General features: G+C 41.7%; 3 protein-coding genes and 2 gene segments (V, D, J or C); 3 read left to right on the forward strand and 2 right to left on the reverse strand.

Annotated features, from left to right (window-relative positions):
• The first annotated feature begins 11,799 nt into the window (after nt 1-11,799).
• On the forward strand, nt 11,800-12,327 carry LOC134616423 (T cell receptor alpha variable 18-like). The segment is given in 2 exon segments: nt 11,800-11,845; nt 11,936-12,327. Coding segments are annotated over 2 exon segments (438 nt in total).
• A 1,698-nt stretch (nt 12,328-14,025) lies between these two features.
• Nucleotides 14,026-30,899, reverse strand: LOC134616386 (zinc finger protein 501-like). 3 transcript variants are annotated; one of them, XM_063461245.1, is made up of 4 exons: nt 30,622-30,899; nt 22,869-23,261; nt 19,666-20,087; nt 14,026-15,595 (listed from the first exon to the last, which is right to left on the reverse strand). In XM_063461245.1, exons 3-4 carry the CDS (start codon nt 19,835-19,837, stop codon nt 14,616-14,618), a joined length of 1,152 nt encoding a protein of 383 aa, XP_063317315.1. In that variant the 5' UTR covers nt 19,838-20,087; nt 22,869-23,261; nt 30,622-30,899; the 3' UTR covers nt 14,026-14,615. The 3 variants fall into 3 exon arrangements, with proteins under 3 accessions (XP_063317315.1, XP_063317317.1, XP_063317316.1); XM_063461247.1 differs by lacking the exon at nt 14,026-15,595 and having other exon boundaries at nt 19,898-20,087; XM_063461246.1 differs by lacking the exons at nt 14,026-15,595; nt 19,666-20,087 and having other exon boundaries at nt 21,018-23,261.
• An 837-nt stretch (nt 30,900-31,736) lies between these two features.
• On the forward strand, nt 31,737-32,648 carry LOC134616420 (T cell receptor alpha variable 38-1-like). The segment is given in 2 exon segments: nt 31,737-31,968; nt 32,059-32,648. Coding segments are annotated over 2 exon segments (438 nt in total).
• Nucleotides 32,649-40,331: 7,683 nt separating this feature from the next.
• On the reverse strand, nt 40,332-58,168 carry LOC134616222 (zinc finger protein ZFP2-like). Its single transcript, XM_063460949.1, has 4 exons — nt 57,434-58,168; nt 53,258-54,165; nt 47,091-47,276; nt 40,332-42,569 (listed from the first exon to the last, which is right to left on the reverse strand). The coding sequence occupies exons 2-4, from the start codon at nt 54,123-54,125 to the stop codon at nt 41,470-41,472; spliced, it is 2,154 nt and encodes a 717-aa protein (XP_063317019.1). The 5' UTR covers nt 54,126-54,165; nt 57,434-58,168; the 3' UTR covers nt 40,332-41,469.
• Nucleotides 58,169-66,821: 8,653 nt separating this feature from the next.
• Nucleotides 66,822-68,257, forward strand: LOC134616444 (Ig heavy chain Mem5-like). The gene is made up of 4 exons (XM_065469535.1): nt 66,822-66,887; nt 66,977-67,338; nt 67,654-67,657; nt 67,750-68,257. The coding sequence occupies exons 1-4, from the start codon at nt 66,836-66,838 to the stop codon at nt 68,058-68,060; spliced, it is 729 nt and encodes a 242-aa protein (XP_065325607.1). The 5' UTR covers nt 66,822-66,835; the 3' UTR covers nt 68,061-68,257.
• The last annotated feature ends 3,832 nt before the right edge of the window (nt 68,258-72,089 follow it).

Raw genomic sequence — 72,089 nt, forward strand, 5'->3', positions numbered from 1 at the left:
TGCTGCAGTGACAGACTCTGCTGTGTACTACTGTGCTGTGAGGCCCACAGTGACAGGAAACACCAAAACTCTGTACAAAAACCTTTGGAGCAAAGACAACAGAATACTCCACAACATCCACTAGAGGGAGCCACACACTGTTAAACCTCTGATTCTTGTGTCATTGGACTGATGACAAAGACAACAGAGAAATGTTGGAAACCATCTGTCTGTGAAGGTTCTCAGTCATCCAGGTCATCGTAGTCTAAGGAGCTTGAAAAGAAAAGCGTCTGGACTTCTTTAAGTTGCTTGAAGACGTTTCATCCGAGAAGCTTCTTCAGTTCTAAGGTCAAATGGTGGAGAGTCCCAGATTTAAACCCAGTGGGAGTATCCCCCCAAAAGTGACAAAGGACCCCCTGATGATCTTCTAATCACATGAGCCAAGGTGTGAAAATGGGTGTGGGTCACAATCAGCCAGAGTTTCAGGTGAGCTCATTGTGAAACCTGGCCCCGCCCTATCATGTGATTTCCTGAGGTCAGATGGCCCAGGATGTGAGTGGGCATTAAGGCGTCTGGGGAGGGAACTCAAAACTGGATTATAGATGGCAGACAGTTGGTGTCGTAAACCACCGCCTCTGTTCAAAGATGGTCGCTCACAGTGGACATAGATGGCCTCTTTCACTCCTCTTTCAAACCATCTGTCCTCTCTGTCCAAAATGTGAACATTGGCATCCTCGAAAGAGTGACCTTTATCCTTAAGATGCAGATGGACTGCTGAGTCTTGTCCTGTGGAGGTGGCTCTTCTATGTTGTGCCATGCGCTTGTGAAGTGGCTGTTTGGTCTCTCCAATGTAGAGGTCTGGGCATTCCTCGCTGCACTGTACAGCATACACCACGTTGTTAAGTTTGTGTTTAGGAATTTTGTCTTTGGGATGAACCAGTTTCTGTCTGAGTGTGTTGCTGGGTCTGAAGTACACTGGGATGTCATGCTTGGAGAAAACTCTCCTGAGTTTCTCTGATACACCGGCTACATAGGGGATGACAACGTTGTTGCGTTTGTCTTTCTTATCCTCCCTCGCTGGTGTCTGGTCTTCTTTTCTGTGTGTCTTTGCTGACTTGATAAAAGCCCAATTAGGATAACCGCATGTTTTGAGTGCTTCCTTTACGTGTGTGTGTTCCTTCTTTTTCCCTTCAGGCTTAGAGGGAACATGTTCTGCCCGGTGGTGTAGGGTCCTGATTACTCCAAGTTTGTGTTCCAGAGGGTGATGGGAGTCAAAGAGGAGCAGTGTTGGGTAAGTTACTTTAAATTAGTAACTTAGTTACATTACTAGTTACTTCTATCAAAAGTAACTCAGTTACTTCAAGTTACTTGTTACTTTCAAAGTAACTAGTTACTAGGGAAAGTAACTTTGGTTTTACTCAGAATTATCTTGTTAATGTGTCTGGATACCCAGCAAGATTGCCAGTCTTCTAGCTTACTTACATGTTAGCACTATCCTGCCACATGTGCACTGTGCCACCTACCAACAGAAAGGAAAAAATAATCAAATCAAATCAAATCACTTTTATTGTCACATCACATGTGCAGGTACACTGGTACAGTACATGAGAGTGAACTTCTTGTGTGCGAGCTTCACAAGCAACAGAGTTGTGCAAAAATACAATAACGTAAAACAAGCAAAATATAAGAATGGCTAAATCTGAGAGTAATAAATATATGTACAATATATAAGAGTATATGCATTACTGGATGTGTATACTAAATATGTTTTTCTACGTGTGTGTGTGTGTGTGTGTGTATACATATTTTACAAATTAAATAGAGTAAACAATAAAATAAAATATATAAAATATACAGAGGTTGGTAGTTGACATGTGCAAGACAGTGGCATTAATGTACAGTATGGAGTGCATAATGTTGAAGTTCCAGTAGTGAGGGTGAGGTGTCTATGACGTGTTCAGCAGTCTGATGGCCTGATGGAAAAAGCTGTCTCTCAGTCTGCTGGTTCGGGACCGGATGCTGCAGAACCTCCTTCCTGATGGAAGTAGTCTGAACAGTTTATGGCTGGGGTGACTGGAGTCCTTGCTGATCCTCCCCGCTTTCCTCAGGCACCGCTTCCTGTAGATGTCCTGGAGGGAGGGAAGCTCACCTCCAATTATCCGTTCAGAGCACCGCACTACTCTCTGGAGAGCTCTGCGGTTGTAAGCGGTGCTGTTGCCGTACCAGGTGGTGATGCATCCAGTGAGGATGCTCTCAATGGCACAGCGATAGAAGGGCCTGAGGATGCGGGGGCTCATGCTGAATCTTTTCAGTCTCCTGAGAAAGAAGAGGCGCTGCTGCGCCTTCTTCACGGTTTTGTTTATGTGTCCTGACCACGTAAGATCCTCAGCCAGATGTACACCAAGGAAGCGGAAGCTGCTCACTCTCTCCACAGCGGCGCCGTTCATGGTGATGGGGGTGTGTACTCCTCTGCACCTCCGGAAGTCCACTATCAACTCCTTTGTCTTTGCGACGTTGAGGGTGAGATGGTTGTCATAACACCAGTGGGTCAGGGCGCTGACCTCCTCCCTGTAGGCCGTCTCATCACCGTTGGTGATAAGACCCACCACTGTAGTGTCGTCTGCAAACTTCACAATGATGTTGGAGTTTCTAGTGGCCGTGCAGTCGTAGGTGTAGAGTGAGTACAGGAGAGGGCTCAGTACACACCCCTGTGGAGCACCAGTGTTCAGTGTGATGGGGGATGAGGTGGTGCTGCCCAGTCTGACCACTTGGCGTCTGTCAGACAGGAAGTTAAGGATCCAGCTGCAGAGGGAGCTGCTCAGTCCTAGATCCTGCAGTTTCCTGTCCAGCTTCGAGGGAACGATGGTATTGAATGCTGAGCTGTAATCTACAAACAGCATTCTCACATACGTGTCTCTCTTCTCCAAGTGTGACAGGGCAGTATGTAGTGTCAGGGCTATGCCATCATCAGTGGACCTGTTGTGGCGGTATGCGAACTGTAGAGGGTCCAGTGAGTCGGGTAGTGAAGAGCAAAGTCCCTGACCAGCTTCTCGAAGCATTTGCTCTCGATGGGGATTTGGGTACAGGGACGATGGTGGCCATTTTGAAGCAGGCTGAGACTACAGACAGAGAGAGGGAAAGGTTGAAGATGTGTGTAAACACTCCAGCCAGCTGAGCCGCGCATGACTTGAGGACGCGGCCGGGAATCCCGACCGGACCAGTAGCTTTGTGTGCGTTCACCTTCCTGAAGCACTTCCGCACATCCTCCTCAGACACAGTGTGCGCACTGACGTCATCCGCGGTGCGCACACTGTCCGGTCTCGTGGTGTTCGCTGTGTCGAATCTAGCGTAGAATACGTTTAGATCCTCACACAGCGAGGCCGTGGTCTGCGGTGTGCTGGTTTTCCCTCTAAAGTCTGTGATCGTGTTTAGTCCCTGCCACATACTCCGAGGGTTGTCAAACTGTTGCTCCACCCTGTCCCTGTACTCACGTTTGGCTGCTTTGATCGTCTTCCGGAGTTGGTAATGTGCATGTTTCTAGTCCAATGTGTTCGCGGAGGCAAAAGCGGTGCTCCGTACCACCAGTGCCGTGCGAACATCTCCGTTAATCCAGGGTTTTTGATTTGGGAAGGATTTAACTGTTCTGGATGGGACGACATCTTCCACGCATTTCCTGATAAATCCGCAGACTGAGTCTGTGTACTCATCGATGTCATTAGCAGCCACGTGAAACATTTCCCAGTCCGCATGATCAAAACAGTCCCGCAGCGTAGACTCCGATTGGTCCGACCAATGGTGCACCGCCCTCAGGGTTGGAGCTTCCTGTTTCAGCTTCTGCCTGTAGGTGGGCAGGAGCAGGATGGAGTGGTGATCGGCCGAATGGGGCGCGGGGGAGGGCTTTGTATGCATCCCGGAAAGAGGTGTAGCAGTGGTCAAGTAGCCGGTCTCCACGAGTGTTGAAATGGATGTGTTGGTGGAGTTTTGGTGAAACTTTCTTCAGGTTCCCTTTGTTAAAGTCCCCGGTCGTGATAAACGCCGCCTCTGGGTGTGTGGTTTCCTCACTGCTGATCGCGCTGTACAGTTCCCTGAGTGCTCGGTCAGTGTTGGCTTGTGGGGGAATGTAAACAGCCACCACAAGCCGGGAATGTAAATAATGTGCATATTTCCACGAGAGAAATCCCACGCCTGGACCGTCGTTGACCGCTGCCATGATTCTAGCCTACATCACAGCGTCACGTGCGCTTTTTACATCCAACACGAAAACTGCAGTCGTGGTGCTTTCGATTGTACTCAGAACTCGGAAATTCTGCCTTCCAAGTAGGAAGATGTAGGTAACACCAGACTGCAGATGAGCTGCATACAGGGCTGGACTGGGACAAAAATTCTGCCGGGGCATTTCCACTAGAGACCCGCCCACCATTATAGGAAAAACCATAAAGCCTTTTGTTAGGTCTGTGCTTTGCAGGCCCCGCTGGTTTAGACTTATTCCCGTGAACAAAGCAAGACAGAGCTCAATCCATTTTAACTTGCAAGGGGAGCTGATAGGACCAGGGTCTTGGAGCTGCAAGCTCCTCACCTGATCCCAGACAACTCCAAACTCCGGCCGCTCTTGCAGCTCTTTTATTAACTCAGTGGTCACACAAACATCTCATTAATCATGCAACAGATAAAACACTCACATGTGAACATGTCTCATGTATGTCTCTGCAACAGTGAGCATGTGATGTGATCAGGGATATGTTTATGTGTGTCTGTGTAGGAAACAGAAGTCAGCATTCATCCTAAAGATCTAATCATCTTGCACAATGACAATCATATTGATCCACAATTCTCTAACACCTTTGAATGAAATCAAACGCTGTTGTGACAGTGATGTACACTGTTCTGATGGTATATATGTATCAATCTATCAATCATTTGTTGTAAGATTCAGATAATTATTTTTTTTAAAGCTAGATATTTTAAATGAGAATAAGAAAGAAAAGTATTTCTTTGTGCCCCCTTTCCCTGTTAATGCCCTACTTGGCCCCCCTGGCAAAACTTTGCTAGACCCGCCCCTGCACAGTTACCAGCTGTCAGCTACTTAGAAAAGGATCCTGGTGTTATTTGTCTCTCAGAAACAGTTCATAACTTCAGCTCATTCATGTCACCTAAAAGGTAAACCTGTTTCTCCATCACCTGTTCAGCTCTGATGATTCAGTAAGGACATCTCCTGGTTTCATCTTCATGTTTCCCTCTCACCACATATCCAAACCGACATCATGACCAGCAGCTTTACAGCTGTGGCTCCAGCAAACATCAGCTGATACTAGAAATTAATATTAAATAAATTCTAACAACAGCTGATCAAGCTTAAACGTGCTTGTTAGAGTGAATTGTTAAATGTTTGTCATTTTTATGCTTACCATCCATTTCTACATTGTAAAGCAATTCCACAGTCCCCCTCCCCAGATTCTTGAGTTTTTGGGTGAGGGGCTGTAATGTTTGATTACAGACACATCCTATCTGGAAGGTCTGTTTGATGTAAGCTTCCTGCCCAGCAGGAGGTCTCTCTCACTCACACACACGCACACACACACACACACACACACACACACACACACACACACACACACACACACACACACACACACACACACATATATACACACAGTGCCTCGTCTTTGTAACCAAGGGGGGTTAAGAGGGGAGGTACGTGTTGTAAACTATTGTGTGAACTGTAACAGTTTGTCAATAAATAGCTGCGAGGGAAGCTGCTCTTTGAAGGACTTTGGGCTGGAGACAGGTTAGGAGCGTGAGCTCCAAGAGCTGGTTCTTGACCAAAGGCCTCCCTTGCGCAAGTAATCGATCGAACGCTGTTGCCTTGTTTTCTTTCATGATAAATAAGTCTCTAGAACTAGCGGGGTTTGTGGGAACAGACCCAACAGTGCTGCTGTTGTTTAGCGCGACATCCGCTGGTTTCCTCTTTCTGGCGCAAAGTGAGCGATAAACAAACAAGAGAGAAAAGCTGATCAGCTGATCATTGATCAGTTTCATGATTGAAGTAGAAACAGGAGAGGGAGGGGGAGAGAATGAGAGAAGAAGAGGCAGCTGTGCAGCAAAGACACAGAATAAATCCAGCTTTGTGTCTTTTTTTTTCATTGTAGCTGAAGTCCGGGACAAACTGTGTTCCTTCTCAGCTCAATACGAAACTCGTAATATTTGCTCTGAATACGAGACGATGCTGTTTTTTATGGGACGGTTGGCAACTCTACTAACTAACCTTATGAATAAAATAAAGTTCACTATCAGTAACATCATAGCACCCACCCAGCTGTATAGAAACTCCGTCATGTTAGCTAGCAGGCAGTACGAATTATTGTAACTGACTGTAAAAAGTCAGCACAACGAAAATAAACTCCACCTAAACTTGGTTTATATCTGACCCAGATAGACTGCAGGTCATAACTTCTTACCTGAAGTTCAGTTCACCTGACACTCGAACCGGCGGCCACCTTGGGTCTCTCCTCCTCCTGCCTCCCGTTTCCCTCATCCACCTGCTGGCCTCCACCACTTGCTAATGTTACTGAATCTGTGGAAGCCACCACTAAACAGTTGAGTTATTTTTTACACATCGGCCAGCATCTGGCCAATCCACCACCTTTCATTGTTTATACTGTTACGGAAAGCAAAAAAACAAAAAAACATCAGCATATCAAAACGAAAGATTACCATCGGCCCACCGAGTCCAGCTATAGCTGCATATGTGTTTATTAGTAATTTCTTTTTGTAGAGGGCTAGCAAAACAACCGTTTTCAAGGACATTGCCATATTGGAATCTCGGCTTCTCTGACGAGGCTAACCATGAACAAGGAAAAGTGGTCTTAAAAGTTAGAAATTACAGTTTGTCACTTTTGCTTTTAAGAGACACCAGGCAGCAGAGAAAATCTGCTCAGGAAGTTAATCCCACATAGGAAATGCCAAAACGTGTGCACCACTGAGAGTCATCCAGCATTGTTATCAAAACTGAGAACTTTCACCTGCTGCTCGAACATGTTTCAGTCAGAGTGTGTGTGCAGGATGCAGTCGGAGCTCTGCAGGCTCCTGCTTCAGTCTGACCTTCTTGATGATGATGATGATGATGACTGCAGCATCACTGTCATTTCTAAAGCTTCATCAGCCTGAATGGGAACAGAGCTCAGCAAGAGGAGGAGCTACACCAGTGAATATGAAAGGCTTCATTTAGGAGCTGAAGAGCTGCTGTGTTCTCTCTATTGTTCATTCAGTCCAAGAGAAAATCATGTTCCTGCTTTTCATTTGGATGATGATAGTCTCCTTTCAGACTGGTGAGTCATCAAAAGATGGAGTGAGATGTAAAAGGAGATGATAGACATGAAAATATTTGGATGTTGTTTGAATTGATTCACTTTTTATAAACTAAGTTTAAAGATACAGAAACATGATGGTGAAATATGTCTTTGTTGTTTTCAGGATCCTCTGAGGATTTACTGACACCATCTAAAGATGTAGTGATGAGTTTGGAAGGAGACACTGTGACTCTCTCCTGCAACTATTCAGGCTCTGAAACTTACTTCTTCTGGTACAAACAGAAACCTAATTCACATCCAGACTTTCTCATCGCCTACTATTCAGACAAAACAGAAAGGATGAAGTTTATACATGACGATCAAAAGAAGGAGTTTCATCTGGAGATCTCCTCTGCTGCAGTGACAGACTCTGCTGTGTACTACTGTGCTGTGAGGCCCACAGTGACAGGAAACACCAAAACTCTGTACAAAAACCTTTGGAGCAAAGACAACAGAATACTCCACAACATCCACTAGAGGGAGCCACACACTGTTAAACCTCTGATTCTTGTGTCATTGGACTGATGACAAAGACAACAGAGAAATGAAGCAGCAACGACCAGAGACAGAGACAGAGCTGCTGTGGAAGCACAAAACTATTTGATTGGCTGAGCTATTAAACTGGCCCCGCCCACTGAAGGTGAGCTCATCCAATGACATTATTTGTTGGTCATTGTGCTGCAGTGGAAGAACATTGTTCATGTGCTGTCTGTCTGGCTTTAATAACTCCAAAGACATGTTGCTGCACCTCTTTTTGCTTCTATCTCACATTATAGGTGAGTTTAAGAACAGGGATTAAAGTTTAGTTGAAGCTGCTGCATTAAGCAGATATACAGACTGCATTTCACTACTTTTCTTCTTTCTTTTTCCAGGACTAACAGCTGGAGACTCAATCACTCCTCAACAAACTGAAGTCACTAAAACAGAAGGAGAATCTGTCACACTCACATGTAACTATCAGACAGATGCAAGTGCTGCTGCACTTTTCTGGTACAGACATCATTCTGACCTTCAGGCTCCTCAGTTTTTACTCGCGAAACAAGGAAAAGGAGGCAGTGCTGAATATATTCCTGATAGAAGATATGGATCAGAAACATCTTCTACATCAACTAATCTGACCATAACAGCCCTAACCCTGGCAGACACAGCTCTCTACTACTGTGCTCTACAAACACAGTGATACAAAGTGTAGAAGAGGCTGTACAAAAACCTGAACACAGATATCTGACTACTCTTCAAAGAGGAGGGAAGTGGTATTCAAAGCACAGCTTCATATCAGATGGATTATGCTAATTCCTGTTTTATCAGAGTCACTGTGGTTACAGCTGCTAATGAAACACTGTGGGAGGATTCACATGAGCAGCAAATCCACATCAACCACAAACCAACTGTAGGAACGTTCAGACACAAAGAAACAATAATGAAATAACTACAAACAGTAAAAACTGTTCATGTGAAATATGTACAGTATACAATATGCTTTCTAAATATCATTCATACTCCGATGGATGTATCAGAGAGCAAATCGGGGTTAGCATCTTGCCCAAGCATATTTGGCATGCAAACTGGGGGAGCCAGGGATCAAACCACCAACCTCGCGATCAGCAGCTGACCTGCTCTACCGCCTGAGCTACAGCCACCCCTAAAGGTTGTAAGGATATAACTTTCTTATTTATTGGATGAGAGTGTTTAAAAATCAGAAACAAAATAAAATAACCCAGTTTCACACATAACAAACTCACAACATTGTTGATAAATTATAATCTAAAGGTGCTTCATACCTGCATGATCTACTTTGACATTCTCACAGTTTTTTCTATCATGGCTTGAACATCTGCTTTAAACCTTCCTGACATTTGACATGAATCATCTGTGTGAGTCTGTTTGATTTTTCAGTGATGTCATGTGTACAGTTTCTGATTGGATGTTTACTGCAGTGTCATTGTTCATTCACTCGCTCCCCAACAGATGTTTCATAAATAATTAGAAATAATAATTATAATAACATAATAAGCAAAGAAGGTGAGTAAGTAAAACCTGATTAAAATTCAATACATGTAAAAATGTGACTATGGTGGTTTGGGTTCTTTCTTCTTGTACTTTTTTGAGTTTTTCTATCTTAAAATGCTTAGTAGAGTCTTTTATGATTTATTTAGTTAATTCTATATACTGTTCCCACTCTTTTCCCTCCATCAGTCTCTGTGTTTATCTTTTATTTGTTCTCGTTCTGATGTTTTCCCTTTTTTGGCAGCTTTTGTTTTTTCTGTCTTGTGTTTGCTTAATTTGTAATATCTGACTTCCTCTTTGCATTTTTTGGTTTTGTAACTTGTCCTGACAAATCCAGATTAATTCCTATTTGGAGTCCTTTCCCCACCACGTTGCATTTGTGTCCATAAGATATCGCCACATAGCTAATTATGACACACAGCACATGTCAGATGTCCTGAAAGTGTTTGATAATAACTGAATGTACAGTGTTGTTACGGTGAGACAAACTGTTAGAATAACAGCTGATTCTGTGTCATAAAGAATTATTTCATGAAGTGTGAGAGATTTCCTGTAGCTGTGCTTGTGTCAGTGGAGCTGAAGCAGCCTGTTAGACAAGGAGCTCTTACTGTAAGAGGCTGATAGATAACAGCTTGTTCAGTGACCTTCTCTCCACCACAGCTTCCAATATATCCAGTTTGCATTAAGCCTTCCTCATCACTTTATTCACTTTGTTGGTGTCACCAGAAACGTGGCTTACAGGAATACAGCTGATCACCTGTGTGGATTTTTATGTGCTGATGAGTCAGTAAAACATTTCCCACAGGTGTTACAATCGTACGATTTTTCCCCTGTATACATTCTGCTGTCGTCAAAGAAGAGGTGATCATTAGGGGTGGGTTTTGATAATCGATTTATCGATTAAAATCGATTCTGGCTTGGATAACGTGATATCGATTCATTAAAATCCTGAATCGATTTTTTAATATAAATTTATTTTGCCCAAAACGCCAGAATCTCAGGTTAAACCTCACAAAATTTCAACAACCACCAAACAGCTAAAACAGTAAATGAGAGCAGGAACACAGATTCTGAAGCTCGCTGATTCTGATGTTTCGGCGGGTCCGCTCTTTGTGTTTACGTCCTTTTTGCGCTGATTCTAAAGCTGTTAGTTTGATCTCTCTCCAAACAATATTGACTGAACCTGCAGCAAAAGACGATCCAAACTACGCTTCACATAAACATCGTCATGAATTCACTCTGACTTTTGCTGTTTTGCTTCCACCACAAAATCACACTTCATGCACAGCTCTCTCTCTCTCTCTCTGTACTTCAAGAACAGTTTCCTGTCTAAATCTGTTTTCTGCATTATTCACTTGTTTGCTACGCACAAGACTACCGTTGTTTACAGCGCTGTCGGCCGCTGTTTTTTTTTCCCTTTTACTTACTTCCGAAAAGAAAAACGAATTTCTGCTGTTCAATGGGCTACTGAACAAATTTAAACTTTTAAAAATTATGCAAAATGCAAAACACTCAGCCGTGTTGCTAATAAAACCGCTGTAACTTCAGAGGTAACGTTCTTATGGTGATTAATGGTTTTCTTTCGTTTTTGATCGACTGCAGAATATTTTTTATAAAATCCCAGGCCAGGAAAATCACCTTCATGTTTTTCTGTGTTTTATCTTCAGCTACTTTGACACAAAGGCATCTGCTGTGATGCTTACACCTTTGATAAAGTCTTGCGAGTGTCAGCTTCCTTTTTATAGATACAAAAATATGTAAATGTACTGATCTGAATTATAATATTTCTGACTGTCTGAGGCAAAATTTCCCAGATTCAAATCGAATCGAATCGATTCAGGACCTTGTGAATCGGAATCGATTCTAGAAATCAGTGATGATACCCAGCCCTAGTGATCATTGTTACCTGTGTGGATTCTAAGCTGTGTATTTATATTCAGGACTTATTCTTTCAGATTTATTCCCAAATATCTCGTGTGTCAGAAACACATCGACTCCCTATCTACATTGTCACACTGAATATGTAGGCAGGGAGGGTGATGTCTTCTATTTGGCTTGGACACGTACAGCTCTACATTTGGAGTTGATCCTGCGTCTAATATTCACTTCCTATCTGACCTTGACTTTCAGCTAAAGCAGAGTTTTAACTGTGTTTCTATTAAAATTTTTTGTCTTACAGACTCTCAAAGTGCTGAACACTACAAGCCACACTCGCCCTTCACACACTGATGATGACCACTGACTTTTCACTTTGTAGACTTCCTGCTGCCAAGGAAAGCAGAGCAGCAGAAAGACGTGCTGAGTGTAAAGCTGTCAGCAGGGGAATAACACAGGGCTGTGAATGAGTCCTGTCACTGTGATCAGGCTCCTCCTTCTAATCCACCAACTTAGTGTTGATGAAGACTAAACAGAGAGATCACAGCTTCTTTATACTTGCTGTAGCTCACAGTTACTCTACACTGCAGATATGACGCCTCTGTTCATCTCAGTGCTGCTGGCTGCTATGTGCCTCGGTATGAACACAACTCTGTTTCTTTGATATCAATCCAACATTGACATGATTCTTTAACAGCACACTGATACTGTTTGTTGGTGTTTTACAGAATGCAGAGCACAAAAAGACAACGTGCTGCAAGCAAAAGGAGAAGAGACTGCTGCTGAAGGAGGCACAGTAACACTTCACTGTCTCTATAACAGCAGTGGTTTAACAGGTACTTCTCTCTTCTGGTACAAACAGGATGGAAACAACAGCCCCAAATTCATCCTGAGCCGTGTTAGTGGGGACCAAGGAAACACAGCAGACGAGTTCAAGGAGAGATTTTCATCCACACTGGATTCCAGCATCAGATCAGTTCCTCTGAAGATCCAGAAGCTTCAGTTGTCTGACTCTGCTGTGTACTACTGTGCTCTGCAGCCCACAGTGACAGGAAACACCAAAACTCTGTACAAAAACCTTTGGAGCAAAGACAACAGAATACTCCACAACATCCACTAGAGGGAGACACACACTGTTAAACCTCTGCCCAGTTGGGTTTGTTGTAGTGACAATTTGAGTGAATAATGTTTATTGTATAAAATAACAGAAATTATTCAAGATCATCAGTCATGTGACACAAGCTACTCACTGAAACCCAGTAACAGCTAGCTAATGTCATACTTACAAATACAACAGAAAATTAATGTCTATTATTTTGTGATGAATCTACTTCCTGCTTCTTCAGAATATTTGTTCATTCAGCAGCAGAGGTAAGGATGAAACAGGAAGACAGAACTGTGTCACATGACCACAGATGTTTCTGCAAGAGCTGCTGCCCACATTCTGCAAGAATACAATGAATCTAACCCCACTAACTGCATGGAGGAAGCCAGAGAAAACCCAACCCAATAAATAAGGATGTGACTTATTGTCTCTTCACTGAGGACAGACTGACAAGAAACCTTTTTCTCAAATACAGTAAGTACAGGAGATTTTAACAGGTGAAATGTTTAATTTAACGCTTGCAGAGGAACAGAAATCATCAATGAAAATGCTAACTACCTCTATATATGAGCGTCCCACCACATGTCTTGAGTCTTAAAAATCTACAAAAAAAAGCTAAAAGTAACAGAAAACTAATATCAATGAATTACATGACCAAAAGAAAATGAGACAAATAAATGATATAAACATCAACATTAAAAAATTATATCTAAATGAGCTTTCAAGTTATTCTTATTAAAAGAATTGAAAAAGCAGCATGATGGTGCAGTGGGTAGCACATTTTTAAAAGATCTCAAATTTATCACAGTGTAGTCTGACAGCTGGAGGTTCGACTGATCTCACAGGATTACACGCAACAAACTAGAACACAGGGTAAAGCTGTACTCTGCGGAAACACAAATCTAAAATAAATATTTTATTTCCATTTATTTTATCACTCACTGGCCTTTCCATGCTGCTGTTTATTTTTAAAATGATGGATGCACATTTGAAATTTTTATAAGACACCTTTAAACATGAAAGGTTACTGTCCAGAACCAGAGCACAAACAAACAACCTGAAATGAAATAAAATCGAAAAGAAATTAATTTCATTGATTAAGCAGGTCTTCTCGGTGTGTGTTCTGTTCTGTGATGTAGTAGCTGCAATGACAGCAATGCAAAAGAGATATAAGAGCAGAAACCAAACGTTTGCACTTCATTCAGTTAGGAAACAGTTTAACAACTTCTACATAGAAAATGTATTCCTCAGTAGTGTTGGGCAAGTTACTTTGAAAAAGTAATTAGCTATAGTTACTTCTTCAAAAAAGTACAGTTATTAACTAAGTTACAATATTATAAAAGTAACTAAATACAAAGAAAAGTAACTATTGTGTTACTTTAGAAAAAAAAAGTTTAACCCTCTGAGGTCCAGGGTTGATTTGACCTCTACATTTCACCTTTCAAGAACTATTTATCTTGCCTTGTTTGGTGTCATTCTTTTCAGCACAACCTCACATCTGAATTTACAGTTATGTTTTCATTAATACAACTGATTAAAAAAAATGTAAATAACCAAAACAAAAAACAAAACATGAAATCAGATATATATTTTTTACTGTAACAACAACAACAACCATTTAACAAATCATTTTCATAACATGAAATGCAAATAGACATTGTACATTTTTAAAACCTATGCAGGAGTTTTGCAAATAAAAAAAGTTATATGCAACTATTTACCTAAAAATGCAGCAAAGACTTTTTTTTAATAACCATTTTAAACTATTTACAGAACACTCTGCATCAAATAAGATGCCACACAAATTATTTGTGCCACCACGTTATCTTAAATTGGTCATGTAATTGGTTTACCATGACTACTTTATTCTTCCTCAGCCAACCAGTGGGACTTGTGTGACTGTTTCGTCCCACTAGCTCCCAGCAAGATGAACACAGCTTCAATCATCTGTGTGTTGAGAAACTGTAACGTGCCCGCACCGCATTTTCTTCTTCGTAACAGTAACAGCAACAGCGTTCTAACGATAGAAATAGTAATTAGTTAGATTACTAATTACTGAAAAAAGGAATGGTGTTATCCCCATCACTGTTGCTTGGGTACAGAATTGATAATGCCCTTAAAACATTTTGTAAATAGAATAATTTGTAAAAATGTGCCACTTCCACCTGCTTTTAAAATGAAACTCTAACCATAACCTCCTCACTATCATGCTGTGTTTACCATTAGTTCCCATGCTGACTTAGGTTTAACTTTGCGCTCTACACAGCTTGCTAAACTGTTAATTTTGTTAAAAGAGTACACCTCTATATGTGTATTTTCATGTGACGCAACAAATGAGCACGATATCTAAATGCATTCCCACAAGTTTTACAATGATATGGTTTCTCACCTGTGTGTATTCTTATGTGCTCTTTTAAATGACTGTTACGCTTGAACATTTTCCCACATGTTTTACAATGATATGGTTTCTCACCTGTGTGACGTTTTGTGTGTATCAAAAACAAATTTCTAAGTGTAAATGTTTTCCCACATGTTTTACAATAATAAGGTTTCTCACTTGTGTGAATTTTTTTGTGCCTCAATAAGCCGTTACTACGTGCAAACATTTTCCCACATATTTCACAGTGAAATCGCTTCTCACCTGTGTGCGTGATCATGTGGACAGTCAAACCATTTGTCTGTCTAAAACTTTTCCCACACACTTTGCAAGAATATGGCTTCTCACCTGTGTGGATTCTCATGTGCTTCACTACAGAACCACTACGTACAAACATTTTCCCACATGTCTTACAGGAAAACGGCTTCTCCCCTGTATGGATTCTATAATGTCTTTCCATTTCATAATTATATTTGTAGGTTTTTCCACAAACATCACATTTAATAGACTTTTTACTTTTGTCAGACTTGCACTCACTGTCTGGCGTAGGTTGGTGTTCTACATTATTGTGACCTTTCTTTTTATTTCTTGGTGATTCTGAATCTTTCTTCCTTCCTCCCTGATATTGTCTCACTGCTACAGCAGAGCTGACACAGTTGAGTTGGTCTCTTTTTGGTTCTGGTTCACTGTGGTCTCTTTCCTCAGCAGCAGTCACCATAAAGGCAGGAATCTCCTCCTTCAGTACCAGCTGCTCTCCTTCCTGACTGCTACAGAGTTGCTCCTGTTCCTCTTTAATCTGTGGAGCTTCTGGTTCCTCTTGGTCCAGATTGGAGCTCCTCTCCTGGTTCCAGAGCTGCTGCTCAGCGATAACTTCCTCCTCCTTACAGAAATGCTGCTGTGGGACATCTGGAGGGGAAAAAGGAGACAAAAGAAAGGTGATGTGAAAATAGAAAAAAAAAAAATCATACTGAGCAAATATACTGCACAAAAAATAAAGGAAGACTTTGAACATGTATCAGATCACAATGGAAAATTAAATTAAGCTTAATATCTATAGTGCTATGGATTGGGTATGTGTTGGGAATGAAAGGATGCCATGTGGCTGAATTTAAGGACTCCCTAAAAATTTTACTGCAACAACTCAAAATGGTACTCAGTAGTTCAATTGGCCCTATGTGCTTGTAGGGCAGGGGTGTCCAACTCCAGTCCTTGAGAGCTACTGTCCTGCAGCTTTTAGATGCAGCCTTGTTCCGACACAACTGAATCTAATGAATGACTTGTTACCAGGCCTTTGCCAAACTTGATGGCGTGCTGAAGAGGTATTCCAACCATCTGATTAAGCTGTGCTGGGGTAGGGATGCATCTAAAAGCTGCAGGATATTAGCCCTCAAGGACTGGAGTTGGACACCCGTGTTGTAGGGTATGAAATGACAGATGTGTCCTGGGGGATCCCCCCCTAGATCTTGATCTGTCCATCACTGAGCTCCTGGACAGTCTGAGTTGTAACCTCGTAGTACCAGATGGAATGAAACATAACATCCCAGATATGAATGGAAATTGAGAAGAATTTAGTGATTCCAACTGATTATTGATAACGCTTAATGTTCCAATTTTGTATCAATTCTGTCTTCGATCCTTATTGCCTCTGCTTTGAGAGTCACCGCTATCATTAAGCAGCATATCAAAGACATTACATTCATACAAATTAATTTGTGCATGTTAGAGGCATTTCCCCTCTGTTGTGATCAGTGCTGGGGTGGTAAATGACAAAACCCCCCAAAACAAAACAAAACGTTGCTACACATATTACATAGAGCACTTAAAATTAATGTGAATTAGTACAGTACTGCAGTATTTACTCCTAGAAGAAAGTAACTCATTGTACTAGTCGTTACAAAACTTTAATGTTAATGGGGTCAGCTCTCAACTGCAGCGTCACTCTGGGCTCTTGGCTAGCTTAGCGTTAGTATGCTGACTGCACGGGTGCTGGCATAGAGCCATAGTTGTGTTAGCAGCCGTTTTGTCCTGGATGCAGTTTCTACTTTACCATCATGTTCTCATCCTTTTGTGCAATAAAAATAAATGTAATGTCCATATCCATGTTGCAGAGTGCGCCACTATTTTACTCCTCTCACACGCAAACTAAAATCAGCTGATTGTAGTGCAAGTGCAAGAACAGTGGGATCAATAACCAGACAGACTAACAATTGAATTATTTGAATTGGATTACCGGGAACCGGTTCTTTAGGATAGCCAGTGCCCAGCAGTCCAGGTCCTTGGGTTCCCGTCCCTAACCCACTCTGCTACTTAACTGACCAGATCAATATGCCAGTGGTTTGACTGACCTGATGCGATACTCTGGTTAAAAAGTGTTCCTTTAATTTTTCGAGCAGTGCATACTGTTAAAACAAGGCTTAAAAGTATGAATGTCAGTCAGAAAAACACAGAAAGTTTACACCTCTTGTCAGTGCTGATGATGACTGACATCAGCTGTTGAAAATACGAGAGAAATGCAGAAATGTTGGCTGAATCCTCACAGTTAACAGATAAATCAACTCTCATTAAAAATCAGCTACAAGGAAAAAAGGCCACAAATGAATACAGAGAGAATACAGACCCTACTCCACAAGCTAGCCCATGAACAGAGAAAGTCCAGTAACAAGGACAGAGGAGGGTTTAACTACAAGCTGCAGTTGAAAAGCTGTAGATAATAAATATACTGTAGTGCGCTGAGGAATCACTAAACCAAGAACTCACACAGAGGAACTCAAGCTTCAGAGCACAAGTGGGCGCTCTTATGTAGCATTTACATACCTTCTAACTATCTAAATCAGTGGTTCCCAAATTTTTTTTTGCTGGGCCCCCCTTTGTTTTACAAGAAAAATGTTCGCGCCCCCCACCCCCCGCGCGTGCACGCACACACACGCATTAACACATCCTCCAACCACACACACCAATATTTTGCTCCACTGTGGTTTATTTCACACCTCAAACATTTAGTAAACAATTAAGCAAATACAAGTAACAGACACAATTGAAAAGTACAAATGTATTGTGCATGAAACGAATTCAAACGTGGTGCAGATGTGTGTCACAAGTTGATTCTGTAGGCTGTGGCACTTGGCCAGAGGTGGCGCTGGTTGACTCGAGTCCATGTTAGTGCACACAAAGTAAACTGCACGCTTTGGTTGTGAAGCAAAAACGCTGAAATCGGAGAAATAAAACGTGCGAGGGGGACGATAACGACGACTGGAGTCTCCCGATCGTTTACTCTTGCTGTCCTGTGAACAACACCGGCGTGGTGTTAATTGTTTGCTGTTTTCGCGATCGCGTCGCGCATGAGGATATCACCAGGTAAACTCGCCACATTTTAAACATTTTGTTGTTCAACAGCATCAAGACTGACGGAGTGTGTTTGAGATAACCTCACAAGTGTCACAGATGTCACTTTTGGCGTTTTTTTGCTGGTTTGTCGGTAGCAGCTCCTGCAACGCAAGACTGTCACACATAGGGTTGCCAACTCCCTGAAAAATAAATAAGGGACACCTCGTGGCCAGGGCCGGGCAACCCAGTTCTCTTCACCCTTCCCAGTGTGGTGAATTTTGTAGCTCTTTTTTTTGTGTGTGAAATTATTTTTTTAACCATTTGATTTGAATTTGATTTAAGTAGATGCATATTCTTTGTGATATGAACACATGGGAAACAAATGATCATTTAGCCATTTATTTTTAGCTCAAAATGACAACATTAACACAATAAAACAGGTCTCCTTCTTAAACAGAAGCCTGTCATGCTTAACTTTTGAGAATATAAGTAAATCTTTCTTTAAAAGAACTCTGTCCTGCTTAACTTAAAATTATATAAATTAATAGAAAACAATAGAAAGAAAGACATTCTTGTAACAGTGCACATATAGTGCTTTTAGTACAATTGGCTTCAGTTGAGGTATTATTTCAGCTTTTCTAATGCTAATCAGCTGCTGCCGTTTGTAACCCCGCTTGTTCCCATGATTACGCATCATAACTCATCATTATTCATCTATGTATTACTTTTATGTATTAGTCATCTATTTGTTGTAATCATCTATCCTTGCAGTTGTTTATTACACAAAATAAATTATATTATCACACTTCTGGCCACATAGCGCTGATATTCACTGCACATGCCCATATTAACCTTAACCAGAGGGTTTAAAAAAACAAACCAGTGTTTATATACCATATCTGCTTCTGCCGTGGCCTGGTGGACAAAAATTGGTTAAGGGCTCCCCGAGCTTTCACGCCCCTCATGTTCTTCCTCATGTGCCCACCATTAGAAGCATGCCTATGGAAAAAGTGCGCCGGCACACAGTGCAGTGCACATATGTCATACTCAAATTGTCATAAGTGTGCTGTCAGCTCATTGGTCACAAAGCAGGAGAGGGGCTGGGAATTATGTTTTCAAACAAAGCGTTAATTCCATTAACATTTATAGACTACTTTTGATTCTCACTGTATTACGGGACAAAGTGCGTCCCTTATTAGCTCAATACGGGACGTGTACTTTTGTTTCTAAATACAGGACGATTCCGTTTTTTAAGGGACGGTTGGCAACCCTAGCCACACATCTGTTCGACCAACGCCAGTTAATCTGGAACACCGGCAGAGCCACACGATAGTTGTATGTCGTTGTCGCTAACGAACCGACGCTTGTCCGTCCAAAGTGTGGTTATTTTAAATATAAGAGAAAGAGAGAATGAATATAGGCACCACGAAACAAACGATAGCGTGTAATGTGAAACAACAGATGTTTTCATGTCGTGATATAACGACATGATATATAACGGTCACATCTACCAGCTGTACATTAAACTGCATAATCTTCTGTGAAAAGTGGTACATAAGTACATTTTGCTTACTTACGTCTCCAAAAAGTCCTCACAATCATAAATGTCCCGCAGAGCTGTGATTAGGATCCTCCCTCAGAGGGACACTCACCTGTCCTGTGCAGCTTGATTTGGGGTTTCCAGGTGATATCCAGCAGTCTGCGCTGACGGTCGATCTCTTCCTCGTACTGGACGATCGTTTTTTCAAACTCCAAGAATATTTGTTCAGCAGCAGCAGCTAGTCGCTCGTTGATAAACTCTCTCAGAGACTGAACTGAAGGCATTGTTACTGCCACAGCTCACACAACACATCAGTCTCTGTGCTCAGGCACACACACGTGGGACGGTAATGGCGCCTTTCCTTTATTTACTTCCGCCTGTGTCACGCGTTGAGGTTCCGGCAGAGCACGAGTGTTGCCTTTAGTTCCTCTTTAACGTCTCGGTTTGTTGCAGTAAATGAATAAATGATTGTGAGCAGCAAGGCTGCAGTGAGAAGAGAAAACAGATCCATGAATGGATTAAACTCCATGCAGGCTGTGGAATAAAAATAAAGGAAATTATTTTCACTATTTAGCTTTCAGTGTTGACTTTCATTTAATTTTTGATACACAACTAAACAAATCCATCATACTGATATAAAAATATCAAAGACAAAAGAGCAGAAACTGCAGCAGCTTATTTTTCAGCCACTGTATCAAATAAAAGGAGTAAAACCTCCTTCATCTGTGTCACTGCGTTAGTTTTCAGGTCTTTCAAATCTGACTCCAACAGTTTTCTCAGAGTTACACTTATTATTACACGAGCTGTAAATGTTTACTAGTTACAGATTTACATAAATGTAATATTTTACTTTCAAAGTGGAGCCCAAACATGAGTGTTTAGTGGATGTTCTTTGGCTCAGACACCACAGAGAGAAGAACCAGATGCTCTGTGTGAACAAAGTTGAAGCAGGAAAACTTTAAAGAGCAGCACAAAGCACAAACTGTGCAGGATCTCCTGCAGACACACAAGCTGTCATCAGGATTCAACAGGACACATCACATGAGGACAAAAGCAGCTCCTCCTCCTGACTGCAGAAACCTGTCTGACTCCAGCTGTGAAAATCAAACCACTCACAGCTAATAACTCCAAAGACATGTTGCTGCACCTCTTTTGCTTCTATCTCACATTATAGGTGAGTTTAAGAACAGGGTTAGGGGAAAGAGTTACAGGAGTCTAATGTGGGCTCAAGAAGAGAGAAACACTGTGAAGAGTTGGAAACCACTCCGATTCTGGAAGTAGAATAGGCAGCAGGAAATTGACTTTATAAGTCATATTTTTTTCAGTGCGCACATTTGTGATGTCATTATTTGGGGCTCTTACTGTGTGCAGTAAAGACTGTTAGTCTGAGTTATGTTGAATTAAAATCACTGCTGTATAAATAAATCAAATTCACAATAAAAGCCTTCCTGTGTAGTTTTATTGTGAAAAAACTTGTTTCAGTTCACAAAAAGTGGGCCTGACTCCTGCATCATAAACCTTTTAAACCAATTTATACTCCAGTCCTTCTATTCATTAAAAATAGAAACAGAGGTGGTGCAGTGGTTGGCACTGTCCCCTCGCAGACAGAAGGTCCTTGTGGCTTCTCTCTGGGTACTCCAGCTTCCTCTCACAGTCCAAACACGTGGATGGTAGTTTAACTGATGAGTTTCAAATCGACATCAAAACATACAAAAACATAAGAAACTGATCTCCAAAGGTGGTTTGACTCTGAACCTTTATAAAGTTGTACATGTTTTTTCAGCCTCGCCTTCCCAGACACCGTTTTCTCTAGAAAGACTCCGACTTCTGACCTCAGGGGTAGACGATGAATGAAGATCAACACAGCCAGACTTCCTTTGTGTAAACTGACTCAACAAAAACTAAAATCGCAGGCAAAGAAAACAGTTTTACGACAGTCGACGTGAACTTTTTATTTAAGCCGGGCTTTCTGCTTCAGACTCTGAGCCTGCTCACTTCTTCCAAAGTGTGAGTGTAACCTACTCCATCAGACATGAACAGACGACGATAAAGTGATTTAAAAAAAATCTATAAAGAACATAAACATGTAAGTTAAACAGAACACGACGGAAAGATGTGACAAAAGGTTAACGCTGCAGAAAATTACTGCATTGAGCATAAAAATAAAAACTTTTTAATGTGATCATCATTTTCTCTTTGAGTGTGCGCTCAGCTCTCATTAGAGCTCTGAACTGGACCCATGTAAACATTAAAGCTTACAATCCCAAAGCCTGATGAAAGGTTTGCTTTAGTCTGTAGCAAAGTGAAATTCATTTTATTGTTTTTGTGTTTTTGTAATAGCTACAATTCAATCTGTGTAAAAGAGACTTAGCAGCAGATTAGAATCAAGTACAACACCATACTTTACATTTTCTGCATTATTAAATTACACATACGTGGCCACTTTTAAACTGAAACTCTGAAGATTACCCGCTTTTGACCTGTTTATTTATATGTTCAATGCAAGTTACCATGGTGATTTAGCCAGGTAAAAACTGCGACTTTAGTGACACAAACGTGGTTTCAGCTCAAAGCAGTTCACTAAGCCAATAATCTTGATTGAGGATACACTTCTCTCTGTGAGTTTTCATGTGGTGCAACAAATGTTCCCATGTTTTACAGCATGTGTGTTTTTGTATTCCTGTCATGTTCGGGTCAAATCTGACCGATTTACAACTTAAAACACTCATAAATATTGTGTTTTATATACAATTGCCTTATGCTAATTTAAGAGCTGTTAAAACAGACCGGTCAATTCTGACCGGGAACACTAAAGTAAAGGGGGGGGGACTCTGCAGGGTTAAAGCTACTTCTGAACATTTTTCCATGTTTTACGAGATGGTTTCAAACCTGCATGAACTCTCATGTGCTTGAATAAAGAACTACTATATCCAAACACTTTCCCACATGTTTTACAATGATATGGTTTCTCACCTGTGTGACTTCTTGAGTGTTTTAGTAGATCCCTATTATATGCAAACATTTTCCCACATGTTGGACAAGAACAACACTTTTCACCTGTGTGAGTCATTATGTGCTCTGTTAAGTGAGAGCTACGTTTGAACATCTTCCCACATATTGTACAAGAAAATGGCTTACCACCTGTGTGGGTTCTTATGTGCTTCGACAAAGAATTATTACATCTGAACATTTTCCCACACATTTTACAAGCGAACGGCCTCTCACCTGTGTGGATTCTGTAATGGATTTTCATTTGATAATTAAACTCAAAGGCTTTTCCACAAACATCACATTTTAGAGACTTTTTACATTTACCCGAGTTACACCGACTTCCTGATGCAGTGGGGCCTTCTTCATTTTTGTGACTTTTATTTCTTTTTCTACTTGATCTTGAATTCTTGCTTCCTTCCTGATCCTGGTTCTCAGCTCCAGCAGAGCTGTGAGCGAGGAGCTGCTCCCCGTCTCCTCCTGGTTCACTGTGGTCTCCTTCCTCAGCAGCAGTCACCATAAAGGTATCAGGCTCCTCCTTCAGTCCCAGCTGCTCTCCCTCCTGACTGCTGCACAGTTCCTCCTGTTCCTCTTTAATCTGTGGAGGTTCTGGTTCCTCCTGGTCCACACTGGAGCTCCTCTCCTGGTTCCAGAGCTGCTGCTCAGGAAGAACCTCCTCCTCCTCCTCACAGACAGGCTGCTGTGGGATGTCTGGAGGAACTGAAGGAGACAAAAAAAAGAAAAGTGATGTGATAACAGAAATACATATCTGAGCAAATATAACGTCAAAATAAGGCTCTACAGTGAGAACATGTTCCTCAGAACGTTGTCACCTCTTGTCAGTGCTGACAATCACTCATGTCTGCTTTTGAAAACACTGGAGAAATGGATGCTGTTCGCACAATCCTCACAGTTAAAGAAAATTCAGCGACAAGGAGAAAGACCACAAATGAAGGCTGCAACAGAGAATGCACATCCTACTGTAGAGTTAGGCTCACCATCAGAGGAGCATAAGCAATAAGGGTCAAGTGAGGTTAGGTAATACATTTACTGTAGTGAGCTGCTAAATCAAACCAAGAACTGACACACAGGCACTCAGATGTTGCGTATACAGAGTGGAGAGACAGAGAGACAGAGGGAGGGGCGGGAAGCTTGCAGAGTATTAAGAGGCTGTGATTCGGAAAGAACTGACTGTAAAGCGCTATACAAATGCAGGCCATTTTGTTCCTCCAGGAGACGATCATCCTGAACAAATGATTACAGCAAACAGTCGCAGTCGGATTATAAAGTAAAAGGAGGACAGATTCTGATTTTTGTGACCTGTTAATACAGACTTTTGCTGATTTCAATTTTCTTTCTAAAAACTATTACTGATAACATATACAAGGAGAAATCCACTTCCCCTTCAATGCAAAATAGCCTTAATTATGAGAAAAAACATGAGCAATCATAAAAGCTAAATATTATAATATTATTGATTATGTAATTTATTTCATATAATATAAAAGGTAACAAAAATAATAATAATAATAATAATAATAATGTATTTAATAATTAATGTTCATGTTTTCCAAATGAAGAACACAGCTTGAGGCTTTTATCCCAAATACACATTATTGCTTAAAGCTTATTTCTCATTCTTTGATTCAAGTATTAGTTTTAATCATCACAATAAAACATTCACATTTATCTAATGAAGCCAGTCACAGCCTGTTTAAATAAATAATTAAATGTGATGTTTAAGAGTGGTTTAACCTTCACTAAGATGCTATAGATTTTTGTCACAATAAATTTTCCTGTTACTTGAAAGAAATATGAATATGTAATGTTGAAATACTGTGCATAGTAAAAAAGTAAAAAGTAGAACAAACACACACAAAGAACAAAATAAAACTGAGTCACAATTAAAAGCTAGAGAGCAAAGATGTGTTTCAGACATGTGGAGTGTTGGAGATTTCAGCTCAGCATTCAATACCATCGTTCCCTCGAAGCTGGACAGGAAACTGCAGGATCTAGGACTGAGCAGCTCCCTCTGCAGCTGGATCCTTAACTTCCTGTCTGACAGAGGCCAAGCGGTCAGACTGGGCAGCACCACCTCATCCCCCATCACACTGAACACTGGTGCTCCACAGGGGTGTGTACTGAGCCCTCTCCTGTACTCACTCTACACCTACGACTGCACGGCCACTAACAACTCCAACATCATTGTGAAGTTTGCAGACGACACTACAGTGGTGGGTCTTATCACCAACGGTGATGAGACGGCCTACAGGGAGGAGGTCAGCGCCCTGACCCACTGGTGTCAAGACAACCATCTCACCCTCAACGTCGCAAAGACAAAGGAGTTGATAGTGGACTTCCGGAGGTGCAGAGGAGTACACACCCCCATCACCATCAACGGCGCTGCTGTGGAGAGAGTGAGCAGCTTCCGCTTCCTTGGTGTACATCTGGCTGAGGATCTTACGTGGTCAGGACACATAAACAAAACCGTGAAGAAGGCGCAGCAGCGCCTCTTCTTTCTCAGGAGACTGAAAAGATTTGGCATGAGCCCCCGCATCCTCAGGACGTTCTATCGCTGTGCCATTGAGAGCATCCTCACTGGATGCACCACCTGGTACGGCAACAGCACCACTTACAACCGCAAAGCTCTCCAGAGAGTAGTGCGGTGTGCTGAACGGATAATTGGAGGTGAGCTTCCCTCCCTCCAAGACATCTACAGGAAGCGGTGCCTGAGGAAAGCGGGGAGGATCATCAAGGACTCCAGTCACCCCAGCCATAAACTCTTCAGACTACTTCCATCGGGAAGGAGGTTCTGCAGCATCCGGTCCCGAACCAGCAGACTGAGAGACAGCTTTTTCCATCAGGCCATCAGACTGCTGAACACTTCATAGACACCTCACCCTCACTACTGGAACTTCAACATTATGCACTCCATACTGTACATTAATGCCACTGTTTTGCACATACCAACCTCTGTATATTTTATATATTTTATTTTATTGTTTACTCTATTTAATTTGTAAAATATGTATATACACACACACACACACACACAAACACACACACACACACACACGTAGAAAAACATATTTAGTATACACATCCAGTAATGCATATACGGTACTCTTATATATTGTACATATATTTATTACTCTCAGATTCAGCCATTCTTATATTTTGCTTGTTTTACGTTATTGTATTTTTGCACAATTCTGTTGCTTGTGAAGCTTGCACACAAGAATTTCACTCGCATTTACTGTACCAGTGTACCTGCACATGTGATGTGACAATAAAGATTTGATTTGAGATCCTAATCTGAAGAGGCAGACTGTTCCAAAGTTTGGGCACAGCAATCGCCGAGTCCCAGTCTCCTCTGTTTTTTAGCCTTCTTCTAGGGACAATCAGAAGCAACTTAACTTGAACATATCAAAGGAAATCTGGAGTTGATCTTTTTTCCATTTTTTTTCTACTTTTCTGCAGGTCCTCCTGAGGGCCCGAGTGACATCGTTTAACCAGGGTTCAGTTTTAGGTCTAGTGCACTTAGTGTTTTTTTAAAAGGAGCAACAACATCAAGAACATTTGAACAAGTGGCAAAGTGAGCAAATGACCAGCATGTGGCTTAAGGGAGCAATTGTCCAAGGAAGGGGCACCAATATTCTGATAAACAGCAGAGAAATGTCCAGCAGTAGCAGGACTGATGCAGCGGGATTCACGCGCTGGTAAAAGAGGTTTAACTGGAGGACATGGAAGCAAAACTGAACTTGCAAATTTGAATGTCACATAGCTGCAGACCACAAGATAAACTAGATCTACGCTCATGGGTGGGACCATTGACTGATTGGACAAGATTAAAAGAGTCAATAAGATTCAGGAAGTCTCTAACCAGAGGTTTTTGGTAGCAGCAAACATGAATATTAAAATCCCCAAGGATTAAAACGCTGTCAAATCTTGGTAAGATCCCCGATAAAAATACAAAGAAGTCTTGAATAAAATCCTTGTTAAACTTCGGAGTACAATAAGGAAGTGCAGACAGCACAGGCGAATGCAGATCCAACAGAAATCATTGTTGTTCAAAGCAGCCATAAATATGAGCGGTGAGCTGTCGTCATTTAAAAGTTTTTTAAAAACAGTTGCAAAAACTTCCGCCACGACCAGTTTCCCGCGGGGAGTTGAAAATCTGGCAGTTAGAGGGGATGAGTTCAGAGAAAGCGCTTAACTCACCAGGATTAAGCCAAGTTTCAGTCAAAAATAAGAAATCCAAGTCCCGGGAGGTGAAGACATCATGAAGGTCTTGTTAGCTAGCGATCTGGTGTTCACCAGAGCCAAGCTAATCAAGATCGAACCAGAGACTGGCTGGGATGCACGACCCAGCGGATGGAGATTCCCAGGGACAACATCACCTCTACGGAGGCCAGGCGCACAATACCAGGGAAGTTGGTCACGGAGGTCAGGTAATATCTTAATCCATTGATGGCGAGGTGCCAGGGAGCGCCAGAAAACAAACCAAGCATGATCCGAAGATAGACCACCCAGGAAGCAGCGAGGATCAGCTGTCGAGGAAATGGACACCGATAAAACCTCACCGATATGCCTGACTGTTTCCCCCATCTCTTGCGGCGTTTCCTTCGGGAAGCAGCCCATGCCGCCCGGCAAAAATCCTCGGGAACATCCACCAGAACAGTTTGGAAGACATCTTCTTGGAGCTACCAGGACAGTGTATCCACAGAGGATCGGATGTGGAGGAGAGTTGGGCGATCATAAATCATCAAAGTAGACGCAAAATGGAGCAAAGTTAACATCATCAATAACACAAAAACAGGACAGGTAAGACAGGTAGACGGTGAGCCACAAATAGCAGCGCCATCTTGGAATGTGATCATTTCACCCTGCTTTATAGAAAAACAAACTTCAGGTACTTCCATTTAGAGCAGGGCGATATGGCCAAAAATATTTATCACGATATATATTTGAAAATTTGCGATAACGATATAACTGACGATATAATTGATGCGAGACAAAATACAACTCCACAACTTTACTAGCGCAAAAAACACCATCCATTTATTTTCACTTAAACAAGAAGCTGTTTTTTATGTGCATTAAAGCTATATAAAAATTTAACAGTGCAAATGCAAATTCCTTGCTGAAAGTTTAACCAAAAGGCATTTCCAGTAGAAATGGGCTGACATATCCTGAGCATAACCATGTATAATATCCACTGAAGTTAAAAAGAGTTGCTTTGCAACATTAAACTGCAGTGTGCCAAATAAAAAAGTCAAATACATATTTTTTGGACCATAAGGTGCACGGGATTATAAGGCACATTAAGCGAAACAAAGCAGTCAGATAAATCAAACTTTATTAAACTCATTCTTCTTGCTTCCTCCACTTCTGTACCATTGATTCATTAATGCTGTATTCTATCACAGCTGCTCTATTCCCATGTTGTTGCAGTATATTAATGACTAACCTTCTATTGTGGATGGATTATCTCAGTTGTTCTCCTGACTGAAGTTTGGTCCGTTTACAGCATCCTGCTATGCGATTGCATTTGTCTCTAACCATCAGGAAACTTCACGTTAACTTTTATTGAGTGGAAAAGTGTTAGCCTTGATTCCTCCAGCTTCACTGTTTATGTTATGCTAACATAGCTGTGTCGCTAGCGATCACGTAGCACATCATTACATACCAGCTAGCCCAACTTCAGTAACCTTACAAACGTCACTGCTGTTTAGTTTCCTGTCTTCATTTATGTTGGAAGTGATAGCAGAGCAGTACGTTTGAATTTTTTCATAAATCTCTCAGTCAGAACATGTTATATCATGCTTAGGTAACTAGCGAAACTAGCGAGCTAACTTCCGCTAGCTTCCTGCTAACTTCTAACTCCGTTAAATGTAATAAATTCTGTTTTCATGTATGCCTGGATCTTAAACTTCATAGTTACACCTGGTAAAGCAGCAATGCTGATCATTTTATTAAAGATGAAAGAATTTAGACAGTTTTTAACTCTCAGTGATGCTGCAGTGTTTGTTTGACTTTGGGACCTGAAGCGGAGGGAGTTTAGGACCCAGATTACTCCCAGATTTACGAGCACCTTAGTCCGACAAATACGGCAATAACGACGGCCGCTTGCATGTTCTACAAAAAAATGTGCTTTGTTGTGTATCTGACGGACAAACACCAAACCAGTTCCAAACAAGTGGCACCATTTTTACAAACTAATTCTGGTTCATCCGTTTCACTCAACAATCGGCCATGTGCGTATGAAAACAAAGGCACTGCGCATGCGCGTTTGACCCATATTCTATCCTGATATTTCATTTTCCTATCGTTGCCTAACATTATACCGGTATTACCGTGAACGGTATAATATGGCCCAGCCCTACTTCCATTATTTTTCAGCATGTGTATAATGTCAGTTAAAATAACAGGACATACCGAGGCTGCCAGCTCTGAGCTCTGGCTAGCTTTAGCTTTAGCCACTTTGCCTTTGTTAGATTATTTAAAATGTCCATGTTTTGCTGATTAAAGGAGATTTAAGCATTGGATCAGGTTCGTTGATACCAATTTCATTTAGGTCCTCACGTGGTTTACTTTGCCGATGGTTGAGTCTTCACTCACAGTGAAGAGCTTCCATGGTACCAGCATGAAATTATCTGAAATGTCTTGGTATGTTGAAGAAATAAAAGTTCCTTTGACTGGAACTAAAGGGCAAAACCCAACTCCTGAAAAACAACCCCCTCCACCAAAGTTACACAACGCAGTCAGGTGAGTCCAGTTTCCCTGCCAACCCTGGAAACCCCTCGTCAAGCCCAAAGGGGGAGGGGACACACACACACACACACACACACAAACACACAAAAACAATTCTCATAGCGTCAGCTAATAATTGTGAGATAGTGTAATCAAATAAAATATTAATTAAAAGCACAAAATAATAGTTTTTTGTACTCTCTACAATAATTTGTGCATTTATATTTGTATTTTTCTGTGTTTAAATATTACATTGAAGAATAAAAACAGAAATATTTACTGTTAGAACACAATTATTACAATTTCCTATAGAAAAAACACACAGAAAATAATGTGATCTGCACTGTAGACAATCAACGGGACGTTATTTATTTTAATGAACATTCGGCTGAACCACCTGACAGTTTTGTGGTGGTGAAGAGAAAAATGAGTATGAAACAGTAAACTGAAGAAAATGCTCAACATGTTAAAAGAAAAACAGCCTGCAGATAAATCACCAAACACATTTTATTATTGCAGCTCATATTATGCTTCCAACACTTTCCAATTAATCACTGTTTTACTTCTTCTTCTTCATCATCATCATCATCATCATCATCATCTCTAGCTTTCTCAATCATTGGTTGTTATTATCATCATTATGACTATTATTACAAGAACTATTAATTATTAATCTCTGGCTCTCTTCCACAGCTGTCTTTGTCCTGTTTTCCTCCCCTCACTCCCACATGGCTGCCCGTCCCTGAGCCTGGTTCTGCTGGAGGTCTCTTCCTGTTAAAAGGTTGGTTTTCCGTCCCACTGTCACCAAAGCGCTTGCTCAAATTGCGTCATATGATTGCTGGGGTTTCCTTGCATTACTGCAGGACCTATACTTTACAATATAAAGTGGCTTCAGGTAGCTATTTTGATTTGGTGCTATGTAAATCAGGTTGAATAAAATGCTTAAATCCGGCCTGATTTCAAAGCTCTACATGTTCCTCTCTTCCTGTTTGGAGCGCAAACAGGAAGAGAGGAACAGAGCGGGGAGGAAACGGCCCAGGGCGGACACCAACCACGACTCTTCCGGGAGCTTTTCGGCACATGGGTCCCCCTCTGAACCAGACTCACAAATCTCCTAATCCTAACTTTGTTTCACTAAATAATTAAGAGAGAAAGTTCTGACTAAAAGCTCAAATCCAGGCTGATTTCAGCGCCTGCTGTTTGAATGGAGCACAGTGCAGTCCTGTCCTCTGTTTGCTCTTTGTTAGCTCACATCTCCAAAAAGTCCTCACAATCATAAATGTCCCGCAGAGCTGTGATCAGGATCCTCCCTCAGAGGGACACTCACCTGTCCTGTGCAGCTTGATTTGGGGTTTCCAGGTGATATCCAGCAGTCTGCGCTGACGGTCGATCTCTTCCTCGTACTGGACGATCGTTTTTTCAAACTCCAAGAATATTTGTTCAGCAGCAGCAGTTAGTCGCTCGTTGATAAACTCTCTCAGAGACTGAACTGAAGGCATTGTTACTGCCACAGCTCACACACTCAGCTCACACACAGCACAACACGACAAACTCTCTGTTCGGTCACACACTTAGAAAGCTAACGGTATTAGCGCCTTTCCTTTGTTTTCTTCCGCCTGGTGTCACGTGGTGAGGTTCCGGCAGAGCACAGGTGTTGCCTTTAGTTCCTATGTGTACATTTTTAAACTCACTGTTGCAGTAAGTCAACAGATTCTGAGCAGCAAAGCTACAGTGCGAAGAGAAAACAGATCCATCCAAAAAAAAATTAAACTGCTCAAATTAAATTTAATATCCTTTTGCCATAACCATTGTTTGATTGTGTGAAACTAAAACCAGTGAGTTTTAGTTTGATGATGAGAGAGCTCAGAGGACAACGATCAGACAGGTTGGAGCTGACAGAAAGAACAGCTGTGAACATCAGATCCAACATTTATCCTCTGAAAACATGAAAAACTGTCAAACAGTTAAAGCTGATAAGGTCCAGTGGTATCAACAGGATCCTGGATCAGCTCCTCGGTTCCTTCTCCTCATCACTGATACAAGTGAGCGGAGTGTGGTGAGAACAACCCCCCCAAACCCTCGACTGACTGCTGCACTGAACAAGGAGAGAAATCGAGTTAATCTGGAGATCTCCTCTGCTGAAGTGACAGACTTGACTTTTCTAGCTGACCCTGAGTATAATGCTTATCATTTCCTTCCTAATCTTGGCTTTCAGCAGAGTTTTAACTTTGTTTCTATTCAGATTTTCTACCTTTACACACTACAACACGCAGTGCTGAACACTACAAGCTACATTCACCTATTCACACACACTGGTGATCTACTTAAGTGTCTTATCCAAGGACTCTTCAACATGTGCATTGAAGGAGCAGTAGATCAAGCCACCAACGGATAGATTTCAGTTTATAGACTTCCTGCTGCAAGATCTCCAATGAAAGCAGAGCAGCAGAAAGACGTGCTGAGTGTAAAGCTGTCAGCAGGGGGAATAACACAGGGCTGTGAATGAGTCCTGTCACTGTGATCAGGCTCCTCCTTCTAATCCACCAACTTAGTGTTGATGAAGACTAAACAGAGAGATCACAGCTTCTTTATACTTGCTGTAGCTCACAGTTACTCTACACTGCAGATATGACGCCTCTGTTCATCTCAGTGCTGCTGGCTGCTATGTGCCTCGGTATGAACACAACTCTGTTTCTTTGATATCAATCCAACATTGACATGATTCTTTAACAGCACACTGATACTGTTTGTTGGTGTTTTACAGAATGCAGAGCACAAAAAGACAACGTGCTGCAAGCAAAAGGAGAAGAGACTGCTGCTGAAGGAGACACAGTAACACTTCACTGTCTCTATAACACCAGCAGTACAACTAGTAATTATCTCTACTGGTACAAACAGGATGGAAACAACAGCCCCAAATTCATCCTGATCCGCTTTAATGGGGACCAAGGAAACACAGCAGATGAGTTCAAGGAGAGATTTTCATCCACACTGGATTCCAGCATCAGATCAGTTCCTCTGAAGATCCAGAAGCTTCAGTTGTCTGACTCTGCTGTGTACTACTGTGCTCTGCAGCCCACAGTGACAGGAAACACCAAAACTCTGTACAAAAACCTTTGGAGCAAAGACAACAGAATACTCCACAACATCCACTAGAGGGAGCCACACACTGTTAAACCTCTGATTCTTGTGTCATTGGACTGATGACAAAGACAACAGAGAAATGAAGCAGTAAAGATCAGAGACAGAGACAGAGCTGCTGTGGAAGCACAAAACTATTTGATTGGCTGAGCTGAACTGAAATGATGATACCAGAGGTAACTGGCCCCGCCCACTGATCTTGAGCTCATCCAATGACATTATTTGTTGGTCATTGTGCTGCAGTGGAAGAACATTGTTCATGTGCTGTCTGTCTGGCTTTAATAACTCCAAAGACATGTTGCTGCACCTCTTTTTGCTTCTATCTCACATTATAGGTGAGTTTAAGAACAGGGATTAAAGTTTAGTTGAAGCTGCTGCATTAAGCAGATATACAGACTGCATTTCACTACTTTTCTTCTTTCTTTTTCCAGGACTAACAGCTGGAGACTCAATCACTCCTCAACAAACTGAAGTCACTAAAACAGAAGGAGAATCTGTCACACTCACATGTAGCTATCAGACAAGTTATAGTTATCCTTGGCTTTATTGGTACAGACATCATTCTGACCTTCAGGCTCCTCAGTTTATACTCTGGAAAGGAGGGAAACAGGAGACAGCTCAATATATTCCTGATAATCGATATCAGTCCACAACATCAGACACAACAACTAAACTGACCATAACAGCCCTAACCCTGGCAGACACAGCTCTCTACTACTGTGCTCTAGAAACACAGTGATACAAAGTGTAGAAGAGGCTGTACAAAAACCTGAACACAGATATCTGACTACTCTTCAAAGAGGAGGGAAGTGGTATTCAAAGCACAGCTTCATATCAGATGGATTCTGCTAATTCCTGTTTTATCAGAGTCACTGTGGTTACAGCTGCTAATGAAACACTGTGGGAGGATTCACATGAGCAGCAAATCCACATCAACCACAAACCAACTGTAGGAACGTTCAAATGTGACATCTTCCTATTAAACGCATTTCTGTTTTTTCAAAGAGTGCTACACATATTGACACAGATGTAAATTCCAGGCTTGATAATGTTTTTGGCTCCACCCACTGATGTTGAACTCAACCAATGAGATGATTTCTGTCTGCAGGATTTAAAGCACAACCAGCCTGATGTTGAGGAGAAGGACTGCAGTAGAGAGGCTGCTTACTTTCTTTTTTCTGAGGTCTATTACAGTTTCTCTAATGTTAGAATCATCGTGTCTCAGAGTGATGCTGAAAAAGTAGTTCATGTATTTAGGCGGGACTACTGTAATTCATTATTTTCAAGATGTCCTAAAAACTCCCTGAAAAGCCTTCAGTTGATCCAAAATGCTGCACCAAGAGTACCGACAGAGAACCAACTTCCAGTCTGGATTCAGGAGACAGACACTATCTCTACTTTTAAGATTAGACTTCAAACTTTCCTTTTTGCTAAAGCATATAGTTAGGGCTGGACCAGGTGACCCTGAATCCTCTCTTAGTTATGCTGCAATAGACGTAGGCTGCCGGGGCATTCCCATGATGCATTGGGTCTTTGAGTTTCAGCTGAGATGGGGGTAATGCCAAAGAGCTCTCAAAACAGATTTGATGCTTAACTTGACAGGACATCACCAAACACCAAAACCTTTGGAGGAAAGACAACAGAATACTCGTGGAGGGGTAAGTTGTCCCGGTGAGCCTCATACACATCTTGAGCGGAAATCCAAGTGTTTCCAGAAAGCGGGGCAGGGAGGCAGGCAAGTGAGTGCAGCGGTGAAGCAGCTCAACAAACCAGCGACTTAATAGAGGTAAGTTATGGCAGGATGGAGAATGGCATCTGGAGAATTACTGTGAGCAGAGAGGGAAACAGGCCAGAACGAGCAATACTATGATACATTAACTTCAACCATGACGTCCGACACTAACCATGGTTTTTTTTTTTGTTTTTTTGTTTTTTTTTTGTTATTATTTATTTTATTTTCAGTTGTTACAGATGAGACAGACATGATTGGGGGATAGGAAAGGGAGAAAGAAAGAGAGGAAGGAAAAGAAAAACAGAAGGGAAGAGGGACAGTGAGAAAGGGCACTTACAAAGACAAAGAGAAAAAAAAAAATCTCCTGGATCACCTGTTGAGAGAAAAAGAATAGAAAACAAGCAAAAAAAAAAAAACAAAGCAACATACTAAACACAACACCATCATGTTAATCTAGCTAAGTGTAAACAGCAATAAATACTAAATATTGAATGTTGTTGTGCAGCACAGACAGCGCACAATGTGCTTTAAAGTAGCAGCTAAGAAAGGTGTAGTTTATGTCTACGAACAGTGAACACCCATGTGCACACCCGTGTGGATCAGCGCGCTTGTATACAGAAGGTTTCCCCATGTAACGGTCTGCTAGAGGGTGTGGAGGGCCATAGCCCCGTCCCCCAGGGCATGAAGCAGGCATGGAGGAGATCCAGGCTCCAGACATCCAGGGACCCCAGAGTGCGAGAGCCCAAGGAGTACCACCGGAGGGGCATCCGTGCCACCCTCCTGGGAAGGGCTGAGGAGATCCCCAGACGAGGGGTCACCCAGTAGCCACGGAGCAGAAGCCAGAGGGGGCTGCACTGGCGCGCCCGCCGGCTCTGCCGGCAGCCAGCTGTGCCAGAGTGAACCGAGCTGCAGGCCCCGAGGCCGGAGGTTCGAGGGCCCCCTTTGCCCCGGAAGAGGCCTGACCGAGCGACAGGCACCAGGCCCCGCCAAGTAGCCACCGGGAGTAAGCTGGTGTATACCTGAGCGCCCAGCCCCGGACACCAAGAACCACCAATGCACCGACCCCTGAGTGCATCAGTTACCGGCAGGGAGTGTGGTGAGGGGAGATAGGCACTAACCATGGTTAGCAGGCGATCTGGCGAGGAGTGATTGTGAGCGCTGGTCTTAAAAGCCGGCGTTGTGCCAAAAAAGTGTTCACCTGCCAAAACTGATTTCCAATGTTTCCGTGTGTAATATCTTGATGTATGTTGGTAAATACACTTCGGTGAACATGGTTTACAAATTGGAGTCTATTAGATAGATATGATACAAACCACTGCAGTGCAGTACCTGTAATACCTACAGCATGTTCTAATCGCTCTAATAGGATATTATGATCAACAGTATCAAACGCAGCACTAAGGTCTAGCAGGACAAGCACAGAGATGAGTCCACTGTCAGAGGCCATAAGAAGATCATTTGTAACCTTCACTAAAGCTGTTTCTGTGCTGTGATGAGCTCTGAAACCTGACTGAAACTCTTCAAATAAGCCATTCCTCTGCAGATGATCTGTTAGCTGTTTGACAACTACTCTTTCAAGGATGTTTGATATGAAAGGAAGGTTGGAGATTGGCCTATAATTAGCTAAGACTGCTGGGTCTAGAGATGCTTTTTAAGTAAAGGTTTAACTACAGCCAGCTTGAAGGCCTGTGGTACATAGCTGATTATTAGAGATAGGTTGATCATATTTAAGACTGAAGCATTAATTAATGGCGTTTCGTAGGACCCAAACGCAGGACTCACAACACAGGAGGTTAACTGAAAACAACAGCTTTACTGCTGGAACTGAGACACTATGACACTAAACAGGACCACGAGCAAAACACACAGCAGTGAGAGTGTACAACATAACAACAGTCAGAGGAACACAAAGGGCTTAAATCAGGGGTCTCGAACTCCAGGCCTCGAGGGCCGGTGTCCTGCAGGTTTTAGATCTCACCCTGGGCAACACACCTGAATCAAATGATTAGTTCATTACCAGGCCTCTGGAGAACTTCAAGACATGTTGAGGAGGTCATTTAGCCATTTGAGTCAGCTGTGTTGGATCAAGGACACATCTAAAACCTGCAGGACACCGGCCCTCGAGGCCTGGAGTTCGAGACCCCTGGCTTAAATACACAAGTAGGAAAATGAGAGGATGGGGAACAGGTGGGAACACAGCTAGGACATATCAGACCTATCGAGACAAGGGGAAGCAAAGCTAGATACACTGCACACAGGACAAGTACTATCAAAATAAAACAGGAAACACATAGACTGAAACTAAGACTAAAGACACGCAAGCTTAACACAGTGACTGGGGAGACCTCGGGAACATAGCGACAAAGGTGACTAGACATGAAACGTGCGACACAGGAAAAGCATAGAGTAGACATGGGAACAGAGACTAAACACAGGCTAAAATAAATACTAAGTGAGGAAGAACTACAATCACTAAGAACTAAAGAAAACTAAAACCATGAACAGTAATAATCAAATAATATAATTACATAGTCTGAAACACAAATACCAGGTCACAGACCCAGTACCATGACCAATGTACCAAGTAAGAGACTAAAGGACCATTAGTGCTGTCATACTCATCTAACAGAATGGGTTTGCCCAAATAAAATAATTTCTGTTGTACTTTTGTTCAGGCCGAGGAGGTTTATCTCCACCCATGATTGTACATCACTATGTCTTCACTAGTACCTGGATAAAAACATGGCTGTCGGTTTATATGAGCAAATATATCTGGAGCTCATTTGCAAAGCAATGACAGGAGATGTTATGCTTTTTAAAATGGACCCCAAGGGAAGCAAATATAAACATTGTATATATATATGTATATATATATATAAATATTGTATAGTATTCAGATAAATCAGAAACAGAATACTTATTGATCCCTAATGAAATTATGTATTTAGAGTTTCAAGACAGTAAGAACAATAACAGACTGAACAAAATTAAATATAACAATATATTAAAAAGATACAAAATATAAGAAATAGCTCGAATATATACAAATATAATAATATAAATAAATTATAAATATCCAGAATACTACAGAGATTAAATATATATTACTTACGAAAAGGGAAAAAAAAGAAGAATGCTTGGACACTGCTAGCATAATGGACAGGTTTTTGATGGGGCTCCTGCACAAATGCAAAGCAGGAGATGAAGCATCGCCAAATATGTTTCCAAACCAACTTCCTTCCAAGCCAAAGACTAGAAAATATAGTGAAGCATATCTTCCCTGTGGCTTCACCTGCATAAGTGCCAAGGTAGGTCTCCCCTGCAGAATTGGTTTCCCTGCGTCAGGAGCACGCGCTGGGCTCTCCAAATCACGGACAGACAGTATCCCACAGCTGTTTATGTTTTTGAACCCATTTTGAACCCATTTTGCACAGAGAGGCATTTTTTTGAAAAACGTATTGATCGCAATGTTGAATATTATTACACAGGAAAAAAACAACTACAAGTAAAATAATCACACCGTGACGCCTCTGCCTTTGTAAATGGAGGGACAGTAACTGTGTGTGTACATGTAAGCGTGTAAAAAATGAAGATAGTCAGATTAACAGTAACATTACTTTGTCTCTATTTGCAATTCATCTCATGTAAACAATAACGTGGCGCACAGCGTGATGTGAAAAAAGGCACATACCTTTGATGTTGCGTGACAAACTCTGTATTCCTCATCCACACGGAAACGCAAAAAAGGAGTTTTAGAAAATCTCAGTTTTCGGTGATTCGAAACACCGTTTACATGTGGACAAAAGGTCCAAATGCATAGAAGCTGCTGCGTTTTCAAAAATACCCGTGTAGGTGAGTTAGTAGTGTGTTTTATTACTACCAGATTACTGCAGATTACTTGTATTTGTTTAATTGTTTACTAAATGTTTGAGGTGTGAAATAAACCGCAATGGAGTTTGAAAACTAAATATGGGTGTGTGTGGTTGGAGGATGTGTTTGTGCGGGGGGGGGGGGGGGGGGGGGGGGATTAGGTGGTGGGGGGCGCAAACATTTTTCTTGTAAAACAAAGGGGGGCCTAGCAAAAAAAGTTTGGGAACCACCGGATTAACAGATCACTCACACATGCAGGATCAAGGAGGGGTGGGGGATGTATGTGGGGGATAGGTTTGCTCGCTGTACTGTGCAGTGACCACTCCTCCTTTTTAATGACACTATATTCATTATGGCTGACGACACATCACTATACCCAGAGGGCCATGGGTGAAGATGTGTTAAACACAGGCTGATGGGTTGGGTTGCTGAAGTGGCCGCATTCCCCCCTTCATTGCCATCTCCCCTCAATTAGACATTGAGGGTTTTGGAGGTGTGGATGAGAACCACTGACCAGCATTTTGGAGCTCATGCCAAATCTGTCTCCTCTATTTTCATAGGCCTCTACTCTAGTTTTAACTTCATATATTCACATACACCAAAACACGCAGCCAATATGTCCCCTTCAACACAAAGTGGGAGGGTCACCACTCAGTGTTCCACACCCTACACCATGTCCAGGGTGGGAAACTTATAGAACTCCTCTTAGAAAAGCAAAAATAATTGGAACATTTCAGATCATGATTCTGATTGGCCAGACTAAGACACCGTTTTCTCTAGAAAGACTGCGACTTTCGATCTGAAATGCATACTTTGAATAAAGTTTCAAATGCTTTAAAGTTCAGCTTTTATAATATAACCAAATTTGACCATAAACTGTTTTCAGATGAACACACTGGATGAGTTGTTGACAGATGTAGTGCTGCTGTAGCCTTTGAAGTCCATAAGATCATCCATCAAAACCAAGACTCCAATAAGCTGATAAATGATGGGTTCTTCCCTTGAGTCAAAAAGCCACTGATGCTGCCTGGGCAGTAAAATCTGTGCAGTTTACATGTTTATTTCATCTTTGATGGATGTTACCCTGGCAACCAAGTAAAGGGGTCCTGCCCTAATCTTAAACTGTTGTGACTGACTTGGCTCAGTCACCAGAGGGAGAGAGAGAGAGAGAGCAGGAAATGGCTTCTAAGCAATTTACTGCTTCAAAGCCTCAAATAAGGACCTGATTTAGACACAAAAATCTGTATTCACTAAAGAGAGACATTAAAGAAAGCTTTTGGTCGAATACAATAAGCCAGTTCTTTCACAGCAGCACATTTCAGACAGTGATCCACGTCTATGTTAGCACTCGGCTGGATTACTATAATACACTTTCTATAGGGGTCAGCCACTAATCAGAAGGTCAGTGGTTCAATCCCAGGCTGCCTCCTGGCTGCATGCCAAATATCCTTGGGCAAGATACTAACCCCATGTTTGAATACTGGTGGTGGTCAGAGGGCCCGGTGGCGCCAGTCTCCGGCAGCCTCGCCTCTGTCAGTGCGCCCCAGGGTGGCTGTGGCTACAATGTAGCTTGCCATCACCAGTGTGTAAATGTGTGTTTGAATGGGTGAATGACTGAATGTAGTGTAACTCGCCTTGGGGTCCTTAGGGACTAGTAAAGCGCTATACAAATGCAGGCCATTTACCATTTTTAACGGGCACTCGAAAGTTTGAGCACATTTCCCCTATTTTAGCTTCACTTCACTGGCTGCCCATTTCTTTTAGGATTCATTTTAAACTTCTTTTATTTGCTTTTAAAGCTCTCCATGGCCTAGCCCCATCTTATCTCTCTGAGCTGCTACAGCCTTATACACCTACCCGTTCTCTCAGGTAAGCTGATCAGCTCCTCCTGAATGTACCCAGGACTGGGTGTAAACTTAGAGGAGATCGTGCTTTTGCTGTATCAGCTCCCAAACTGTGGAACGATCTCCCTTTAGAGATTAGACAGGTCACTTCCCTACCTGTTTTTAAGTCACTCCAGAAAACCCACCTCTTTACCCTGGCCTTTGACACCACGTGAGATGTTGGTTTTTATTTTCGTTGTTTTTAGTTGATTCTATGCTGTTCTATCTTGTTTTCTTTTTTAATATAGGGCTGTTTTAATTTTTATGTATAATGTATTTTTTTTATTTACTTTTGCTGTTTTCTGTTATTCTGTTGTTTTTAACTTATTTTATGTACAGAACTTTATAAGTGAAGAATAGTACAGGAGAGTTTAACTACAGGTTTAATGCTTTATTTAATACTTGCAGAACAACAAATGAAAATTGTACGCTTATACCTGCCTACCTATCTTTGAACCTGAGGTTCTCACAGCAAGTCTAGATTCTTAAACAACTTAAAAATACCAGTAAATTAATGTAAATGCACTAAATGAGCTAAATAAACAAAACAAATATCAATATAAAAGACCATCCCAATTAAAACAAAACAAACATCTTCTATATATTCAAAAAGAAACTAGCAGCACGGTGGTGCCGTGGTTAGCACCGTCCCCTCACAGTAAGGTCCTGGTTGGCTCAGGCCTCCCTGTGTGGAGTCTGCATGTTCTCTCTGGGTACCCCAGCTTCCTCCCACAGTCCAAAGACATGGATGTTGTTCTAAATAGTGATTATATTGACCACAGGTGAAAGTGTAACTGGTTGGCAGCCACATCATCACCACAGTGGACAGCATCATGTTTAAGCTGTAGATGGAAAAACATAGAAACAGCTCCTAGATTTCAGTTTGCCGAAACAGAGCAACCCCCCACCCCCCCCTCCTCAGAAAAAGAAAGCATATACTATCAATGGAGATTAACACAGCCAGACTTCCTTTATATAAACTGAATTAACAAAACTAAAATTCCAGTCAGAATAAACGCAGACATTATCAGATGACGATAAAATGATTAAAAATTTATAGAGAACATAAAAAAAATATACCAATAAAACACTTGCTGAAAGTATGACAAAAGAGTGTGCGCTTGGCTCTCTCTAGAGCTCTGATACTTTAAACTGGACCCATTTAAACGTTAAAGCTTATAGTTCCAAAGCCTAAGAAAATATTTTCTTTACTTTGTTCCAAACTAAATTCATTGTATTGTTTTTGTGATCCATCTTCTAATAGCTAAAATTAAATTAGTGCAAAAGATTTAGCAGCAGATTAGAATCAAGTATAACAACACTTCTACGTTTTCTGCATACTAAATGAATACATGCACATTCCAGTTAAACCTCTCAACTTTACCTGCTTTTTAACAAGTTATGTGTTCAGTGTAAGTTACCATGACCTTTAAATCAATATTTATATTCATACCTCTTTCAATTATTCATTCCTGAACAGGGCAATTAAAGCCAGACTTAAAAAAGCAAATTTTGTGACACAAACCTCTGACTTTTAGCTCAATGCAGCTCACTGAGCCAATAATCTTGTATCGATAGCGCACTGCTTAGCGTGAGTTTTCATGTGGCGCAACAAATGAGATCTAGAGTTAAACATTTTCCCACATGTTTTACATCCATATGGTTTCTCGCCTGTGTGTGTTCTTATGTGCTCTGTCAACATAGAGTTAGTGCTGAACGATTTCCCACATGTTTTACAATGATATGGTTTAACACCTGTATGCATTCTCATGTGTTTCAATAAGGAACTACTATATCCAAATACTTTCCCACATGTTTTACAGTGATATGGTCTCTCACCAGTGTGCATTCTGGTGTGTTTCACTAAATCACTATTAGAAGCAAACATTTTCCCACACGTTTTACAATGATGTGGTTTCACGCCTGTGTGAATTCCCATGTGTTTCAACAAAGAACTATTGTAGCCAAACATTTTCCCACATGTTTTACAATGATATGGTTTCTCACCAGTGTGCGTCTTCAGGTGCTTCAGTAAATCACTGTTATAAGCAAACATTTTCCCACATGTTGTACAAGGATAAGGCTTCTCACCTGTGTGAGCTCTTCTGTGCTTTGCCAAAGAGCCAGTACATACGAAACCTTTACCACAAATAGTGCATGAAAACGGTTTCTCGCCTGTGTGGATTCTATAATGTCTTGTCATTTCATAATTATACCGGAATACCTTTCCACAAACATCACATTTTAAATACTTTTTACTTTTATCAGAGTTACACCTACTCCCTGATGCTGTCGAGTCTTCTTCATTCTTGTGACTTTTGTTCGTAAATCGAATTGATTCTGAATCGAGTTTCTCGCTTCGTCTCTGATCTTGGTTCTCAGCTACAGCAGAGCTAAGAAACAGGAGCTGCTGCCCATCTGTTTCGTTTTGGTCACTTTTGTCACAAGTAGCAGTCACCATAAAGGTATCCGTCTCCTCCTTCAGTACAAGCTGCTCTCCCTCCTGACTGCTGGAGAGTTCCTCCGGTTCCTCCTTAATCTGTGGAGATTCTGGTTCCCCCTGTTCCAGACTGGAGTTGTTCTCCTGATTACAGACCTGCTGCTTAGTCGGTACCTCCTCCTTCTTAAGAACATGTTGCTGTGGGACATCTGGAGGAACAAAAGGAGACAACACAAAGAAACTGATATGATATGATACCAGAAAAACAGAAGCAAATTTACTGTCAAATCAACTAAAGAACAGCAATAAGGGTAAACCAACATTAAACTACAAGCTGATGTTGGAAAAAAAATGTTTCCCCTCTTTAAAAAAGCACTCCATGAAGCTAGAACATCGTATTATTTACCTGAGAATAAAATGAACGGTTTCTCTTTAGCACTGTAGCCAGCCTGACAAAAAGTCCAAGCACTGTTGAGCCAATGATTCCTTTCGCTCTTTTTTTTAAAACTGAGTTTTAAATGTATCAATGGCCTTGTCCCAGAGTTAGTGAGCAGAATGATTTTAATAGCAGCACAGATAAGAAGAGCAGCTCATGGACACTGCTAACTACCAAAATACAAAACATTATTTGGTCAATTCTCGTTTTCCTAATCCTAAATGTCAACAGATCAGCGTTTTTTAATTCCCAGGTGAAACAATGGCTGAAACAAAAACAAATCTGTGGACACTAATGTAAACCAGCCTACTTTATTGTGGGCTGTTTACATCAACCAGCAAAGAGGATAAAATGTATCTCCATGTATCTCCTGTTATTAGTTATAGTAACTTTGTGTGTGTGTGTGTGTGTGTGTGTGTGTGTGTGTGTGTGTGTGTGTGTGTGTGTACTGATTAATTTTATTTTTGCTATATTTAAAAATGTAAAATTAAAAAAAAATAAATAAAAGTCCAACTGAGGACTGGGTTTACAAAATATCCTTTGGTTCGAAAACCTTTGTACAAAACAACGGTTTTAACAATTAGAGAAAAATGTTTATAACTGTCCATCCATCCATCCATCTTCCGTTTAACCAGGGCTGTGTCGAGGGGGCAGCAGCACAAGCAGAGATGCCCAGACCTCCCTCTCCCAAACCACTTCCTCCAGCTTGTCCGAGGAAACACCAAGGCGTTCCCAGGCCAGCTGAGAGATATAATCTCTCCAGCGTGTCCTGGGTCTGCCCTGGGGCCTCCTCCCAGTGGGACATGACCGGAACACCTCACCCAGGACGTATCCTTGTCAGATGCCCAAGCACCTAAATTGGCTCCTTTCGATGTGGAGGAGCAGCGGCTCTATTCTGAGCCCCTCTCGGATGGCTGAACTTCTCATCCTCTCTCTAAGTGAGAGGCTAGCCACTCTTTAGAGGAAGCCCATTTCCACCGCTTGTATCCGCAATCTCGTTCTTTTGGTCACTACCCACAGCTCGTGACCATAGGTGAAAACAGGACGAAAACAGCATTGTTCCTCCTGTATCCGAGGTTCGACTAACGGACGGACTCTCCTTTCCAGCATCCTGGCATAGACCTTCCCATGGAGGCTGAGGAGTGTGACTCCCGTACAGTTGGAACATACCCTCCCGTCCCCTTTCTTAAAGATGGGAAACACCACCCCGGTCTGCCAATCCAGGGGTACTGCCCCAGATCTCCATGCAACATTGTAGAGGCGTGTTAACCAGGACAGCCCTCGAACATCCAGAGCCTTCAGGAAGTCAGGGTGGACCTCATCCCCCCCAGGGGCTCTGCCACCAAGGAGTTGTTTAACTGCCTCAGTGGTCTAAGGAGCTTGGAAAGAAAAGTGTCTGGACTTCTATAAGTTACTTGAAGACGTTTCACCTCTCATCCGAGAAGCTCCTTCAGTTCTAGGGTCAAATGGTGGAGAGTCCCAGATTTAAACCCTGTGGGAGTATCCCTCCAAAAGGGACAATGGAACCCCTAATGATCCTCTACCCAATCACATGAGCCAAGGTGTGAAAACAGGTGTAGGTCACACTCAGCCAAGGTTTCGGGTGAGCTCATTGTGAAACCTGGCCCCACCCTATCATGTGATTTCCTGAGGACAGTCTGGGAAGTATCTCAAAACTGGATTATAGATGGCAGACAGTTGGTGTCATAAACCACCGCCTCTGTTCAAAGATGGTTGCTCACAGTGGACGTAAATAGCTTCTTTTACTCCTCTTTCAAACCATGTGTCTTCTCTGTCCAATATATGTACATTGGCATCCTCAAAAGAGTGACCTTTGTCATTAAGATGCAGATGTACAGCTGAGTCTTGTCCCATGGAGGTGGCTCCTCCACGGAACACCTCCATGGGACAAGACTCGGCAGTAAATATGGTAAGTCTCTCTACTAATAAGCTTTGTACCACAGGCCTTTAAGGTGGCAGTAATTTAATCATTACTTTAAAAGCCATAATAAGCCAGATAACCAGTGTTGGGGAGCAACGGAATACATGTTCTGGCGTTATGTATTTAAAATACAAAATATGAGTAACTGTATTCCGTTACAGTAACCATTAAAAAAAAAATTGTTTTTCAGAATATAGTTACTTTGTTGAAATAAATGGATTACACAGTGGTCTTTTCCTGTTTCATATGTTAGGCTATGCCCTCTCTATTTCTGGTAATTCCACACTGGTGGAAACCCAAACAAAAACATGCATTGAGAGGCTCTAATGCCTGTGTCTCAATCTCGTCAATCTCGTGGTCCATGTCACCTCTAATTGCAGCCCGCATAATGACGTGAAGAAATATTTTTTTAATTATTATTCAAAAAATGACTTAATATGAAGTTAATAGGCAGAGTGTTACAGGCATAGCCCTAAAGCATGTAGCCTCATGGGCAGTGTAGTCCGTGCTGCAGGGAGAATGGACTGCCATACCCGTTATGTGTCTGTGAGCGAGGGAGGGAGAAAAAGGAAAAGTACGAGCTGTCACCGAGCAGAAACGGGAGCTGGAAGCATGTAAATATAATAATAACCACTGCAGCCAAAAAGAGTGCCTGATGAGCCCAGTTGTAAGTAAGCTATTAAGACTCGACTGTACACTGTGTTCGTGTTTTCCTCCAAAACAATAAGCTCAGTTGGAGCAGCCTTTCAACGCCTCTCTCTGTCTCTCGCTAGCAAAGTTGACCCAGAAAACAAAGTAAAGCTAGTTTTCGGCTACGAGCCCGACACAAACCCGACGTATTAGCCAGAGGTCCCTTTAAATGGCCTGTATTGGCCTGTATTTATATAGCGCTTTTCTAGTCCCTAAGGACCCCAAAGCGCTTTACATATCCAGTCATTCACCCATTCACGCACACATTCACACACTGGTGATGGCAAGCTACGTTGTAGCCACAGCCACCCTGGGGCGCACTGACAGAGGCGAGGCTGCCGGACACTGGCGCCACCGGGCCCTCTGACCACCACCACTTTACTACGGTTTGGAGCCGCGGACCTGTTTTATATACGCGCGGAATAGTTTTCTATACGAGATCGCTGCAAAAAGTGCAGCCTTACCTAATGTCCACCTACTGTTACTCATTATATATTAAGATTTAAAAATCTAGTTGGTATTGGTATGGCGGATAACCTTAAGTAATAGTAATAAATCACACAGCAATAGTACATTCATGTAGTTGTAAAAAGCATGATAATATATTAAGTAATCCAAAGTATTCAGAATGCGTTACTCTCATTGAGTAACTTAACGGAATACGTTACAAAATACATTTTATATCGGGATATGAGATTTTGGTCATATCGCACAGCCCTATTAAATATATAAATAATCTTAATTTTAAGTTCATATGGAGGAACAAATGTCAATATATAATGAAGAATGACGAGGCTAAAAACTATGAAGAGGGCAGGACTAATGCCACTGGTTAAAATTGAAATGATCCTTCATTAAGAACAAAGACTTCTTTCAGAATGTTATTCCCAATGTGATTTTTGGTTAAAATGGGTGGAAAAGACTTTTTGTTACGTTGTGACTTTGACCTTTGATACCTGGGGGGCCAGTCTCTAGCCAAAATGCTCGGCCGATTTTTTTGTCCCAGTCCAGCCCTGGATGCAGATCTTGATTTTGCTTTTTGTTCACACTGTTGGTGCCTGTGTTCTCTTATATCGCCCTCTTTCCTCTGTCTCTCTCTCTCTCTCGTTGTAATGCTCAACCTTGTGTATATACAGATGTATTGCACAACTAATGGTGCCTTATTTGTTTATATTGTTATTGATAAATAAAGTTCACTTAAAAAAAACTTTTACAGGAAACACGAAGCTGCTTAAAATGATTCCGCCTAAACAAACTCATTCAGTGATGGATTCAGGTTGAATAAAATACTCAAATCCGGCCTGATTTCAAAGCTTTACATGAATTATTCCAAAGAAAGGAAAAGAGGGACAGAGCGGGGAGGAAACGGCCCAGGGCGGAGTCCAATCACGACTCTTCCGGGAGCTTTTCGGCACATGGGTCCCCCTCTGAACCAGACTCACAAATCTCCTAATCCTAACTTTGTTTCACTAAATAATCAAGAGAGAAAATTCTGACTAAAAGCTCAAATCCAGGCTGATTTCAGCGCCTGCTGTTTGAATGGAGCACAGTGCAGTCCTGTCCTCTGTTTGCTCTTTGTTAGCTCACATCTCCAAAAAGTCCTCACAATCATAAATGTCCCGCAGAGCTGTGATCAGGATCCTCCCTCAGAGTGACACTCACCTGTCCTGTGCAGCTTGATTTGGGGTTTCCAGGTGATATCCAGCAGTCTGCGCTGACGGTCGATCTCTTCCTCGTACTGGACGATCGTTTTTTCAAACTCCAAGAATATTTGTTCAGCAGCAGCAGTTAGTCGCTCGTTGATAAACTCTCTCAGAGACTGAACTGAAGGCATTGTTACTGCCACAGCTCACACACTCAGCTCACACACAGCACAACACGACAAACTCTCTGTTCGGTCACACACTTAGAAAGCTAACGGTATTAGCGCCTTTCCTTTGTTTTCTTCCGCCTGGTGTCACGTGGTGAGGTTCCGGCAGAGCACAGGTGTTGTCTTTAGTTCCTATGTGTACATTTTTAAACTCACTGTTGCAGTAAGTCAACAGATTCTGAGCAGCAAGGCTACAGTGCGAAGAGAAAACAGATCCATCCAAAAAAAAATTAAACTGCTCAAATTAAATTTAATATCCTTTTGCCATAACCATTGTTTGATTGTGTGAAACTAAAACCAGTGAGCTTTAGTTTGATGATGAGAGAGCTCAGAGGACAACGATCAGACAGGTTGGAGCTGACAGAAAGAACAGCTGTGAACATCAGATCCAACATTTATCCTCTGAAAACATGAAAAACTGTCAAACAGTTAAAGCTGATAAGGTCCAGTGGTATCAACAGGATCCTGGATCAGCTCCTCGGTTCCTTCTCCTCATCACTGATACAAGTGAGCGGAGTGTGGTGAGAGCAACCCCCCCAAACCCTCGACTGACTGCTGCACTGAACAAGGAGAGAAATCGAGTTAATCTGGAGATCTCCTCTGCTGAAGTGACAGACTTGACTTTTCTAGCTGACCCTGAGTATAATGCTTATCATTTCCTTCCTAATCTTGGCTTTCAGCAGAGTTTTAACTTTGTTTCTATTCAGATTTTCTACCTTTACACACTACAACACGCAGTGCTGAACACTACAAGCTACATTCACCTATTCACACACACTGGTGATCTACTTAAGTGTCTTATCCAAGGACTCTTCAACATGTGCATTGAAGGAGCAGTAGATCAAGCCACCAACGGATAGATTTCAGTTTATAGACTTCCTGCTGCAAGATCTCCAATGAAAGCAGAGCAGCAGAAAGACGTGCTGAGTGTAAAGCTGTCAGCAGGGGGAATAACACAGGGCTGTGAATGAGTCCTGTCACTGTGATCAGGCTCCTCCTTCTAATCCACCAACTTAGTGTTGATGAAGACTAAACAGAGAGATCACAGCTTCTTTATACTTGCTGTAGCTCACAGTTACTCTACACTGCAGATATGACGCCTCTGTTCATCTCAGTGCTGCTGGCTGCTATGTGCCTCGGTATGAACACAACTCTGTTTCTTTGATATCAATCCAACATTGACATGATTCTTTAACAGCACACTGATACTGTTTGTTGGTGTTTTACAGAATGCAGAGCACAAAAAGACAACGTGCTGCAAGCAAAAGGAGAAGAGACTGCTGCTGCAGGAGGCACAGTAACACTTCACTGTCTCTATAACACCAGTGGAGATAATCATTATCTGTACTGGTACAAACAGGATGGACATAAAAGCCTCAAATTCATCCTGAGCCGCTTTAGGATTGGTGAAGGGAAAACAGAGGCTGGAGGCAGATTTTCATCCACACTGGATTCCAGCATCAGATCAGTTCCTCTGAAGATCCAGAAGCTTCAGCTGTCTGACTCTGCTGTGTACTACTGTGCTCTGCAGCCCACAGTGACAGGAAACACCAAAACTCTGTACAAAAACCTTTGGAGCAAAGACAACAGAATACTCCACAACATCCACTAGAGGGAGCCACACACTGTTAAACTGCTCTCCAGTCAGGATTACAGTCTACATTGTTTTTACTCGTTTGATCACCTTGATGAAAAGCGTTAAGGCCTATTATTTTCTCTCTTCTTTTTACATTTTTCATTTCAGTGTCTGATCGATGCACTCCTCCACTTTTCATCGGGACCAAATTCTGTGGGTCCTTCCGATATTTGCCAGTGAAATATAGTACAGTGGTCCCTCGTTTATTGCGGGAGTTACGTTCCAAAAATAACCCGCAACAGGTGAAATCTGCGTAGTAGCCAACTTTATTTTTTTACAATTATTATAGATGTTTTAAGGCTGGAAAACCCCTCACTACACACTTTATACACTTTTCTCAGACAGGCATGAACATTTTCACACTTTTCTCTCGTTTAAATTCTCTCAAAGTTCAATCCTTTTTATTCTGTAATACATTATAGAATGAAACCTAAGACACCCACGGTTGCATTTGATGGTGCTAAACGTTTCGTTGACATTGTTGTGTTTGTTGGGGAGAAAACTTACAAACACACAGTAAAGCACTTCACAGTAACACTGCTAGGGACCTGAGAGAGCTGAGCCAGAGACACGACAGCTGCAAAGTCCAAGTGTGAATCATTGTTGGAAAAATGCATGTTCACCTGCCCTGCAACATATTGTGTGTGAGCTTTGTGGACACCAGAACACAGGAATGTCATGCTTTGAAACAAACATGCCCCAAAACAACATTTATTATTTTCTCTGTGTTCATCAGCAGAGGTAATAATGAAACAGGAAGACAGAATTACAAAACAAATTGCAGTCTTACTGTTCTAATTTTGACTTCATGCTAAGCTAAGGATGCTTTAGCATTGGCCAGGTGAGCTGGAACGTTTTTAACATTTCCTTCATGTTTTAAGTTTGTGTTGTAGGTTAGGTGTGGCTCCAGCGCAGCAACAGCGTTTCTCTGGAATGAATGTGTCCATGTAGGGATTCAGCTGGCACGCCTTTGGAGAATTTCTCTTTGATGGGTTAGGGTTAGGGTGGAGGAGCTTCGCACGTGTTTGGAGTCTACAGACTGGGACACAATGAAGGCTGCTTCTAACAGCTTGGATGAGTTTACGGACACTGTCACCTACTATATCCACTTCTGTGAGGACAGCATTGTGCCATCATGCACCAGGGTGAGTTATAACAATGACAAACCCTGGTTTACTCCTAAACTCAAAAAGCTGTGGCTGGAAAAGAGAAAGGCATTCAGAAGCGGAGACAGGGACTGCTACAGAGAGGCCAAGTACAGGTTCACTAAAGAAGTGGACATTGCTAAACATCTGCACTCTGAGAAGATGCAGCAGCAGATCTCAGAGAACGACTCGGCCTCTGTGTGGAAAAGTTTTAGGAATATCACCAACTACAAGCCTAAAACCCCCCACTCCACTGATGACTTGCTCTTGGCCAACACCCTTAACGACTTTTACTGCCGTTTTGACGAGCCATCAAGCAGCCTTCACACCTCCAACAGCCCCTCCAACAGCTCCCACTACAACCCTTCAAATTCATGAAGCAGATGTGAGGAAGCAGTTTAAGAATCTGAATGCTCGGAAAGCTCCTGGCCCAGACGGTGTGTCTTCTGCCACCCTCAGACACTGTGTAAACGAGCTGGCCCCAGTGTTTTCTGGCATTTTCAACCCCTCACTGCAGGCATGTCATGTCCTCCACCATAATCCCTGTCCCCAAGAAACCAAGGATCACTGGACTAAATGACTACAGACCTGTGGCTCTGACATCTGTGGTCATGAAGTCATTTGAGCGCCTGATTCTCTCCTACCTCAAGACCCTCACGGCCCCCCTCCTGGACCCCCTGCAGTTTGCATACAGAGCCAACAGGTCTGTAGACGATGCTATCAACATGGCTCTACACTTCATCCTGCAGCATCTGGACTCCCCAGGAACCTACGCCAGGATCCTGTTTGTGGACTTCAGCTCTGCCTTCAACACCATCCTTCCAGACCATCTCCAAGGCAAGCTTTCCCAGATGAATGTGCCTGATCCCATCTGTCTGTGGATCACTGACTTCCTGACGGACAGGAAGCAGCATGTGAGGCTGGGAAAGAACGTCTCGGACTCCCGGACCATCAGCACCAGCGCCCCTCAGGGCTGTGTTCTTTCTCCGCTGCTCTTCCCCTGTACACTAACTGCTGCACCTCCACCCACCAGTCTGTCAAGCTAATCAAGTTTGCAGATGACACCACCGTTATTGGACTCATCTCGGACGGGGATGAGTCTGCCTACAGAAGGGAGGTTGAACGTCTGGTGTCCTGGTGCAGCCACAACAACCTGGTGCTGAATGCCCAGAAGACAGTGGAGATTATTGTGGACCTCAGGAAGCACACAGCCCCACTCCCCCCATCATCCTGACTGACACCCTCATCACCTCTGTGAACTCATTCCACTTCCTGGGCACCACCATCACCCAGGACCTGAAGTGGAAGCCCACCATCACCTCCGTCATTAAGAAAGCCCAGCAGAGGATGTACTTCCTGAGGCAGCTGAAGAAATTCAACCTGTCAACACAGGCGATGATGCAATTCTACACCGCAATCATCGAGTCCATCCTCACCTCCTCCATCACCGTGTGGTACGCTGGAGCCACTATCAGGGACAAACAGAGACTGCAGCATGTTGTGCACTCTGCTAAGAAGGTGATTGGCTGCAGACTCCCATCTCTGCAGGACCTGTACACCTCCAGGACACTGGGGCGTGCAGCTCGGATCACAGCTGACCCTTCTCACCCTCATGAACAATAACCATATGACTGTTCGCACCACTAACACATGACCCTACACTGTGTTCACTGCATCATTCCATTTTTGCACTGATCACCACCTGCATTCATGTATATATCTATCCACTTAGCACTTTTAAGTTTTATTTTTATGTTTATTTAAGCGCTGTCTGACAGTATGTTTTGGGCTAAGTACCGCAGCAATTTCCTAATGTTGTAAACCTGCTCAACATTTGGCAATAAAACCCTTTCTGATTCTGACAAAGTTAAGAGTTCATGAGATTTGATATCTTTGAGCCACACTGTGAAGAATTTATTTTTGAGACTTGAAGCATTTATTACTGCAAGGGCCAAATAAAGAAAACAAAAGCATCAACATTAAAAAAAAAAAAAAAAAGGTTAAATAAAAATAAATATCCTAAAAAAAGTGCCACCATCAATTTATTAAAAAAGGTGTTCCTAGTGGGCTTGGGCCACCTTGTGTGTATGGGTTCTCTCTGGGTACTCCAGCTTTCTCCCACAGAAACTTTGGCAGAGTTTTAGATGGATAAAAAACAAGCAGCTCAGATGCATGTTTGTTTTACTTCATAATTGTAAAATTTAATTAAACAACACAGTAGGTTTTTTTTTCAATACAGAGCAAAGAAAAAAAATGAAGAAAAACATAAGAAACTGATCACAGTGCAGTTTGACAGCTGGATAGGTCAGACTGATCTCACAGTGTAACTGGAACACCGGCCAAAGGTGGCTCAACTCTAAAAGCGCAACTCTGAACCTCACACGTTTTTTCAGGGTCGCCTTCCGAGACACTGTTCTCTAAAAAGACTACGACTTCTAACCTGAGGGATAGACTATGAATGAAGTTCAACACAGCCAGGCTGCCTTTGTGTTAATTGACTCAACAAAACCAAAATCCCAGTCAGAAAAAAATGGTTGTACAACAGTGGATGTGAACTTTACATTTAACCCGGGCTTCTGTTTCAGGCATGAACAGATGATGATAAAGTGATTAAAAATCTATGAAGAAAATAAAAATATAAAATAAAATAAAATAAACATTTTAATGTGTCTTAATTATTTTACCTTTGAGTGTGGTCTCAGTGCTGCTGTTCATTTCTAAAGTAAGAGCTGCACGTTAGAGCCCTGAAACTGAAAGCTACTACATTTTTTGCTTTACTTTATTGCAAATTTAAATATATTTTTATTGTTTTTGTGTTCTAATAGCTACAATTCAGTCACTGTAAACGAGACCTACCAACAGATTAGAATCAAGTCTAGCAACATTTCTACATTTTCTGCATACTAAATTAGTACACAAATATGTGGCAACAGTCTGGTTAAACTGAAACTCTGAAAATTGCCTGCTCTTAACCAGGTCATGTGTTCAGCAAAAGTTACCCCCCCAGATCTACATGGAAACCAATATGTAAGATGAGAGTTAAACAACTTAAGATAATGTCTCCCACTACCGGAAAGAGGAATGAATAACTAAGCTAGGTAAAAAAAGCAAATTTTGTGAAATAAACCTCTTTTAGCTCAACGCAGCTCACTTAGCCAATAATATCTTCAATCGAAAGTACAACTATCAGTGTGCGTTCTCATGTGGCGCAACAAATGAGTACTAGATATGAACCTTTTCCCACATGCTTTACAGCGATATGGTTTCTCACCTGTGTGCGTTCTAATGTGCTCTGTTAAATGACAGTTACGTCTGAAGGTCTTCCCACATGTTTTACAATGATATGGCTTAACACCTGTATGAATTCTCATGTGCTTCAATAAAGAACTACTATATCCAAACATTTTCCCACATGTTTTACAAGGATATGGCTTCTCACCAGTGTGCATTCTTGTGTGTTTCGATAAATCACTACTGTAAGCAAACATTTTCCCACACGTTTTACAAGGATATGGCTTCTCACCTTTGTGAGCTCTAATGTGCTTCCCCAAAGAACTATGACTTCTGAACATTTTCCCACACAACTTGCAAGAGAATGGCCTCTCACCTGTGTGGATTGTATTATGTCTCTTCATTAAATAATTATACTTAAAGGCTTTTCCACATACATCACATTTTAAAGTCTCTCTACTTTTATTAGCGTTACACTGACTTCCTGACATAGTGGGTTCTTCTTCATTGTTGTTGCTTTTGTTTCTACATCCGGCTGGTTCTGAATCTGCACTCTTGTTTTCTCCCTGATCCTGGCTCGCAGCTACAGCAATGCTGTGAGAGAGGAGCTGGTCCCCATCTGGTTCTGGTTCACTGTGGTCATTTTCTTCATAATCAGTAGTCACTATAAGGGTATTAATCTCTTCCTTCAATATAAGCTGCTCTCCCTCCTGACTGCTGCACAGTTCCTCCTGTTCCTCTTTAATCTGTGGAGGTTGAGGTACCTCCTGGTTCAGACTGGAACTCCTCTCCTGGTTACAGAGCTGCTCCTCCATGACAACCTCTCCTCCTTAATGACATGCTGCTGTGGGACATCTGGAGTGAGAAAAGGAGACGACACAAAGAAAACAGATATGATACCAGAAAAACACACTGGAGCAAATACACTGTCAAAATCAGCAGAAGTCCAGCAGTAAGGACAGACAGACTTTAAACTGCAAAGAGTTTGTTTTCATCACCAAAAAAGCCCCTCATAAAGCTAAAGCATCTTACTATTCATCAATCAGTGATGAATGCCCCGTTATCTTATTGTTGGGGCTTTCTCTATATTTTTGTAGGGTCTTTACCTTACAATATAAAGCACCACGAGAGGTTTGTTGTAATATGGCCGTATATAAATAAATCTGAATTGAGTTACAATGAGTTTGAATATTTTCCAAAACAAAACAAACTATACTTTTCTTCAATAGAACTTTAACAGCTTGATCCCAAGCGCACATTTATGTACTAGCCTTTGATTCTGGTATTCTAGGGTCTTCCAGCTCCCGAGGTAGCAAAACAGCCCATATTTTACTGTTGGTATGATGTTCTCTTTCTGAAACGCTGTGTTACTTTTATGTCAGATGTAACGGGACTCAAACCTTCCAAAAGGTTCAACCTTTGTCTCGTCAGTCCACAGAGTATTTTCCCGAAAGTCTTGGGGATCATCAAGATGTTTTCTGGCAAAACTGAGATCAGCCTTTATGTTCCTTTTACTGAGAAATGGTTTTCATCTTGGAACTTCTTGCCCAGCCTCTTTCTTATGGTGGAGTCATGAACAGTGACCTTAACTGAGGCAACTGAAGTCTGCATTTCTTTGGATGTTGTTCTGGGGTCTTTTTGACCCCCTGGATGAGTCGTCATAGCTGTTTCATCCTCTGCTCGTAACAAGGTTGTTGACTTCTGGATGGCTTTGAGCTTTAGCTTTAAGCACTGTGCATCTGTTAGCTTATTTTAAATGTTCATGTTCAGCTGAGTGAGGGTGATTTAAACATATGAAGTGGTTTGTTGTTACAAATATTTTTAATGGAGCTCCAATTCGTAAACCACAAAGGGATTCTAAAAACATTTGTAACAATAAATGGTCCCCTTGTGGTTTACTTTAGTGAACTTTGAGTGTGCACAACAATTTGGGTGCACCGCTGTGCTTGTGTTGCATATTCATGAAATGGACTGGCTTGCGATTAGACATATGTGAGGCTGACTGGCCAATCACCAGTCAAAGCACAGAATACCAACAATCGGGTGATTACGGTCCCTTCCTAGTTGATTGATTCATCTGTAGTTAAGAGTGCGGGAGAATTAATCATCATTAAATAGTTGTAACTTAATAGGAACTGGATTCATAAGTTTTTCCTCGCCATTTTGGCATGTGGGAAAGTGGACAAACACCAGCAGCCTCCAGTTCACCCCCAACTGCTGAAGATGATCCTGTCCCACAAAGAAAAAGAAAAGTTTAGGTAACTACTTGAAAAAGGCAGGTCAGTCCACCACCCACTCCCAACCCAGCAGAGCATCTATTGAACTGGAGCTCTCCATGTATCTTCAGACACCTGGACCTGACTCAGAGACTGACCTGCTGGAATGGTGGAAGCAGCATGAGACAAACTTTCCATTGGTGGCCAGGCTGGCCAAAACGTACTTGTGCATTCCTGCTACTAGTTCTTCATCTGAAAGAGCTTTCAGTGCGAGTGGGAACATCATCACATGTAAGAGGTCATGTCTTAAGCCAAACACAGTTGACCAACTAGTCTTCCTTGCACTCAACCTATAAATTTGACAGTAACATGTCTACTTCTGCAAAGTAGCCATTTTCTGTTTGCACTTTTATTTATGCTTAATGCCTTAAACAGAGTTCTGTTCAACCCTGATGCTTAATTTTGTCACTTTATATTGGTTTGCAAACTTTGCACTACAAGGTTACAGATTTCAGAAAGTTGAGAAATAATTTGTCTTTATGTTTTATAGCTGAACTTTTGTGCAAATCAGGGTTTTCTTCTCAGAAACTTGAAAATGTTGTGCACTTTAAAAAGTTTGTTTTGACAATTCATTTTAAATGTATGATTTTGAAAAAGAAAAAAATGTGAAGGCCACAGCTTGTTACTGTCCCTCCATTTACAAAGGCAGAGGCGTCACGGTGTAATTATTTTACGTGTAGTTGTTTTTTTGTTGTTTTTTTCCTGTGTAATAATATTCAACATTGCTATCAATACATTTTTCAAAAAATGCCTCTCTGTGCAAAATGGGTTCAAAAACATAAACAGCTGTGGGATACTGTTTGTCTGTGATTTAGACAGGGGGAACAAATCATGGCAGGATCAGCCTGATGTTATTTGTATTCCACTGTAACTTTACTGTATAAAGAGCTAACATCTCCAAAATGTCAGGAGTAGTTAGTCATTACAACAAGTGTTTGTGAACTAAAAATCAAGAATGTGGGATACTGTTTGTCCGTGATTTGAACAGCCCAGCGCGTGCTCCCCACGAAGGGAAACGCAATTATGCAGGGGAGACCTACCTCGGCACTTGTGCAGGTGAAACCAAAGGGAAGATATGCTTCATCATATTTTCTAGTCTTTGGCTTAGAATGAAGTTGGTTTGGAAACATATTCAGCGATGCTTCATCTCCTGCTTTGCGTTTCTGTGGGCCCCGTGCTAGCAGTGTCCAAGCGTTTTGTTGTTGTTTTTTGGGGTTTTTCTTCCCTTTTCATACCGCGCCCCCCCTGCAATGGCTCTGCGCCCCCCCAAGGGGGCGGGCCCCACACTTTGGGAAGGTCTGGCTTAACCCAACATGTAAAACCATTCAAACACAGTGAAGACAAAATGTGACCACTGACTGCTGAATGTGCAGCGCTGATGAAGCGCACACTGGACATATCTACTGATCATGCTTCAACATCAGCTCCACCTGCACAAAGTCCACCCAACACAGGTAAGGTTACAAGTAGCTAATTATTAATACGGTTTGTCAATATCTTTGACTGTCCCGTCCCACGGACACAGGCACATCCTCCATGTCGCCTTCTTCCAACTATTACATTACAGAGCTTTACAGATCAGCTGACCTGTCACCCCATCTCTCCACAATTATGTTTACATCATTCATACAAACCCCATTTATAATCAGCGCATGATTATTGAGAAATTGATTTTGCTGGCTCTTATTTCACTACTAAAATGAAGCTTTGAGTACATGAACCCGTTCTCAATACAACTGAAGAAGTGGTTCAAAACTGGTTCATAGCTTCGTTCGCGCATCACTACCGACGAGGATCCTCCGTGAGTCCCATTCATGTGTTCACTCCTCCCTCAGAGTGACACTCACCTGTCCTGTGCAGCTTGATTTGGGGTTTCCAGGTGATATCCAGCAGTCTGCGCTGACGGTCGATCTCTTCCTCGTACTGGACGATCGTTTTTTCAAACTCCAAGAATATTTGTTCAGCAGCAGCAGTTAGTCGCTCGTTGATAAACTCTCTCAGAGACTGAACTGAAGGCATTGTTACTGCCACAGCTCACACACTCTGCTCACACACTCGGCTCACACACTCGGCTCACACACAACAACCGAATTCTGTCCGCTCCACACACGTAATGGCCCCTTTGCCTTTGTTTACTTCCGCCTGGTGTTATGCGATGAAGTTCCGGCAGACGACAAGAGTTACATTTAGTTCCCCTTTGTGCATCTGGTAACATGTACGACGGAGTATCAGGGCCAGATTAAGAAAAATATATTTAATGGATTATTTTGAGAGAAAAAGCTGAAATATGGAGAATACAGTCAGTAGCGGTTCTAGATACGGGCGACACGGGCGGTTGCCCGGGGCGGCATCGTGGTGGGGGGCGGCATCACGGGCATCGGCAAAAAAAAAAAAAATGCTCGTACTCATGCTGCCCCGACATCATGCCAGCGCATATTGGGAATGGCATAGGCACCGATCGGTTTTCTATCGCCCATTTGCTGGGAGTAAGGGCGCCCTCCGTTTGCGAGGTGCGCCTGCTGCTTGCGGCACAGGGAGGAGAGGGCGGGGCGGCGGGGGATTCTCTGGGTGGCTGGAGCAGCATCTAATAACCAACTCGCAAAATAAAACAAAATAAAAACAAACCAACAACACGAAAACACCAGACATCATGATGCAGACTTATAATTTGCACTGATGTTTTTTCAAAATTCTATACGCGAAATGTGAGCGCGAGAGCCCTCGGTGCGCCTGCTCGCTGCTGAAGTCAAAGTAAACTTTATTGTCATCTCCGCTTCATACAGTCCAGTATATAGAGCAGGGCTGCAAAATCCCAGTCCTCGAGAGCTACTATCCTGCAGCTTTTAGATGCATCCCTACTCCAACACAGCTGAATCAAATGGTTTGATTACCTCTTCAGCATGCCATCATGTTTGGCAAAGGCCTGATAGCAAGCCATTCACTTGATTCGGGTGTGTGGGAACAAGGATGCATCTAAAAGCTGCAGGACGGTAGCTCTCGAGGACCGGGATTGGGCAGCCCTGATATAGAGAGACGAGACGACGAGGCTCCAGTTACAGCAGTGCAAGTAAACAAACAATAAATATAAGAAGAGTAAGAAAATAAATATACACTTTAGGACCAGGGGTAAAGGGATCAATAACAATTTAAAATGTATATTTTATATTTTGTTGATTTAAAGTCTCACACACAACCCGTTTTTAAAGTTTAAAAAAAAGAGAAAAGAAGAGGAGGAGTGTAGTGACTTCCACAGTCGCTAGAGGCCGGGGACTGAGCCTGCCTATTTGCCTGACGCGCTGTCAACTGTACGCAATAATGCGAGAGGTGGAATTGCTTGCTTGTTTATTAAAGTGCTTGAAAAGTTTACAGAGCAATGTGATCGGCTCAAACTCTTAAAACATCACAGCTCTAATGCAACAAGGGGAAACTCGTTGTGCTGCGGTCAACAAAAAATACGGCTACCCAGCCCTCCTCTCTGTCAAACTCAAACCAGTGAAAGACAGACTGGCAACGCCCTCTTAATGTCACCGCTAGCACCCACGTGACTCCCGTTACACATCACCATAGCAACCAAACAAATGAAAACCCAGTGATCATTAAAATTCAATACATTTAATTATGGCTCCTACAAGGAGAAACGAGCAAACGATACAGGTAAGCAGATGTGTCATTGGATAATGGCAGGTCATGTATCCTAAAACATTAAGAATCAGAATACTTTCTTAATCCCTAAGGAAATTATGTGGGTTACAGTTCCTCCAAGAAGAAATGGTAAAAATAGTAACAGTAAGAGACTAAACTCCAAACAATACATTATGTTACAGATTTTAATATTAATTAGTCATTGTTGATTGTTGATTTGTCCTGTTCTCATTGTATGACGAATTATGATGTCTGTTTAGTAGCCGTTTACTCTCTCTCTCTTCGTGTGTGTGTGTGTGTGTGTGTGTGTGTGTGGGGGGGGGGGGGGGGGGGGGGGGCGCCAGAGGGAGTGTTCGCCCAGGGCGCCAAACAGGCTAGGACCGCCACTGAATACAGTTGTGTATCAAGTTAAACTTCAGCGGCTTCTGTAACCTCTGAGTCAGTGAGGTCGTAATTCAGAGTTAGTTTTAGTTAAAGGAAGGAAATGATTTGTGTTTCAGCTCATAAACACAGGGCGGTGATCAGCATGAGATAAAGAGATGGTGCAGAAAACTGCGCATGCTCAGACTGAAAAACACCTAAACGTTTTTATTACACAAAGTTAAAAAAAACAGCTGTTCGTGGACAGATGTGAGGTCGTCATGGTTACAGCCTCGTACAGTAAAGATGATGGATGTTGTATCACAGGACAGCTGATCAGTTTGTTTCACTAACTCATCAACACGAAGCATTTTATAGAGAGAACAGCTGCCATGGCAGTTTGTAATCTGCATATATGACCTTTTTACTTTCAGAATTTCTGCTTTATTCATACAATTATCAATAATATTTTTTTCTTAATGTGGACGGAAGGCTCGTTTTTGAAAATGTTTATGGAATAAAAAGAGGAAATAGTTTTGAGCTGTTTTCAGCTGCTGTATCAAATAAAAGGAGTAAAACCAACTTCATCTGTGTCACTGCGTTAGTTTTCAGGTCTTTCAAATCTGACTCCAACAGTTTTCTCTGTGTTACACTTATTATTACACAAGCTGTAAATGTTTATTGGTTACAGATTTACAGACATTGAACGTTTTATTTTCAAAGTGGAGCCCAGACATGAGTGTTTAGTGGATGTTCTTTGGCTCAGACACCACAGAGAGAAGAACCAGATGCTCTGTGTGAACAAAGTTGAAGCAGGAAAACTTTAAAGAGCAGCACGAAGCACAAACTGTGCAGGATCTCCTGCAGACACACAAGCTGTCATCAGGATTCAACAGGACACATCACATGAGAACAAAAGCAGCTCCTCCTCCTCCTGACTGCAGAAACCTGTCTGACTCCAGCTGTGAACATCAGACCACTCACAGCTAATAACTCCAAAGACATGTTGCTGCACCTCTTTTTGCTTCTATCTCACATTATAGGTGAGTTTAAGAACAGGGATTAAAGTTTAGTTGAAGCTGCTGCATTAAGCAGATATACAGACTGCATTTCACTACTTTTCTTCTTTCTTTTTCCAGGACTAACAGCTGGAGACTCAATCACTCCTCAACAAACTGAAGTCACTAAAACAGAAGGAGAATCTGTCACACTCACATGTAGCTATCAGACAGATGCAAGCTACCCACGCCTTTATTGGTACAGACATCAATCTGACCTTCAGGCTCCTCAGTTTATACTCTGGAAAGGAGGAAAATTACAGACAGCTCAATATATTCCTGATAATCGATATCAGTCCACAACATCAGATACATCAACTAATCTGACCATAACAGCCCTAACCCTGGCAGACACAGCTCTCTACTACTGTGCACTACAAACACAGTGATACAAAGTGTAGAAGAGGCTGTACAAAAACCTGAACACAGATATCTGACTACTCTTCAAAGAGGAGGGAAGTGGTATTCAAAGCACAGCTTCATATCAGATGGATTCTGCTAATTTCTGTTTTATCAGAGTCACTGTGGTTACAGCTGCTAATGAAACACTGTGGGAGGATTCACATGAGCAGCAAATCCACATCAACCACAAACCAACTGTAGGAACGTTCAGACACAAAGAAACAATAATGAAATAAATACAAACAGTAAAAACTGTTGATGTGAAATAGATTCATATAGTCAGGATGACAATGTTTAACCCTTAGATCCACATGTGGGGTCAAAAATGACCCCACGTGTTGTTTTTCTTCAAAATCTTTAAAATGCAAAGTTGTAATATATTCATATTCCAGGTATTCCTCATAAAATATGTTTGTAACATGAGGCCATTTACATTTTTATTTATTTTTTCATTAATTTAAAAAAAATACAGTTTTTGTATCACTACCCCACTCTTCCACAAGTGGGGTCAAAAATGACCCCAAGCAGTTCCTATGGAATCTTCTATGAAACTTTCATTCTTAGCAACTCTGACTGACCCACTTACATTTCTGATGGATCAAGAGTTAATTTTTACACAGTAACATACATGATTTATAGTCAGGGCTGCACATAAGTGTTCCACAGGTGCACATTCACTGTCAAAATAAAAGTATTCCCTGAATTTCAGAGAATACACGCTTCTTTTGTGGTGGAGGAACACCAAAGTAATTGCTTACGGAGCTTGCTTATTCGACATCTTTAAGAGTTCTGAACAAATGTCTGTCCTCCTCCAGAACATCTAATGTATGCAAACGAGCGTTCCAACTTCTTATCTGGTAAGCGTCTTTTATTTTGACAGCAAATGCGCACCTGCGGACCATTTATGTGCAGCCCTGTTTATAGTTTCCTGTGCATTTCAAACATTGTCCTTTATGATGTTTTTTTTTTAAAATCTAAAGTAACATCGCTGCTATGAGGCCAGCTAGGACCCCTGTGGACCTTGCCCTACAAATGATCCAGGTCGGATGGGATGAAGAGCCCATCGGAGGCACTGACTCAGAATCTGACATCTAAGATATAGAGGACCCAGACTATTGTCCCCCCCACTGAACAAGGCCAGTCAGATACAGAGGAGTCCTCTGATGAGTCCTCTGAAGAGGAAATGGATATTGAGTCTAACAGAACGAGCCCCTCTTACTGCTCTAGCCACAATATTCTGAAATAGTCGGCCAGGGCTTGCAGCTGGGTTTAGTACTTTCTCCCCAGAAAATGCATGGAAGATGTTCATGTCTGATAATTTAATAGAAGAGGTGCTGTCATACACAAACATGGAGGCACGAAGAGTAGCCACAGACAGGGGAAAAGAGTGGAAAAATGTAATCAAACATAAGCTCCTGGCCTTCATTTGATTGACCATTCTTGCAAGAAGTGAGAAGAACTGGGATGTACCAGTCGGTGTGTTTTTTGGGAGTCCTCTGCATAACCCATTGTACAAGGCCACTATGTCAATTCAATGATTTAAAGATATTCACCGTTTCTTGCACTTTGATGACAAGAGGACCAGAGCCTACCGACTGAAAACAAACCACATGGCAGCTTTCCGCTACATATGGAGCCTGTACCTGGTCAACTGCAGGCAGAAATTCATCCTCAGTGATTGTGTTACAGTGGATGAACAACTTGTGCCTTTCAGAGGGAAGACCCAGCTTCTGCAGTATATGCAGAGCAAGCATACAAAAGTGATACAAGGATACAAAAACTGCAATTTCTTAAAATTAATGAAAAAATAAATAAAAATGCAAAGGGCCTCATGTCACAAACATGTTTTATGAGGAATACCTCAAATATGAAAATATTACAACTCTTTGTTTTAAAGATTTTGAAGAATAACAACCGAGTTTATAGCAAAATGCATTGTTTCTATTTGGGGTCATTTTTGACCCCACTCGTGGAAGAGTGTAGGTATTGGTAGGTTGTGCATCTAAGGGTTAATAATCAGAAACCAAATACAGTAACCCATTTTCACATCCAACAAACTCACAACATTGTTGATAAATTATAATCTAAAGGTGCTTCTTACCTGTATGATCTACTTTCGTATTCTATGAATTTTTTCTAGCAGGGATTAAACAGATGTGCTGTGTCAGCAGTTTTTCACACCGCTTCACTTAAAAAAACAGAAAATGGATCTTCATAATGTTTCTCACTATTATTCACAACATGAAACTAAATCATAACCGACCTTGGGCCCATACGAGTCACGTGTTAATAAGACTAAAACTGTTTCATCTTTCTTTTTCTTTAAGATCCAAATAAAACATCTATGAGATGAAATAAATAGAAATTTTCTGAGAATCATATGTGATTATTTTTTGGTGAGCTGTACAGTAACAGTGTTTTATTACTTTACAGTTTATAGAGTACAGTTTCCCAGTAACACAAAGATTGTGATTAATAAGTTGATTAAAGTATTTGCTCATCAATAAATGTTTTATGAAATATGATTGGAGGAGTTGGAGCATCATTCTGCCTGCACACAGCTACATATAAACTACTTCCTGGTGGTGTCATATAAAACAGCCACAACACTTTTAATTCAGAGTTTTAAATGCAGGAAATATCACCGAGAAGATTAGTAGAAGTGTGCAGCTCTGCATGCTGGAGCCTCATTCCTGGTTATTACACAGAAACTACCACAGGTGTTTCCAGGTAATAAGTCACAGCATCACAAATCATATTTATGTTGCTACCTTCACAGACAGGAGAATGACAGGGACATAAAGTGGATTAACTGCAGCATCATAATACAGTAATAGTATCCCAATATGTGAAACATCAACCAATATTACCTTGTTATTGTCAGGTTCCTACAGCTGTACATTCAATATATGAAAAATAGAATACACAGATATTTCTATTTTATTTCTAGCAGGTCATCATATTATGAACAAAATATTAACAAATACTTTAGCCTCATAGGCACATTTGTTTTGACATAATAACTTCTAGTTTCAGGTCCTTTTTACACAGTTAAATAAATTTCAGGGTAATATTATTCAGTTTAATAGCCCACTATCACCCCGCTCTAATTAAAGATGTTTTATGTGCTTACACTAAATGGTTCAGATGAAACAATAAGTTTTGAAAAGAAAAATGATGATAAAAGAAACAAAGTGATATTTGTTTAAAAGGATGATTGAATGTGGGGAGACGACACAAGTGTCAAATACAGCTGTGAATTCTGTTTGATGAGCCTGAGCTGGTTAAAATAAACTGACTGGGTTAGCACAAGAATAATAAACATCTGTCAGTAAGGACGGCTCGTCACTGCCTCCTCACTCTTTATTACACTTTCACCGATCACCACCTTTCATACTGTCATATAGTTTGACTACTTTTCCTGCTGCTCCACAAACATTTTGTAGGACTGCACCCGTTCAGAGTCATGTATCCACGTATGCTTTATTTCACAAACTCCAGATTCTCACACAAATGTCTTTGTTTATAAGTTAAACAAATACTCCATACTCTCAAGCGACTTATTGACCAATCAAAGAACACCTCTCCTGCTTATGATATCCTTCCATCTCGTATAGTTAAGGATTGTTTCAGCGGAATTGGACCCAGCATCCTATCTCTAATGAATATATCCCTACTTGCAGGCTCTGTTCCTTTAGCTTTCAAACACGCTGTTGTCCAGACCATTCTTAAAAAAAGGAATCTTGATCATAATGATCTTGGGAACTATAGGCCAATCTCTAAGCTACCATTAGTGTCTAAAATACTGGAGAGGATCATTCTTTCACAACTCCAGCCATATTTGGATACAAATGCCATTTATGATAAATTTCAGTTGGCTTACAAACCCTGTCATAGCACTGAAACGGCCTTGCTCAGAGTCCTCAATGATCTCCTTCTGATTGCTGACTCTGGACGCTCTTCAGTCTTGGTCCTACTAGATCTATCTTCGGCCTTTGATATGGTAGATCATAACATCCTATTAGCGAGGCTTGAACACACAGTTGGCATTGGAGGTGCCGCCCTAGATTGGTTTAAGTCATACCTTTCTAATAGGCCCTTCTCGATCAATTTTGGCCCTTATTTCTCCTCTGCTGCACCTGTCTCCTGCGGCGTGCCTCAAGGATCTGTCCTTGGCCCCCTGCTCTTCTCACTGTATATGCTCCCCTCAGGCGCAATCTTTGAGAAGGATAACATTGCACATCATTGTTATGCCGACGACATACAGATGTATTTCGAACTAACTGATGATCCCTCTATGTCTTTGTACGGCTTTTGTGAGTGCATGCGTGAGGTCAAAAATTGGCTCGCAGGTAACTCTCTTATTCTAAACGACAGGAAAACTGAAATTATCGTGTTTGACAGTAGAGTCGCCCGTGGCCAACTTCGTGACGCCCTCGGTTCCTTTAACAGTTTCCTCACCGACACTGTTAGTGACCTGGGTGTATTTTTGGATAGCTCTTTTAAGTTCGACAAACAAGTGTCTTCTGTTGTTAAATCTTGCTTCCATCAATTGCGTCTTATTAGCAAGGCCAGACACTATGTTCCGCATAGGGACTTTGGAAAGCTTATCCACGCCTTTGTGACATCTAGGTTAGATTATTGCAACTCACTTTACTTTGGTCTTAACTCTACTCTTCTCCATAGACTCCAAATTGTTCAGAATGCGGCTGCTCATCTCCTTACTGGTAGTGGGCGGCGTGTCTCTATTACCCCTGTCCTTGCCTATCTGCATTGGCTTCCCATTAAGTATCGAATTCAATTCAAAATCCTGCTGCTCACCTTCCGAATTATTAACAATATAGCGCCAAGCTACCTGATTGAGCTACTTAGATTATACACCCCTGCTAGAGCACTAAGATCATCTTCCCAGTCACTCTTGGTACTGCCGAGATCCCGGCTGAAGACTAGAGGTGATCGTGCGTTTGCCTTGGCTGCACCCAATTTATGGAATAACCTCCCCATCGCTATACGCGAGTCTGATTCCATCCATTCCTTCAAATCGCGGTTAAAAACCCACTTATTTAGCCTCGCTTTTTCTACCAGTTAACGCTTGCTTGTTAGTTAGCTTAATGCTTATTCTTATCTTCGGCTTATTCTTAATTACTTTTAAACATTTTTTATTTTTTTTGACTGTTTTATCCTTACACTTAGTTTTCTTTTATGCTTTTATATGCAATTCTTTTGCTTTTGTGTTTTAATGCCATTCAACCTGCTAGCATGTTTTGGTACCTTGCCATAGCACTCATCCTTCCCTGTTACTTCATCCTACTCTCTTGCATGTTAAGCACTTTGGTACACCACTGGTTTTTAAATGTGCTATATAAATAAAGTTAGTTTATAAGTTAAAGTCTAATGAAGGAAATCTGTGAGCAGTTTAATGTTCACTCACAGTAACATTCTTACTCAACTCCATAAACTTCCCAACTTCATTTTCCTGAATTTGTCACATGTTGAGGTTCAATTTCTATAAAGATCTAAATGATGGGATGGTGTTTCCATCTCTTAAAGATGCTTCTTTGAAAAATTATATTCATAGATATTAATATCATTAAATATATTATTTATTTGTTGCTTTGTAGCTGTGTTTGTTCACGTTTCCTTTGTTGTTGTGTGTCACTGGAAACACAGAGCAGAGAGGAGGAGGAGAGATTCAGGGAGGAGCTGAGCTGTTACTGAACTATAGAAGAGAGAAAAACCTCCACATTCAACAGAGTTCAACACAAAACAAACTTTGTGTTCCTCAACATGCTGTCATTACATCACTGTGTGTTTCCTCTGATTCTTCTCACTCTCACAGGTATGCTCACCTACACAGGAAACTATGTTCAATTCAAATGATTCATTAATGTCAATTATTTATTGAAAAACGTTTCTCTCTTTCTTCAGGTGTCACATGTGATCAACTCACTCCAGTCAAAGATGAAGAGTCCAGTTTAGAGGGCAGCACAGTTACTCTGACCTGCACGTACACCAAAGGTGCTGCTGATTATTTCTTCTGGTATCGACAACATCCAGGAAAAGCACCAGAGTTCCTGATCTCTCATTTGGAGTCAGGAGAAATACTAACACCACCCAGCAGCTCCAGACTCTCTGTTGGAGTCAGAAAGGATGAAACAAAAATGACTCTTCAGATCTCCTCTGCTGCAGTGACAGACTCTGCTGTGTACTACTGTGCTGTGAGGCCCACAGTGACAGGAAACACCAAAACTCTGTACAAAAACCTTTGGAGCAAAGACAACAGAATACTCCACAACATCCACTAGAGGGAGCCACACACTGTTAAACCTCTGATTCTTGTGTCATTGGACTGATGACAAAGACAACAGAGAAATGAAGCAGTAAAGATCAGAGACAGAGACAGAGCTGCTGTGGAACAAACAAAACTATTTGATTGGCTGAGCCATTAAACTGGCCCCGCCCACTGAAGTTGAGCTCATCCAATGACATTATTTGTTGGTCATTGTGCTGCAGTGGAAGAACATTGTTCATGTGCTGTCTGTCTGGCTTTAATAACTCCAAAGACATGTTGCTGCACCTCTTTTTGCTTCTATCTCACATTATAGGTGAGTTTAAGAACAGGGATTAAAGTTTAGTTGAAGCTGCTGCATTAAGCAGATATACAGACTGCATTTCACTACTTTTCTTCTTTCTTTTTCCAGGACTAACAGCTGGAGACTCAATCACTCCTCAACAAACTGAAGTCACTCAAACAGAAGGAGAATCTGTCAAACTCACATGTAGCTATGAGACAAGTTATACACATCCAGAACTTCACTGGTACAGACATCATTCTGACCTTCAGGCGCCTCAGTTTATACTCTGGAAAGGAGCAAGGTCACGTAGTGGTGTTCAGTATATTCCTGATGATCGATATGACTCAGAAACATCTTCTACATCAACTACTCTGACCATAACAGCCCTAACCCTGGCAGACACAGCTCTCTACTACTGTGCTCTACAAACACAGTGATACAAAGTGTAGAAGAGGCTGTACAAAAACCTGAACACAGATATCTGACTACTCTTCAAAGAGGAGGGAAGTGGTATTCAAAGCACAGCTTCATATCAGATGGATTCTGCTAATTCCTGTTTTATCAGAGTCACTGTGGTTACAGCTGCTAATGAAACACTGTGGGAGGATTCACATGAGCAGCAAATCCACATCAACCACAAACCAGCTGTAGGAACATTCAAATGTGATGTTTGAAGTTTAGAGTTTTATGGTCATATACAGATAAACAGTGTAGCCACATTTACCTATAAGGAAATTCTTTGGCTCATGCTCCTCAGCTTTACATGAACATATAGAAGTGTGCAGTTATATTAAAGGAGAAAATAACAATAACAATAATAATGATTAGAAGAAGAAGCAGAAGAAGAAGGGGAAGAAGAACAACAAAATACTAAAATATTAAATATTTAGAGAATTTAAGACAATTGTTGGTATTTAGAGTTTGCACCAAAATCTTTGCAATGAGCATTTAAGTGGCATTTGTCGAAGTGACAGTGTGTAGAGTCCTGTAGTTGTAGTAAGTGTGTAATGTTGTGTCCAGAATGTCAGCCGTTCAAAAGCCTGATGGCTTGTGGGTAGAAACTGTGTCTGCTAGTGCGTGTCTGGATGCTCCTGAACCGCCTGTCGGATGGCAAGAGTGTGAAAAGCCTGTGGCTGGGCTCAGAGAGGATCCGCTGCGTCTTCCTCATGCAGCGCTGTCTGTAGAGATCCTGCATGGCTGGTGATGCACTGTGCTGATCTCACCACCCTCTGCAGAGCTTTGCAGTCAGAAGTGTTACAGCTGTCGTACCAGGTGGTGGTACAAACATTCAGAATACTTTCAATGGTGCTTCTGTAGAAGTTTGTAAGTTTTCTGGGGTTCATGCTGAATCTTCTCAGGCGCCGCAGAGAGAAGAGCTGCTGTCTTGCTGCTTTTGTGATCAAATCAACATGGTGTAACCAACTCAGATCCTCGCTGATGTTGATGCTGAGGATGATGCCTTTTCATATTACCTTATTGTTCTTTCAAAATAAAGTTCTTCCAAAGAGTGCTGCACATCTTCACACAGATTTAAATTCCACCTTCAGTCGAGCTCCTTCCTGGTTTGACCTGCTTTGGTCCAACTGTGCTGTGAAGAACTGAAACTGAACCTTCAGCAAACATTTCTCTGAGGCAGAAATAATCGCACTGACTGACCTGAAAATTAGGGGTGGGTTTTGATTATCGATTTATCGATTAAAATCGATTCTAGCTTGGATAACGTGATATCAGTTCATTAAAATCCTGAATTGACTTTTTTAACAAAAATTTATTTTGAACGAAAAGCCAGAATTTCAGGTTAAACCTCACAAAATTTCAACAACCACCAAACAGCTAAAACAGTAAATGAGAGCAGGAACACGGATTCTGTACAAAGACGTAAACACAAAGCGCTGACCCGCCGAAACATCAGAATCAGTGAGCTCTCGCCTTTCTCACCCGACGGCACGGACACGGCCGGGGCTGAAAGCCGACAGCTCGCTGATTCTGATGTTACGGATCAGCGCTTTGTGTTTACGTATTTCTTGCACTAGATTCTGAGCTGCAGGTTTTATCTCTCTCCAACCGAAATTCACTGAACCAGCAGCAAAAGTAGCAGCAAACTACGCTTCACATTTGATAAACATGGTCATGAATTCCCTCTTACTTTTGCAGTTTTGCTTCCACCACTCTCTCTCAGTGTACAGGTCCTTCTCAAAAAATTAGCATATTGTGATAAAGTTCATTATTTTCTGTAATGTACTGATAAACATTAGACTTTCATATATTTTAGATTCATTACACACAACTGAAGTAGTTCAAGCCTTTCATTGTTTTAATATTGATGATTTTGGCATACATAACTCATGAAAACCCAAAATTCCTATCTCAAAAAATTAGCATATCATAAAAAGGTTCTCTAAACGAGCTATTAACCTAACCATCTGAATCAACGAATTAACTCTAAACACCTGCAAAAGATTCCTGAGGCTTTTAAAATCTCCCAGCAGGGTTCATTACTCAAAACCGCAATCATGGGTAAGACTGCCGACCTGATTGCTGTCCAGAAGGCCATCATTGACACCCTCAAGCAAGAGGGTAAGACACAGAAAGAAATTTCTGAACGAATAGGCTGTTCGCAGAGTGCTGTATCAAGGCACCTCAGTGGGAAGTCTGTGGGAAGGAAAAAGTGTGGCAGAAATTGCTGCACAACGAGAAGAGGTGACCGGACCCTGAGGAAGATTGTGGAGAAGAACCGATTCCAGACCTTGGGGGACCTGCGGAAGAAGTGGACTGAGTCTGGAGTAGAAACATCCAGAGCCAAGGTGTACAGGCATGTGCAGGAAATGGGCTACAGGTGCCGCATTCCCCAGGTCAAGCCACTTTTGAACCAGAAACAGCGGCAGAAGCGCCTGACCTGGGCTACAGAGAAGCAGCACTGGACTGTTGCTCAATGGTCCAAAGTACTTTTTTCGGATGAAAGCAACTTTTGCATGTCATTCGGAAATCAAGGTGCCAGAGTCTGGAGGAAGACTGGGGAGAGGGAAATGCCAAAATGCCTAAAGTCCAGTGTCAAGTACCCACAGTCAGTGATGGTCTGGGGTGCCATGTCAGCTGCTGGTGTTGGTCCACTGTGTTTTATCAAGGGCAGGGTCAATGCAGCTAGCTATCAGGAGATTTTGGAGCACTTCATGCTTCCATCTGCTGAAAAGCTTTATGGAGATGAAGATTTCATTTTTCAGCACGACCTGGCACCTGCTCACAGTGCCAAAACCACTGGTAAATGCTTTACTGACCATGGTATTACTGTGCTCAATTGGCCTGCCAACTCTCCTGACCTGAACCCCATAGAGAATCTGTGGGATATTGTGAAGAGAAAGTTGGGAGACGCAAGACCCAACACTCTGGATGAGCTTAAGGCCGCTATCGAAGCATCCTGGGCCTCCATAACACCTCAGCAGTGCCACAGGCTGATTGCCTCCATGCCACGCCGCATTATAGCAGTCATTTCTGCAAAAGGATTCCCGACCAAGTATTGAGTGCATAACTGAACATAATTATTTGAAGGTTGACTTTTTTTGTATTCAAAACACTTTTCTTTTATTGGTCGGATAAAATATGCTAATTTTTTGAGATAGAAATTTTGGGTTTTCATGAGTTATGTATGCCAAAATCATCAATATTAAAACAATGAAAGGCTTGAACTACTTCAGTTGTGTGTAATGAATCTAAAAAATATATGAAAGTCTAATGTTTATCAGTACATTACAGGAAATAATGAACTTTATCACAATATGCTAATTTTTTGAGAAGGACCTGTACTTCAAGAACAGTTTCCCGTCTAAAAATCTGTTTTCTTCATTATTTGCTTGCTTATTACCCACCAGTCTATCGCTGTTTGCAGCGCTGTCGGCCGCTGTTTTTTTCCTTTTACTTACGTACGAAAAGAAAGCCTCATTTCTGCCGTTCAATACTGAACAAATTTAAACTTTTTAAAATTATGCAAAATTGCAAAATGCTCAGCCGTGTCTCTAATCAAACCTCTGTAACTTTGCTCTGCTTCACTTCAGCAGCATCAGGTAATGTTCATATGTTGATTAATGGTTTTCTACTGCAGAAGATTTTTTTTTATAAAATCCCAGGCCAGGAAAATCACCTTCATGTTTTTCTGTGTTTTATCTTCAGCTACTTTGACACAAAGGCATCTGCTGTGATGCTTACACCTTTGATAAAGTCTTGCAAGTGTCAGATTTCTTTTATAGATATAAAAATATGGAAATGTACTGATGCATGATCTGAATCATAATGTTTCTGATTGTCTGAGGCAAAATTTCCCCGATTCGAATCGAATTGAATCGAATCGAATCGTGGATTGAATTGATTCTAGAAATCAGTGACGATACCCAGCCCTACTGAAAATGTTTCTGACTCCACCCACTGATGCTGAACTCAACCAATGAGATGATTTCTGTCTGCAGAAGTCAAAG

The sequence above is a fragment of the Pelmatolapia mariae genome, linkage group LG18 (genome assembly GCF_036321145.2).
Source record: "Pelmatolapia mariae isolate MD_Pm_ZW linkage group LG18, Pm_UMD_F_2, whole genome shotgun sequence".
Lineage (NCBI taxonomy): Eukaryota > Metazoa > Chordata > Actinopteri > Cichliformes > Cichlidae > Pelmatolapia > Pelmatolapia mariae.

Coding starts and splice junctions, on each gene's coding strand:
- LOC134616386 (XM_063461245.1), bottom strand. CDS start 19,837: ATGCCTTCAGTTCAGTCTCTGAGAGAGTTTATCAACGAGCGACTAGCT. Junction 15,596..19,665: donor AATCAAGCTGCACAGGACAG/GTGAGTGTCCCT, acceptor TTTCCCCTCCAG/ATGTCCCACAGCAGCATTTC.
- LOC134616222 (XM_063460949.1), bottom strand. CDS start 54,125: ATGGAGGAGCAGCTCTGTAACCAGGAGAGGAGTTCCAGTCTGAACCAG. Junction 47,277..53,257: donor AACGCACACTGATAGTTGTA/CTTTCGATTGAA, acceptor TGAGTGTGTGAG/CTGTGGCAGTAACAATGCCT. Junction 42,570..47,090: donor AATCAAGCTGCACAGGACAG/GTGAGTGTCACT, acceptor TTGTTCCTCCAG/ATGTCCCACAGCAACATGTT.
- LOC134616444 (XM_065469535.1), top strand. CDS start 66,836: ATGCTGTCATTACATCACTGTGTGTTTCCTCTGATTCTTCTCACTCTC. Junction 66,888..66,976: donor GATTCTTCTCACTCTCACAG/GTATGCTCACCT, acceptor CTCTTTCTTCAG/GTGTCACATGTGATCAACTC.